The sequence below is a fragment of the Peromyscus eremicus genome, chromosome 8a (genome assembly GCF_949786415.1).
Source record: "Peromyscus eremicus chromosome 8a, PerEre_H2_v1, whole genome shotgun sequence".
Taxonomy (NCBI): Eukaryota; Metazoa; Chordata; class Mammalia; order Rodentia; family Cricetidae; genus Peromyscus; species Peromyscus eremicus.
In genome coordinates, this window is record NC_081423.1 from 27,905,389 (window position 1) to 27,977,477 (window position 72,089).

General features: G+C 42.6%; 1 protein-coding gene and 1 pseudogene across 2 annotated transcripts; one reads left to right on the top strand and one right to left on the bottom strand.

Moving 5' to 3' along the window:
* Positions 1-10,145: 10,145 nt before the first annotated feature.
* Ublcp1 (ubiquitin like domain containing CTD phosphatase 1) lies at positions 10,146-27,615 on the bottom strand. Of its 2 annotated transcripts, XM_059270372.1 has the most exons (11): positions 27,506-27,615; positions 24,313-24,510; positions 23,415-23,506; positions 22,988-23,073; positions 22,794-22,909; positions 21,334-21,432; positions 19,140-19,177; positions 18,572-18,670; positions 15,757-15,873; positions 12,838-12,965; positions 10,146-11,206 (listed from the first exon to the last, which is right to left on the bottom strand). In XM_059270372.1, the coding sequence occupies exons 2-11, from the start codon at positions 24,464-24,466 to the stop codon at positions 11,179-11,181; spliced, it is 957 nt and encodes a 318-aa protein (XP_059126355.1). In that variant the 5' UTR covers positions 24,467-24,510; positions 27,506-27,615; the 3' UTR covers positions 10,146-11,178. The 2 variants fall into 2 exon arrangements, with proteins under 2 accessions (XP_059126355.1, XP_059126356.1); XM_059270373.1 differs by lacking the exon at positions 21,334-21,432.
* LOC131916547 (adenosine kinase-like) lies at positions 27,314-40,827 on the top strand (annotated as a pseudogene).
* The last annotated feature ends 31,262 nt before the right edge of the window (positions 40,828-72,089 follow it).

Below are 72,089 nucleotides of genomic sequence, written 5' to 3' on the forward strand. Positions count from 1 at the left end.
TCAATCTATCATATTTTGCATGATCTCATAATTTTGAAAACATGAAGATGGCTCATTCTTGTGAATAAATTTTATTGGAACACACATGTATAAAGAAAAAAGCCTGGAAGGATATTGTTATAGAGCTTCTACTCTCCGAGCAAAGTCTCTGGCCTCTTGCCCTCTTGACTACACCACCTGTTCCTGCCCGAGAGAAACCATCAAACCATTGTGGACTGTTGACATTTCTCATAGAAGGAGGGGGTGAGGAGATTCATTAGATTCTCACCTGAGATTCTAGCTACTCTTCTAAGCCTTTTGTAAGCAATTCTGCCCTAACCCCAGGTCCCAGGAGGTCTTGGAGTATATATATAGGCAAGAGCAAGGGAGATTAACAGAAAGAGGCTCCATGTATGTAGCTATGTGGAAGCCAACATCCATAATGGGTGAATGCCCTCCAGTGCAGCTGTTCTGAGTTCTCCAATGCTCCCACAGTAACCCCATGCTCTGTAAGTAAGCCCAACTAACCCATTGGTTCTCTACCTTCCAACTTCAGTGAACTCTTGCTGTGGTTGTTGTTGGGACTGTATGAGGAGTGGATAGACATTGTCTAGGCTCCCCCAGGGAGGAATTCTCACAATATATAAACATCACACTGCCAACCCTGATCACAATGCAACTACACCCCGGATACCTTGAGAATACATGCAGTTTTTAAAAGTTATCTGGCCGGGCGGTGGTGGCGCACACCTTTAATCCCAGCACTCGGGAGGCAGAGCCAGGCGGATCTCTGAGAGTTCGAGGCCAGCCTGGGCTACCAAGTGAGTTCCAGGACAGGCGCAAAGCTACACAGAGAAACCCTGTCTCGAAAAACCAAAAAAAAAAAAAAAAAAAAAAAAAAAAAGTTATCTGTATTTCTTAAGCAAATAGCCCATAAAAGAAAAATAATTATGCTTAGTATAAACAATTTGGAGGACCAATGCGTTGCAAGGTTAAGTCCATCAGAGAACAGACATGGACACTCTTAAAGCTGAATAAAAAGTCTATATTGACATTTGGCCACTGCAGGGGGAGCCTGCCCAAATCATGCAGCCCAGAGCCTCACATTCTTTGTCTTTTATACACAAAAACCATATCCTGGTTGACACACTTCAGTTAGCAGGAACAGGTTAGTGAGAATCGAAACTACAGAAGCCAAAAAGCAAGGTTAGTATGTCTAGGGACTTTCCTGGATCTTGGAACTATGGGCTAGGTCTTTGATGGATTAGGTCTTTGTTCCTGCTACGGCAAGTATTGGGGCCTGTGTGCTGGGTTCTAGGGTCAGAATGGAGCCTCCAACATGGCATCAGTAGTGCTAAGGTCTGGGCCCTGTCACAAATACATGATGCCTCAAAGCAGTGCTTTATGATGTCTGGGAGTTTGAAGTGAAGAATCCTGGAGGAGTCTGAGAAGCATGGCCATACACCCTCTGTCTTCTACAGCCCCCATTTCTCCTCTGAAGAAGGGCATAGCTACAAGAATTCATTTCCTTTGGAGGAGGGAGTGCCATGGAGACTAGAACTTTGCTTCAACAAAGCAAGCCATGAAACCCAGAGAAGTCCCTCTGTGCTCTGCCAATCCTAAAAGCAGATCATAAGACCCTCACTCCAGAGAGACCCTACCAGAGATATTACATGGAGAGGTGAAATGAATCTGAGCAGACAGCCTTGATGTGTTCGCTCCAGTTCATTTCCATTAGATCATGGCTTACCTCTTTTTTTTTCCATTTCTTTTTTTTTTTATTAAATTTTTTTCATTTATTTTTACATATCAGCCAGTTTTCCCTCCCTCCTCTCCTTCCATTCCCTCCCTCCACCTCCCATCTACCCCACCCCCATCCACTTCTCCATCTCCACTCAGAAAGGGGCAGGCCTCCAGTGGGTGTCAACAAAGCATGGCACACCAAGGTGAGGCAGGACCAAGCTCCTCCCCCTACATCAAGGCTGGGTGACGTAATCCAGCATGGGGAGTAGGTTCTCAAAAGCCAGCTCATGCTCCAGGTAGGGGTCTTGACCCAACTGCTAGAAGCCCCACAAACAGACCAAGCTACACAACTATCCCATACATGCAGAGGGCCTCGGTCGGTTCCATGCAGGCTCCTAGCTGTCAGTCCAGAGTCCATGAGCTCCCACAAGCTCAATTCACATAGCTTACCTCTTATCCAATCATATTTCTACAAAGTTGTTCATTCTGTCATTTTTTATACACTTTCCCTGAGTCGTTGAGTCTTTATTTCTGAAAGTTCCTGGGCTATGTAAAATGTTGTTAAAATAAATTTATTTACACCCATAGACTCTCACCAGCATGATTGCCTAAACATGACCTGAGCAAAGGACAACACCAGTCGACATGCTAACATATCTGGTGGGAAGCCCAGGAGGCCTCAGCCCTAATGAAGAAATATAGGAAACGAAGGGATGCTGAGAGCAGGTGAAATGGTCTTCCTCAGGGAAGAACACACCAACCAGTTATTCAATAACAAACAATCAGCCCTGAAAATACACATACAAGTAACATTATATGGACTGAGCAGACTGTACTTATGTATTAGTGTGTGTGTGTGTGTGTGTGTGTGTGTGTGTGTGTGTAAAACAAAAATTCATGAATAAAGAGACTGAATTTGAAAGAGAGCAAGATGGTTTATAAGATTTGGGTTTAGAGAGAGGAGAGGGAAGAGGGCAATGTAATAAATAAATATGTGGCGCTATTTCTCTCGCTATTCTCTTTCGTGACAGAAGGGTCAGTTGCTGACTTTGAGATGAGTAAGGAAAAAGTATTACAGATTTTCACCCCTACAAGATCTTTACAACCTTGAGTCTGGTGGGCATTCATGAATCTGTCATCCTAGCACGTGGAGGCTGAGACAGGAGGATGGTTCAATGCCAGCCGGCTACACAGTGAGGTCCTGCTCAAAAAGAAAACTCGTGTTAGTTACTGTTCTCATTACGGTGATCTCATAACTGACAAGAAGGACAAGTTTTATTTGGGGCTCACAGTTCTTAAGGATTCAGCCCATCATGACGGCCAGGGCTGGTGGTAGGAATGTGAGATGACCTGTCACACAGCTCAGCAGTGAAGAAACAGAAACTGAAGTGGGGTAGAGCTTAGAAACCTCAAGGCCACCGGGCGGCGGATGTCTCCTGCATCCTGCATGCACATAACATACACACACACAGGCAAACACTCATACACACAAAATAAATATAAATATTTTTAAAGAGAAACGTTTATAATCCACATTCTTTTAAACATGTTGTAACTTCTTCAAATTGAGCACTGCACTATTTTTTTTCTTCTCTGGATATTTAAACTTATTTTTTATATTTGCTTTGACTAAAATTTCATAAATTTGATAGTAGTGTATGTCCTGAAGGCTCTGATTGTAATGAAGCACCTTTGAGTGCATTTGTAAGAGGTGAGCACCAGGGATGCTGAAGAGAGGGATCTTGAGGATTGGGGGTTAGCAGGACAATTGAGGCAGGATTAGGGCACACACTGAGGCTTCCATTAGAGTCTAGGGAGGAAGCGCCAGTAAAATCAGTGAGAGAGAATGCATGCACAATGCTCTGTGAACTGGCTGCTTGTTTCTCAGCTTCTCATGTACGAATCACATGGAGAGCAACGTTCTGGTTTCAACATTTTCATGGGAAGAAATAGCAGGGGACTTCTATCTGAATTTGCTTTGCCACATGATGCATAGGCCATGCCTGCCCATGTTGGACATTTAATGTCCGAAATCTGGGCAGAATGCTGACAGAGGTGGCAGGTGGCTTTTTATTGTGGGAAAATGATGAGACTCTTTACATGCTGACTTGGATACACAGAGCTTTCTGCTCTTCACACTGAATCTCTTACAGAGTGAGGATCATGGGATAGAAATGTATGTTCCATGCACATACATGGCCACTTGCTTCTGTAGCAGGGATCTCATCATCTTGTTGCACTGAATACTTGGCACCTCAGTCCATCATGATAGCTCAATAGTAGTTGGGGAATTAAGTAATAGAATGAAGAAATGCACTTTCCTCTGCTTATACTGAAAGGCTTTCATCTTGGCATTTAAAAAAATGGTACTATTGATCAAGCTCAAAGCCTTGTGCACGCTAGTCAAGGATTCCACACCTGACCTAAACCCCAGCTTGGTCATGAACTTTCTAGTTTTCAAATCTGTTCTCTACACAGGAGCTGGAACTAAATTTTTAATTTTTAAAATTTTTATTTATTTTTTTCATTCAATATACTTTGAATGTATTCTTTCTCAGCTTCTTCCAGATCCTCCCTATCCACCCAACTTCATATTCTTCTCTCTCTCTCTCTCTCTCTCAAAAAAAAAAAATGAAAATCAAAACAGAAAAAATAAGAGAAAAAAAGCAAAACAAAATAAAAAACACCCACTAAAATACCATGGAGTCTGTTTATGTTGGACAACTACTTCTGGGCAAAGGGGCTGCTCTTGAGTGTGGGTGGTCTACCCAGTGACATTCCATTGGAGAAAACTGGATTTTTCCCTTTCCCAGCTTGTATCAATCACGAATAGCTTCTTAGTTAGGGGTGGGACCCTGTGTTCACTTCCCCCCTCAGTGCTGGGATCTTGTCTGGTTTGAACTTTGGCAGGTCTTGTGCATATTGTCCCAGTCTCTGTATGTTCAGAATAATTTTTAAGTTTTTTTTAAAGATTTATTTTTATTTGCATGTGTGTGTGCATCTGTGTGTGAGTATGTGCACATGAGAGCAGATGCCTGCCGAGACCAAAAGCATTGGATCCCTGGAGCTGGAGTTACATGTGGTTGTTGGCTGCCCAAAGTGGGATGGGTGGGAAGTGCACATTATAGGAACAGAGAGATGGCTCAGAGGTTAAGAGTACATACTGCTCTTGCAGAGGACTCAAATTTAGTTCCCAGCATCCATGTCAGGCAAATCACAACCACCCATAAATCCAATTCCAAGGTATCCGACGCCCTCTTCTGGCTTTCTCAGGCACCTGCACTCTGGTGCACACACCTTCTCTCTCTCTCTCTCTCTCTCTCTCTCTCTCTCTCTCTCTCTCTCTCTCTCTCTCTCTGAAATGTAAATCATTTTAAGCCTCTTAGAAAAGCAGGCTAATATTTGCAATGTATATGCCTAATCAACATTTTTCCTTTTAAAGGTACCTACACTCTTGGTGATGAGAATTCCAAGGATGATATGGCTTGGCTGGGGATATAGGAGGTCAGGGGTAAAGAGAGGCCCCCAGTTCCATCCATAGCACCAGAGAAATAAAGAGAATGGCACAGCTCAGTGACAGACATGTGACCTGAATGACACTTAACAACATCTGACGTTCAAGTCACTCAAGCATCTGTTGCCCCCTTTGATCTTTGCCACAGCCTATGAGAAGGACAGAGCAGTTCTTCTTTGAGTATTCTGTAAGGAGCAAAGAGAAGTGCAGAGCTGAGGTAACTTGCTCAAGGACCTCCTGCCAGTAAAGAGGGATCCCTTCCTGACCAAACACGTGTACTTCCTTCTCAAAGCCTTGGTGGGGAATTTAGCAGTTCTCCTTACAGATGATACACCACAGAAGCGGCAGCAGCCAGAAGTGTGGGAACCAAGGGAGACTTGGATTCACTTAGAAATCGAACAGAATCCTCTCTCGGTTGGGAGATGGTACAGAGGATAAAGCACTTGCTGCCCAAGCATGAGGACCCAAGTTCAGATGCCCAGTACCACGCAATGCCTTATGGGCATAGTGACCTGCCTCTAACTCCAGTGGCCTGATGGGAGAGACAGAGGGTCCTCAGAGCAACTCACTGGCTAGGCTAATCTGTGTCTAGGCGCTCTGAGTTTGACTGAAAAACAGTGTCTCTGTAAAAATACAATAATCAAGGAAGACATCCAAAATCAACCTCTAGCCTACACACACACACACACACACACACACAAATGTGCATGTGTGAGAGCATGCAAACAAGCATGCACACCACAAACATATATGCAAAAAAAATTGTGTACCTCATTCTAGTGGTCTACATACTTCTGAAAAATCATCAGTTTAATCTTTAGTATCCGAGGTTAGGGAGATGGCTCAGTGGTTAAGAGCACCTGACTGCTGCTCTTCCAGAGGTCCTGAGTTCAATTCCCAATACCCACATGGTGGCTCACAACCATCTGTTAAGGAATCAGGTTCAGATTCCGTCTGGTGTGCATGAAGACAGAGCAATCACAAACATAAAATACATGGATAATCTTTAGTATCCAAGTTACACACACTGATTTGACAGGTTCTTGTTGTAGGCATGTAGACTTAAAGGAATATCTCTGATGCTTAGTAACTTTCAGTTTGAGCATTTGTAAGGTTTTTTGTTTTGTTTTGTTTTGGTTTGGTTTTGGTTTTGGTTTTTGAGACAGAGTTTCTCTGTGTAACAGCCCTGGCTGTCCTGAACTCATTCTGTAGACCACACTGGCCTTGAACTCAGAGATCCACTTGTCTCTGCCTCCCTGAGTGCTGGGATTAAAGGCATGTACCACCACCACTGAGCATTCTTACTATTTATTAACCATGTTAAAAAACCATAGGTTCCAGCCAGCATGATCCTGTATACATAATATGATCCTGTATAAATAGCATGATCCTGTATAAAACAAGGACGTGACTTGCTTGGTTGAAGGGAAGGTGTGTAGTGGCCGGGACTCAAGAAAACTTCCAACTGCAAAGGTTCTTATTGTAGATATGAGGGAAGAAAGAGTACAGCCAGAGGCATCTGGAAAAGAGTACAGCCAGAGGCATCTGGAAAAGTCCAGAGCCAGGAGAGAAAGCAATAAACTGAACATTGCCAGCACACTGGACTGGGCCATAAGAGGAGAAAGAGAGGGAGAGGGCAAGAGAGAGGAAAAGTAAGACAAAATAGAGCATGGCAGAAATGGCTGGGTTATACGGGAATGAGAAGCTGGGGGAAGAGAAGCCTGTGAGCTGAAGTTTAGGGTAAGGGGCAGGATGAGAAGAGCTGAGTAGTCACAGATACTGTGTGAACCTGGAGGCCAGCATGAGTTTTGGTATGCTAACAGGTACCACAAACAAATAGCCATTGTCCCTTCTGACAGTGATGAGGAATGGCTCCTTTGATAGAAGAAAATGGGTACCAGAATTTGGGGGGAGTAGAGTTTCCTTTGGACCTGACAGATCCCAATACTCAAGAGGTTGAGTAGGGAAGATCTCAACTTTGGGGCCAGCCTGGGCTACAGCATTGAATCTAAAAACAGAATAGGAAATTTTCAATTCTTTTAAGAATTACAATTTTATTTATTTAGAGATTACACATGCCATGGCATGCATGTGGAAGTCAGAGGATAACCTCTTGTGAGAGCTCTCTCCTTCCACCATGTGGGTCCCAGGCATTGAACTCAGGTTGTCAGGCTTGATGGCAAGCACCTTAATTTCCCGAGTCATCTTACCAGGCCCCAAATCAGGATTTCAAATAAGTGAACAATTTTGTTTTCAAAAAAATCAGGAAACCTTCTTAAACTTATCATTTAAGAAGTGTGTGCTTACTTCCAGAGTCAACAGTGGCGAGGCTCAGTGGGGAAAGCACTGGTCCCACAAGGTGAGGACCTGGGTTCCCACAAGGTGAGGACCCGGGTTTGCATCGCCAACACCCAGGCAATGCCAGGCAGACACGGCAGCCCACTTACAATCCCCATGCTCAGGAAGCAGAGAGGAGACCCCAGAACAGGCATACTAACACCACATTGTCATGTCAAAAAAGGAGGAGGAAGTGAATGAGAGAGAGGAGGAAGAGAAGACAGAGGGAGTGAAGGGGGTGGAGGAAGAGAAACCGCTACCAACCAGCACTGAAAGGCTTTTCAGTTCTGTGCGTTTGTTGGAGTCTTGCTATTACCAGGTTCTGCAGAGGACCTCACTGGCACTTCTAGTGAGACACAGCTAGCTCCTGGGCCTGTCCTTTCTCTCCTAATGTACTGATCTGTCACAAGTCTTAGACCTAGTGAAGACTCTCCAAGGAGTTCTCTCTCAAGTTCAAAACACTCCACACTCATACTAAGACCTACATAGTATCCCCAAAGCTGTTCTAAAAATTAGATGTTTACAGAAGTAGCTAAGCACTAGATCTTCATAGGCACTAGGTTTGGATGTACAAATACTTCAGCAGATACTTGTATTATCACAATCTGTACATCGGCGAGTTCTGTTGATGATGGGTGACTTGTTCACTATTCACAGGTGTGTAAGTCAGTGTTCTGTCACTGAGACAAAAAACTTACAAGACGGGAGAGTTGAGTTTAACTGGAGGTTTCAGTTAAAGGCCAGTTGGCTGTATTGCTTTTAGGCATTTGACAGAGATGTGGTGAAGCAAGTTGCTTATCTGGGTAGGCAGGAGGCAGAGAGAGGCTGCTTCTACAGCAAAACCCAGCTCCTGTGTCTAGCAACCAATAGATCCATCTATTTATGAGGTCAGTGCCCTTGTGGTCCAATTGCCTTCCCAAGGCCCTACCTCTGAGCACTAGAATCCAAGTCTTCAACACATGAGTTTTGGGGGCAAGTTTGAGAACCACAATCATGTTTTATTCGTACTGACAACTAAATGGCACTATCTAAGCAATTTTTTTTTGCATAGCCTTTTTTAGTCTTCCCTCTGCGCAGCTCTACCCCACAGACGACTAGTTTACTTTCCATGATTGAACATGCTTCAGTTGCTTTTCACCTGCTGATTCTTCACCTATTGGACTGAATGCTACTATAGATCCAAATAATTCAACACCCCAGTGCTTGTCATTGCAAACCCAAAGGGCTTCTGGGTCCCAAACCACTCTTTGAATGTGAGGTTTCATGATGCTATGTAGTTGTTAAACTAAATATGCACCACTAGACATGGATTATTTTAAGCTTGGAATTCTGCCTGGTAAGTGATCAGACACACCATTGAACTGCCAGCTGTGTGTCACAGATGTCCTTGCCATAAATCTCAAGAGGTAAAAGGTTCCCATGCCTTGTGAAAGTATTAACCACACAAAGCACATGATCCCAAATAGCCTTAGTGGTTAGTAACATACTGGCTAGTAAACCTTGGTTTGGGTGCCACCTACTGGTAGGAAACGTACATTAAAAGCCCACCTGGTTAAACGTGTAGTTTAGCTTATTTAAGAATGTTATTTTTTTTCCTGACCTATGTTAATAACTTATCTTTCATATTCAGCTCACTTAAAAAGATAAAACCCTTCCCCATCCCTATTTGGAATAATAAACTCATTGCATAAGGAAAATGAAACAAACCAATGAAATGCTCTTAAATATTCTTGTCTAGGACTAGATAGCTCAGTGTGCAAAAGGGCCCCGCACAGGAACACAAGGACCCATGTTCAGATCCCCAGCACTCATGAAAGATCCAGGCAAGGGACTGGAGAGATGGCCCAATGGGTAAAGTGTTTGCCATTTGAGTATGAGGACCAGAATTCTGATCCCTGGAACCTCCACACAAGACAATGGCAATGCCTGTAATCCCAGCACTCCGCAGATAGATAGGGAATCTCACTGGCAAACTGGCTAGCTTAGGTTTGCTGTACTTCGGTAAGCAAGAGTCCCCGCCTCGAGTAAATAAAGCCGACAGCTATCAGGGAAATGGCCAACGGCAACCTCTAGTCTCCATACGCATCCATGCACCCACACATAACATGCTCACATCCCCATCAGGAAAAAGCTAAGCAACACAAGCAAGCCTATAATGCTAGTACTGGGGAGGCAGACAGGCAGATCCTATCTAATCAGAGGGATCCAGTCTCAACAAGTAAGGTGGAAAGCAAATTAAGTCATAGGTACACGCACACATAAATAAAAACTTTAAAAAAAAATTCTATTGGCTCTTATTTTTTTAAAATTATCAGACACTTAAGAAAATTTTAATAAATTATTTTCATTAAGCATTCTCATCTAGTTATCTGCTAAAACCATTCTGAATGGATAGTGATATACATCCACTTATTCTGCAGCTGGTCTCCAACTCTGACACTTCCTGCTTCTGCCTCTGCCTGCCTCTGAATGCCAGGCTCACATTTAATTTTCAGAGGCCCTTGCCTGAACATGGTCAGTGATTTGACAAAGAGGAAAAAGATATTTGAGACATTACAAAACAGATAACCAATATTTTAAGAAAAGATATTTATTATTTACACCACTGAAATAGTCCCATAAGAACAATGTACACCATGTTCATCTAAAAGGAGCAATTCCCTTCAAATACAAGAACTGTATAAAGCAATACTGTCAACACAAAACAGTGGTCACATTACATATTGGCAGGCTTAAGCATTGCAAGTAACAGGTCTTTTTAATCTCATGGCTAGATATGTTTGCTGCAACGGTGTTAGTAGTTAGCAATGACACACAGCTGGAGCAGGCAGAAATACTATCCATGCTTCAGAGTGGAGTTGGTGAATGTGCCTTTGTACTACTGCGGTAAGCTGTGCTCATGACTACGGTGTTAGGGAGAAGTGCTTCTACTTAGCCACAAGAAGAAGCATACTCTTGTCCTGTAGTGTTCTTTCAGTCCGCTTGTTGCCCTGCCACCTAAGGTACACAGACGTCCTCCATTCTAAAGAACACTGACAGCTCCAGCTTCCAGACCTTCCTGGGAAACTGCACAACAGGAACTCTGTGACAAGGAAGAACAACTCTAGGGAGTTTTCGGCACAACAAACTTGTTATTATTTAAAAGCTTGTTTGGGCTTTTTGGTTTTGCTTTTGGTTTCAGGGAGGAAAGCACTAGCTAGTTTCAAGATGGGTTTGGTCTCAGACTCAGGCAGCTGATTATACAAGGAGACAAAAGCGTAAGATAAACTTGTTTCCAAAGTCACAAGATGACACTGGTGGCTATATTTTTCTCCACCTTTCATTTTCTTTTGTTTTCCATTTTTTAGAGGGTTTGGAAAACGCCTCAATAATCAATGCCAGAGAACATTTTCTCCAAGTGTAAATTAACATAGAGGGAAGAGAACTCTTTTTTTAGCACTTTATGATCTTCAAAAAAATACAAAATTAAATTTACAAAGCATTGGAAGACCACAGCTAGGCAGCCTGGCATCTGCATCAGAGTCCAGCACAATCACGGTAATGCCTAGCGAAGAAACAAATGTCCCTGGATCTCAAGGATCTTCGACTGTGAATGTAACTGGTAACTACTGTCCTTGCTTCTTTGAGAGATACCTGCAAGAAATGGGATAAATACGTTAAAGCTGGATCAGGCAAACTCATGAAAACAAGCTACCTCTCCTGCCAAAGGACTTATTTCAATAACGGGCCTTTCAAGATGAGTAGTTAGCAGCTACTAAAAACTGTTGAGTGCTCTGTGCCAAGGGCTGTTGTAAGTACATGTGTTGACTTTAACCTTCACAGCAGCCGCAGAATGAATTTCTGCTAGAACTTCCTCCTATTTCTCAGGTACAAAGGTTAATTTGCCAATTCAGGCTGCTCAGATTCACAATTTGCCTTTGGAAGTTGCAAACATTACTTACTACATCATACTGCCTTTTCCAATGTTAAATACTATTGTGATTTCTAATTAACTTAGACTTCATCTAAACATCTTATTTTTTCCTGCATAAAAATAAGATAGTAGAATAAAAGATACTAAAGGTGGCAGGGCATGCATATACATGCACACACAAAATGTTTTTAAAAAAGGACTGTGCTCAAGAGTGTAAAGAAGAGAGCTGGGGATGTAGCTACACAACATACATGTGGCCCCAGATTCAATGCCCAGCACTACAAAAAGAAAAGACTATAAAGGTTTTACCAAGTGATCCACTGTTTCCTGATATTATTTAATAGGATCTGCTGCTACATTAAAATTTCCAACCCTTTCTCACACTTAGAAACTACCATCATTAGCTATATGCCAAAGTAATGTAAAAGGCCCAAAGTGGAATCTAAAGGAGCAAAGTGCCCAGGAGAGGTTTCCTTTGGTGTTCACACCAGGACCAGATCTTTTTAGGTCTGATTTCAAGACAGCCTTACTTGGAGGACACACAACCCTCCCATGTCTCCTGGTTTCCTGGCTATGTCACCTTGATGTTGACTGCAATCTATACTGGACTTTTCCATCGCTGTACTTAGAAAGAGAGTCTTCTGGAAGACTCTACACCAATATGGTAATCCTTAGAATGAAAAGTCATAAGCAGCTGTTTTCTTTTCTGTTTCTGCTGCTATCCACTGAAGTTCCTTGCAGTCCTAAACTATGTCATGCTGACACAACTCAGAGCATGGTACTAGTGGTCAACTCCTCGTCAGTCCCATGTGCTGGCATATGTTTCTAAGCCCAGCTGCTGGGAGGCTGAGGCAGGAGGACCAAGAATTTGAAGCCAGCATAGGCTGCACAGAGACCTTGCCTTAAAGAACCATGGTGAGAGGAGCAGGGAATTCAGAAGGTGGCCTCCTTACAAAGCAACTCACCAGCCTCTCAAGTTCCTACTACTGAACATTAAAGACCTGAAGGAATGTGGGTTTATGAGTAAGTTAGGGGTTGGAAGAAATACATTTGAGGAAATGCCAGTAGAAAAAATGTTTTCCCACTTTATATAAAAAAAAAATTAAGAGCACAGCTGGGCAGTGGAGGCACATGCCTTTAATTCCAGCACTCAGGAGGCCAAGGCAGACGAATCTCTGTGAGTTTGAGGCCAGCCTGGTCTACAAAGCGAGTTCCAGGACTGCCAGGGATACACACAGAAACCCCATCTCGAAAACAAACAAACATAAAAACCTTAAGGGTACAGTTTGGCATTGCCAACATGTTTCCAGTCTTGGTGTAAAGAGACATTTAAACGATGGTTAGCACTTACCTTTCCCAGTACTTGTGATTCAGGTCCAGGAAGTCATCAAGCTTGGCTATCTCCTTGAGATACTGAGTGAGCTTCATGAGTTCTTTGTCTTTATCTCGATTCAGATGTGCTTTCATGAAAGGTCTTATCTGTCAAAAAAGGAACAAACCTCATGGTGTGGCAGGAAAGTTAACAAAAGCTTGGGCTACTCCATCATTTCAGTCTGGTACTGACGCTAAAATATCAATGCAAAAGACTTTCCTAACTCCGGTTTACAGAAGTCTCGGGTACTGTTTAAGCTCTTCTGCCTAGTCTACCTTCAGCCCAAGGCAGACACCACAGCCTCCTCCTCCAGCACTGGGATCTACACAGCCACTCCTACCTTGCAGTCTGTGCTCCTCACATTTTATTTCCTTCTGTCATTGAGTGATTTCCCTACCTGATTGCATTTACACTATCTACGCTGTACAGGGTCAGCCCAGATAGAAGCTTGACCTGAGCACAGTGGGGTTCTCTCTACTGCAGCACTCCTATGCTGTCTACACATCTCTCTGTTGGCTGTGTGCCTGTATGTGCATGTGCACGTGCAGAAGCCAGAAAACACTTCCAGGAGCCAGTTCTCTCCCTCCAACATGAGCTTCCCGAGGATGGAACTGACATCATTATGCACTCCTATACAGCTGAAATTATTACACATTAATGCCGGTTTTCTGCCACATTTTGCCATAAACATTTCACTTTGTCATTTATGTATAAAGAACAGTTTCCATAAAAAGGGCAGTCATGTTCTCCCAAATTGTAAGGTTGATATATTTTATAATATTAATACTTCACTTAACTCGGGAGGCAGAGGCAGGCAGATATTTGTGTGAGTTTGAGGCCAGCCTGGTCTACAGAGCAAGAGATCCAGGAAAGGCGCAAAGCTACACAGAGAAACCCTGTCTTGAAAAACCAAAAAAAAAAAAAAAAAGCCACTTCACTTAAAAAGCATTAGTTCAAACTATAAAAGTCAAGAAAACAGAATTGAGAGAATGAATCTTGACTTACACAGTGAGAGAATGAATTATGAGTTATTTTTACAGTTTGTTCAACCATTAATTTGATATGCGCTTCTGTATTACCTCCCTAATCGTTTTGTCTTCTCTTAAGATCACTCAGGTATGTTTATACAACGCAAGACAGCCTTTCACATTTTAAAATTAATTAAAATTAACTTTAAATAAAATATATACTTGGAATTTGTTTCAGAATAAAGACAGGGTACAGAATGCACACACTTGCTTCTCTCCCAAAGCAACAGGCTAAATCTGTGCTAAAATCCGGGCCTGTATCACCATTCTGACACCTGCACTACACTCAGTATGCACTAACACCAAGTCAACTCAAAACTTTATAAAAGCCTTAAGGATCTACTTTCTACAAGTTCCCATCCCTTGTCCTTATCAAGAACCTAGCTGGCTAAGACGTTCAGGACAGAGAAAGAACCTCTTAGCAACAGGATTTCCACTTCACATGGAGACATGCTCACTATTGTCATGGAGAACCTCTGTTTTCATACTTTACAGATGTGTTAGCAGCCATGGGCATCAGAAGCATTTGAGCCTCAATGTTTTCTGCTGCCAGCATGAGATGCCTTTGAGGTTCCTACACAGATTTCATGTGACTCATGCTAAGATTATCACTGACTCAGAACAAAGTCACACAGACTCGTTCCAAATTCTGTCAAACACCCATTATATGCATGATTTTGAGTAAGTCTTGACTTGTCATCCTAGAATTAAGAAAGGGTACAAGATACATGTGGCTCCTTCTATCTCTGGTGCCTGATAATTCTAAGATCTCCACTAGACTTATAAGAATCACAAAACCCGCCAGGCAGTGGTGGCACACACCTTTAATCCCAGCACTCAGGAGGCAGAGCTAGGTGGATCTCTGTGAGTTCAAGGCCAGTCTGGTCTACAGAGTGAGGTCCAGGACAGGCACCAAAACTACACAGAGAAATCCTGTCTCAAAAAAAAAAAAAAAAAGAATCACAAAACCCTTATTAGTTTCAATTTAAAAGGAAAGAAAAAGAAAAAAAGAAAAAGAAAAGGTGCTACTAGAGGCAGCTGGCCAGAACATCAGGTTGCTCCCACAGAGCCAGCTAAAACTAAATATGCAAGTGGGCTGGCTAACCAAAGAGACAATGCAAAAGGCAACACTCATCTTCACTTGAACTTCCCCTCATACTCAAACTCCCTCCTCCTGTGACCATAAGAATATAAGCACAGGGGGCTGGACAGACTGCTCAGTAGTTAAGAGCACTAGCCATTCTTGCAGAGGACCCATGTTTGGCTTCCAGCACCCACAAGGTTGCTCACAACCATCTGTAACTCCAGTTCAGTGATCCTACACCGTCTTCTGGAATCTGTGGGTACTAGGTACACAAGTGACAAGCACATATTCATTCTTGCAAACAGCCATACACACACACACACACACACACACACACAAGTAAATTGATAAATTGTGGGTGAGGTGGTGTGTGTGTGTGTGTGTGTGTGTGTGTGTGTGTGTGCGTGTGTGTGTACAGTCATGCATCACTTAACATTTCCTTTCCTGAGATACATGAAATGGATTTCACCAATGTTTGAACATCACAGAATACACTCTTTATCTTACTGCATACCTAAGCCCAATGGGAAAGGCTACTGCTCCCCAGGCACAAAACCACAGCATATTACTGTACTAAATACTGTAGGCAATTTTAACACAATGTTTAAGTATTTACACAAAGACAGGGCACAGTAAAAATATTAGGCAACAGGAAATTTTCTGCTCTGTTACCTTACAGGGCCCATGCTAACACTCACTGTACATCATTAACTGAAAGATCATCCAAAACTCCATGACACTCCACACTCAGGTTACATTAGCCTAAAGCAATTAAAACTGTCTTACCTTCAGTCCGTTCTGTGGATTCATTAGAAAATTTCTTCCTATGTCATCAAACATAATGGTGTTTTTTTTGCTGTAGAACTCAGAAAACTTTCCCCAAATGACTCCAAGAGGCTTCACCTTAAAATAAAGGTTTATATTTAACTCAGGATGTATTAACAGCTCACTCCACTCTAAAAGTAGAGCAAGCTCCTTCCTGTCTGTAGGGCTGCACTGGCTGACCATCAGGCTTGTTCAACAGCTTGTGCATGTATAACTCACCTAACCCTACCATAACACTTTACACAATTTTCCCATGAAGATTCTAGGGCAAAAAAAGCGTAGGTATTTCTAGGGGACATCTTAGTGAGGAAAACTAAGCTGGGCTCTTTCAATTAATAATTTAGGTATCTTACTGCAAATATATATAATGGGGTTTTTGTGTGATGTTTCTTTGTTTTTACCATGTCAGAGCCTCACTCTGCAGCTCAGGGGAGCCTTGAACTCCTATTTCTCCAGTCTCAGCCTCCTGAGTTCTGGAACAGAGGTAGATATCACTGTGCCCAGAAGATTTTGTCTTGAAACCACTGGCACTGGTGCCCGATTTCTAGCGCATGTGATCCACAAAGTTCAAAGACACCAGAATTTAATTACTGGTTTTGTTTCAGAATTCCTAATCCAGGACTACAAAAGAACAAAACTCTATACAGACCTATCTGCTAACACTCACATAGTTTATAAAAGTCTCACAAAACCCGAAACTGACAACATGCTTCTCTACAGAAGAGTCACAAGTCACCAGCTCTGCATGAGGTGGAGGAATGGCTTCCTAGAGCAGTGTTTCTCAACCTTCCTGATGCTGCGACCCTTTATACAGGTTCTCATGTTGTGGTGACACCAACCATAAAATTATTTTCATTGCTACTTTATAACTGTAATTTTGCTACTGTTATGAACCATAATGTAAATGTCTGTGTTCTCTGATGGTCTTAGGCGACCCGTGAAAGGGTCGTTTAACACCCCACAGGGTTGCAACCCACAGGTTGAGATCCATTGTTCTAGGAGGAAGAGTTCACCAACCATGAACCTTTTATTTTGGAGAATAAACATGAATGAACAAAACATTCAGAAAATGCCTTAAATACATCAATTTTTTTTTCCTTTTTTTTGGTTTTTTGAGACAAGGTTTCTCTGTGTATCTTTGCACCTTTCCTGGAACTCACTTGGTAGCCCAGGCTGGCCTCAAACTCACTGAGATCCACCTGGCTCTGCCTCCCGAGTGCTGGGATTAAAGGCGTGCGCCACCACCGCCCGGCAAATACATCAATTTTTAAAAAGCAGATTCTTCTAAGTTTATCTCAGTGATGTGAGATAAACAGGCAGCAAGGAGAAAAATGCTTCAGGAGTGTCTTGGGTCCTCCTCAGCTTAACATGAAGATGACATTTTCTTCCTTAGGAACACTATTTTAACATTTTTTTCACCTAAATTATTTCTACTATTTGTTTATTCCTGAAACAAAACTGCCCAATTCTTGAGCCAAGAATATAGGAATTAACACAGTAATCCAGACTCCAGGGATTTGCAGGGAACTTGTCTCAGGTTTGATGAGGAGCTTGTTCAGACACCAGGACACCTACATCCTACATCTTAAGTCTAACACACTGTGTTCTCCCAAACATGGACTACTTCTTTAAAGTTAGTACACTAATATTCCTGACCACAGAATAATCTGAAACATAGGAAAGCACAAAGGAAATTTTCAAACCATGTGTCAATATGATAGGTAACAACTAGACAGTCTGAATCATTCACCTCCAGGCTTGGTTTTTGTTTTTTAAATAAAAAACAGCCTCAGAAAGTTCACTGCTAAGTTAAGGGGAATCCTAGAGTACACAAAGGCTAAGAGCCACTCTGCAAACTTCATTAAGACTGCCTTTACGTGCAGTCCTTAACTATTCTGCTACATCCAAGGAGGAAGTGGACTGCACCAACCCCGGCTCTCCGCCTAACCACCGGCAGTTAGCTGTCCTTTGATGTCCCACTGCTGCAGCCCTGCTGTGCTTCGTGTTTCCTGAGCTCTCTAACACTTGGACCGTAGAAGGCAAGCACCAGGTCGTATTTCCTGGTGTGTGCAATAGTTCTTGCACTGAGCAAGTCCTCATGCACTTAAGCCACTGTTTACACTTTACCACCGGCTCTCTTCATTGCTATTACATGTTTTCAAAAGGCACAGACATCTCCCTCATCTTTATTACTAACTGTGTCTGTTGTAACGCCTGGAGAGCAGTCACTTGAGAAAACCATGTCAAAATTCTTCCTTTTTAAAGCCTGGTCCTCTTCTATTTTCTATAATCCATCAGCTTCTTCTAGAGGAGGGTAAGTACACTTTGGTTTCTTTCCAGCACACTTCTTGATAATATTCAGTTTTTCTTTTCCACCTTGTCCAGCAGTACTTCACCACCATCATCATGGCTAGCTTCGACACAGTTCCTTTCTAGATAGCCCTTCAATAGCCTTACTTGCATCATTTTAATTTACTTAAACTTTTAAAAATTCATTTATTTATTTATCTATTTATTTATTTATTTATTTTTGAGACAGGGTCCCATTATGTATCCTAGCCCTCACTGGCCTGGAATCAGGCTTGGCCTTTAACTCAGAAAGATCTTCCTGCCTCCTGAGTGTTGTAAATCTTTAAATACAATGTCTTTGTCAAAACTCAACTGTCACTTTACTATCTGTTCAGAGGAAATTCTAAATTCTTTCTAGTTTTTTTCTTTTCTGTCTGTTTAAATACAAGAAGTTCGTCATTTTAACAAAAGTAACAGGAGCTCTTACATCGATGAGCCCTCTCCTTGGAGTGTGCACAGTTATCATAGCAGCACTGTCCAGCATGAAGGTGATCTTATAATTGGCATTCGTGCTCACTCCCAGTTCCTGGAACACAAATGTTCAGGAGGTTAAAATACAAGTGTGCAAAAATCCCAGGCTTTCTGAACATTCTATCTGCAACGTCTCAAAATGCTAGTTTTTTACAGCAATGGTGGGACACAACTGGAAAGTGTCTGTTCTGCTGAGCCGTGCCAGTGACTACCCAGAAGTGGATTCATTCCTAACTGGCCATTTGAGAATGAACCACCTCATCAGTGTCACACACCAGAGCAAAGGGCAAAGCAAACACTGCTGGAGCATAAGGAAGGTAAAAGGGGCTTAGCTTTTCCTTGGAACCAGCTTGGGCATTCAGATCAACCCATCATTGAGCAGGCTCACACACCTCTACTCCCAATACTGCAATCTGTAGCTACTAAAAGACAGCCAGTAAAAATGAAATTACTCAGTTCTAGAATCTTTGATCTGTCAAATGTGATTTCAAAACATTGTGAAATGGCTTGTTTCTAACACTTACTTTCATTTTAGCTTCAATCCACTTCATATTTGTTGCAGCTAAAACATGAGGAATAATACAATACATATGAAAAGTTTGAGTTTCATTTTTTTTAATTTCTTCTGAATAAATAAGCTTTTTAAGCAAGACCACAACTTTAAAAACATCATAAATAATGGTCCCTAATAAACTTACTTTAGTGTGTCTTCTAATAATAATACTTAAACCACTTTTATTTGTATAACAGAGGTAACCGTGATAAACTAAACCCCAAACTCCTTTTAAATCAGCCCTGTCACTATTCTTCATTCATTCCAAATTGTTTGAGATGTGCAGATCTCAACTTTCTCTGGCAGCAGATCCAGGCCATACATAAGCACACATGGTGCCAGTGTAAACACACTAACGATGTGTGTCAAATGTCTATGTGGAAGACTAGCTGGACTTTGTCAGGCTTGGCAGACTAAGTTCATTAAACCTAGCACCTTTTTTTGTTTGTTTGTTTTACGAGACAGGGTTCCTCTGTAGCTTTGGAGCCTGACCTGGAACTCGCTCTACAGACCAGGCTGGTTTCGAACTCATAGAGATCCACCCGTCTCTGCCTCCAGAGTGCTGGGATTAAAGGCATGCACCACCACCGCCTAGGAAACCCACCACCTTAAAAACAAACCTGAGACAAATGAGTGAAATCCCCTAGGTTACATTATATGTCTGCGCCAAAAGACATTAGCCGACGCAATCACTGACACAAAATCCAAGCCTCATCTTTACATGCTCTTCCTGGTTTCAACTTACACTTTACATGCAGAATTGTCCATAAAACTAGAAGTTTAGAGTGTCATATTTACAATGAAACAATCGTAAGAAAAAAGTTAACTAAGTACCTGTTCTGTACATGTAATTTCCAGAAGAAAAACAAGGAGACACATAGAGTGAAACAGTCGTTCATTGTTAAGGCATGATTGTACGTTAGCAATGGTGCTAGTTACTATACTGGTACATCTATTCTTACCTCAACCTAAAATAGAGGTCAAGTTACTACTTCTAGGTGAAGAAAGGAAGGTTCATAGAGATTAAATGGCCTGCCTGATTTCACAAAGAACACAATATCCTAGTGTAGTTAGCTCTAAAGTAAGTATCCCTTTTCAACTTACAACCATAAAATAATTTACCAACAACTTATTTTAAATATATAACTATAAAGGTTCTCTAAATGTTTAAGTTAGAACTTAATAACATTTAGAGGATTTTTCTTTTCTCTGATGTCATGTCAGAGGTGCTCAACGAAAACTTTGCTCCAGTGAGCTCTCTTCTCCCAAGCTGAACCCTGAAATGACCATACTTTCTCCATGTTCAGTGTCAGTGAACAGGGACACACTGTGACTCAGAAGGAAAGCACAAAGGAAGCTTACAGACAGCAACCAACTCTCTGGCTTCTCACCAAATACCTATTACAATTACATGGCAAACCTTTATACTTGATGGGATCTTATTCCATCCAAGGTAACTCTCTGTTAGGAAATTGCCAAGAAATAACTTCAAATGTCTGCAAGGGGGATGGGAGGTCAATCAATGCATTGCCTCACTTATGAAGAAAAGGGAAGACAAATGTCAGATGAACTCAAAGTGTGACCTTACTGAGACAGCAAGTTCCTACTCTGCAGCAAAGTCATCATCTATCACGGGTCTACATGGCCGTCAAAGTCCACAGACCTCAGCATCAGGAGCACTGCTTCTGATGTGTATTAATTTGTCCTTAAGCAACTCACACTGTTATTTCTGTCCAGTTACATTGCTAAGATTTAAAAAAAAAAAAAAAAAAAAAAAAAAAGGCTGTCTCCAAATATCTATCCAAAATCTAGAGTGAGGAAAAAAGGGAGCGGGATTAAGGATTAAGGGCTGGAGATAGAGCTCAGTAGCAGAGTGTGTCTTTAGCCTGCACAAGGTCCCTACTTCAGTTCCCAGCACTGCAAAAACCAATAAATAAGAACTTCTATTCGAACACTGTGGTCTATTCTTGTCCTATATTCAACTATCTTCTTACTATTAAGAAAATATACATGTACTTCATATAATGACGTAAGAAAGTCAAACATCATTTTAGAAATGCTTTCACATTTAAACAGGTCTTTTTAAGTCATGCTTTGTACAGTAGAATAATATAAATAACAACCTTATGTCCATGGAAATCTGATTTAAAAAAAAGTAAGCTTACACCAAATAACAATGTCATAATCTTCATATGCAGATGTTAGAAATTCATGAAGATATGGTCTCATTAACTCTACCCCAGTCTCTGCACAAGACCTATGATCTAAAAGAAAATGGATCATAAAAACAATGATTAGTTTATTATCAGGGACAAGTACTGGGTAGAATGAAGCCATTATAAAAAGCAATCAACTGCAAACAGCTTGAGACTGAAGGACACTGAGGATGAGCAGAAGTTCTGCAAAGCACAGAATTTAACGCCCTTGAACTGCAGTTTCAGTGGATCAATTCTGTGTAACATGCCAAGAGCAACACTAAAAAGTCAGGCTTACACGGACCACTGTATACTTTTTTCTCATCTAGTTTGAATATTATTCACAATAATGAAGAGTAAGCAAGGCCCCCATACTCACATATACTCATCATTCTGAGAAAATTCAACTTCACTGTACAACAAGTACAATTAGTTCATTAATTCTTCAGCAAAGTATACATTAAGTTATAACACATTCAACGTTTAGGATTACAAGCAAGAAAACTTTACTAGCAGAAAGTATTTATTTACTGCCAATACTAGAAGATGAAATGAATGTCTTCCTTTTTCAATTGACGTGACTAATTTTAAATTTAAGAAAGGTGCCTGAATATATTTAAACAGAAAACAAGGGTAAAATATAAAACACTATTTTTAAAATAGTCCTCATAAAAGTGTCAATCAGGGTTGAGTTGGTTAAATTATGACACACTCACATCCTATGCCCCCACAAAGAACTTATATTCCATGTTCCTACAAATATTTTTAGGTATGTCGCTTGGTTGGGGTTTCTATTGCTGTGATAAACCACTCTGACCAAAAAGCTCTTCCGGCTCTCAGGTCACAGTCCAATATGGAGAGAAGTCAGGGCAGGAACTCAAGGCAGGAAGTGAAGCAGAAGCCATGGAAGACCACCTACTGCCTTGCTCCCGTGGCTTATTCAGCCTGCCTGTTATAGCACCCAGGACCACCAGCCCAGGGAAGGCACCACTCACAGTAAACCGGGCCCTTCCACATCAATCATCCATCAAGAAAATGCACCAACTACAGGGCTGCCTACAGGTCAGTTGTTGTATGGAGGCATTTTTGTTTTTTAATTAAGATTCCTTCTCCCAGATAATCCTGGCTTGAGTCAAGTTGGCATAAACTAGCCAGCACAATATATATTTAATTCATAGCAAATAACAACAAAAAAAAGGAGATACACAGAAATACACTACAAAAAAAAAAACAAAACATTAAAAGTGGTCATCTTTGGTTCTCAAAATTATAGGTAATGCCTTCATTTGCTTATCTGTAAATGAATGATTTATTTTTGTAACAATAAAAGCTTTCAAGTACTTCATGTAAACACAGAGTTGCTGGGTGGGGGAGGAGTGAGTGGAAACTGTTACAAGTCAAAGACCAGCAGAGTACCTTAACAGACTCACCAAATAATGTATAATCGACATCCAGCACCAGAAGCTTCTTCCCTTCCCTGGGAGGGTTCAGTACTTCCACTTTATACTCCTTAACTCTGCGAGAGATCTTCAGTAAGTTTTCTTCCCTAATAGAAAAGGTGAGATCAGATGAAAATCCCCTCTCTTCTCACAGGACAACATCTTTGAAGGCCAAGAACACTTACCTATTTTCTACTTCAACTATTTCATCCTCAATGTCAAAGTCGTTGATAACATCATCATTGTCAGGGGGAGGACATAAGACATCTTCCTATTAAGACAGGAAAGTGGTGTTTCACCGTAACAAACACATGTGGGCAATCTGAGCTCAAACACACACCACGGGAAAAGCTCCCCTGTTAATTACTGTCCCCTGGGCATATCTGACATGTTAAATTTTACTACATAGGCTACATTATACTTACAACTAACTCTATACTAAAAAAGTCCCCATTACTTGGCTCTGCTGAGTTAATACCACATTCATCGTGCAGTTATTTTTCACTGATCACTAGATGGAAAGTTTTACCACAATTAAAACTATGCTATACCAGTACAGTGTGTATCGTAACACCTTCAAAGGGACATATGGTAACAAAAGTAAACATTTACCAAGCTCTCCTCACGAGTTCCCATCATCATGATTTTAGTATTTGGTTTCAGTTTGAGAGCTCCAAGCTTAACATCATTTTCTGCAGGTTTGCCTACAATACAAGCAAATGACTGTTTTCTCACTAAAGTTCAGGTGCTGGTTCCACTCTCCCATCACATAACAGCCAAACATCAACAGCTCCGGTAGTCTGGGAGTTCTTTTGTTTCTTTCTTACAGAAAATGAGTTGTCCCCGAGTCCCACCTGGCCTGGTAGTGGACTACCCAAGCAAAACCAACTCATGCTCAAAAGAAAGACTGCACTGCTCTACAAGTCTTGAAGCCCAAGACTAAATTATAGCTTCTCTATTACTTCAAACTCACCTAACAATGACATAAAAGATACAAGTAAGCTAAACAGGAACAGTGCCAATAAACTAAGTATAATCTCCACTTCTGAAACGAGGCAATTTGAGAAGAAAACAAGGCCCAAGAAATAATGAAAGGTACATCACAGATGCCAGCAATAAATGACTCTCGCCAGGGATTTCTATGTCAAAGCCTTAACAAGCAAATACCAACTGTCAGGGGAACAAAGTCATCCAAACAGTAGTGGTATTTTCAAGTAACTGTTCATTACTCTTATTTTTATCACTGAAACAAGTTTAAGAGACTCAAAAAAAAAAAAAAAAAAAAAAAAAAAAGGCACACCCTTAATCCCAGCACTCAGGAGGCAGAGGCAGGCAGATCTTTGTGAGTTCGAGGCCGGCCTGGTCTACAGAGCGAGATCCAGGAAAGGCGCAAAGCTACATAGAGAAACCCCATCTCGAAAAACCAAAAAAAAAAAAAAAAAAAAACCCATAATAGCAAATATGAAAACCCATAACCACCAGTGGAGAAACATCAAAGTGGGGAGATCACCTTTAACTTTGAGCCCCAGTAATTTCTGGCGCTCTGGGAGCACTCCCGTAAGAGTCTTGAGGAACTGCTTGAGATCCAGCACAGTATCATCTTCTGAAAGTGTGGTCACTGAATACTCCTGCCCACCCCATTTCACAATGATGGGGAGTGCCATTCTTCAAGCATATGAAGTGGTAGCTTTCTGTCAGAACAAAACACCTAGGAGACAGGCACATGCAAATGTAAGAAATTAAAATTGACAGATAAAACAAAAAGTGCTTGCAGCCTGAACTCTACTGTACAGCCTAACGGTAGAGATGAGTGTGCCTCCTCAGAAAGCTACTCCCAGAATCCTACAAGTTACAATTTTTTACTTGTTTTGGCTTAGAGTTAGTATTTCCTACACTCTTTCAGATTCTTCCTCTTGTTCAACTAGAGAAGAATGATGAGCTGCCTACCCATTCTGCTCTGTTTGGTTGGGTTTATGTAGGAGAGGCAAGCCCCTCCACAACAGATATCCATACTTATTAAATGTTAGAGAGGCATTCATTGGGAGCACTGAACCCAGAACAAACCACCTGGGCTTGGACCCTAGATTTCCCACTTACTATTTGACTCCTGAAGTTATCTTGCTTAGCATATACCTTTCCTCATCTGGAGAACAGAGGAATACTATTTGCATCTTAGGCTTCTTATGATGATTAAATCAATTAACATTTCTAACTCACATAGGTCCTGGTAAGCACTATGTAAGTCTTAGTTAAATAAATTTAAAGCCAAAAGTTTATTGTTTCAGGCAGCCCAAGATAATATACCATTATGTGCTTTATATTTTATGAATTGACCAGATGTACAAAGATTGTCTCATCTAATAAGTGTCTGATAAAAATATCCCCTCTTTCCATTAAGGAAATAGTTACATACTCTACCCATGAGCATCTAATTGGTGTGAGTTTTGACTAAATCTCTACACACTCTATACACATTATATCAAAACTGTCTATGTCAAAGTGGATCTACAGGAGTTAAACATCAAATTTCAATTAAAACCAACCAACCTGCTCATATAGATCCAACCACAAAAATGTTACATGGCAGCTGCTATTCTCTCCAACTTTATAAATGCAGATTTCTTGTCCCATAAAGCTTTCAACATTTATAAACTTATTTCCTTCATAGGTCAGAGAATGGAGTTTCCTAATCTCAGAATATTGGCATTTTGCAAAGCTTTCATGTACGTGATGAAGCATTTGATTTCACTATTCATGCAATCATCACCACCAACTGCTAGAGAAGTTAAAATTTAAGTGACAGTCTGTGGTGGTGGCGCACGCCTTTAATCCCAGCACTCGGGAGGCAGAGGCAGGCAGATCTCTGTGAGTTCAAGGCTAGCCTGGTCTACAAAGCAAGTTCCAGGAAAGGCACAAAGCTACACAGAGAAACCCTGTCTCGAAAAACCAAAAAAAAAAAAAAAAAAAAAAAAAAAAAAATCTGCAAAAACCTAACTTGGAAAGTCTGTCATTGTGCTCATAATAAACGATTAACAAATCCCTACTCACATTGGCTTTATGTGTTTCCCTTTATTATCACATTTATATTTACCCGTACATTAATAATGTTCTACAGAAAATTTGCAGCAAGCCTACTAATTAGGGCAATAAATGCCACTTTAGGCAGAATCTGCCCCCAAGTGTTATGACCATGAATAAAAAGGCATGTGGGTCAAACTGAAATAGTTACATGTCATTCTTCTGTACTGCACAGAAATGGGAATGACTGTTCGTAAGAGTTAGGAAGGCGTCTAGCGCTAATTTGTACTGTGATGGGCAGAGCAGAGCTTCAAGACCCTGAGAGTGTTCCCAACCAAGAGCACGGACCTAACTGTAAAAGACTTCTTGGAAGTGCCATCAGAAGTAAAGGAAAGGGACCAAATAATTAACATTTTAACCAGTCTTATTCTTCCATCTCGGAAGCATGCTGACGTCTGAGCATGCCGTTCCCCTAGGCTCTTCCATGCTACCTGCTTTAGAAAAATCTGTCAATGGCATTGGCTCCATGTGCTTAACAAAACAGAGCAGCAATACTTCATAGAGAACTTCTCCCACAAATGGTAACTACAAGTTGGTAAATGCCCTAAAAAGCCGGGCATAGAAAAAATAAAAATAAAAATAAAGGTTATACAAACTTTTACCACTTAAGTCCTTAAAACCTTTTAATTTTTTAATCTTATTTCAATCACTACTGAGACTCAAGCAGGACATAAAAGCATGAACATTTTTATATTTTTTTCTTATACAATTCTAATAGTTTATTACATAAGTCCCCCCCAAATGGGGGTGGATGGTGGGTGTTGGCAATCAAACTCAGAAGCACAATTTTATGAAATATGTAAAGAACATATTTTTAAATTTCAATTGGAGTTCTGCCTAACATCCTGTGTTGGCTTTGCCTAGTCAATTCTTACCTCTGGCCCTCAGCCTGCTAAACCCTAAAATGAGTCAATTCGAAATTCCATGTTTTGACAAGCGATAACACCTGAAAGCACTATGTAAGGTGTAAGGAGCTAGATGAACGTCATAGGTGAGAGAAGAGCATGCTAAGCATCGTGATTATCTCAATTCATCTTCGCAATCCTGAACTAACAACTGACCTGACTGTACAGATTAGGAACCTGCAAAATAAGTCACAGCGACTCGCCCAGCACCGCATAACTAAAAGCAGCTCAAAGGCGGCAATTTCAAAAGAAACAGTGTGAACTTTTCACTAAGCCTGGCGAAAGTGAGTGTGCGGTGGTGGCCTCCGGGCCCGGGAACCAGCCAGCAGCAGCCCCGGGGGTGTAGCTGGGACCGGCCCGGGAGAGCATCCGAAGGTAGGCAGAGACCAGAAACGAGCTGCCTGGGATGCCTTCAACAACCACCTTGAGGGGAGGGCGAGACAGACTCAGCAAGAGGGAGAAAAGAGGCCTGGGGGACGCAGAACATTCTAGGATGTGGGAAGCCTTGGGATCAGGTGAGAAGGCCGGATGCGAAGGCGGCGGCCACGACCCGCAGCGCGCCGGGACAGGGGCCTCTGGGGGCCGGGCGGGACAGCCGCGGTTCCAGCCCGCGCGGCCCGCAGCGAAACAAACCACGAGGCGCATGCAGTTCAGTGGCATCCCCCAGCCGCAGCGTCGCCTTCACAGGCAGGCGTGCCGGCGAATCCCGCGTCCCCTCACCTGGAGCGCGGCGGAACCAGCCACAGCGGACGCAAGAGCCGGCCGCAGCGGAACCTACGGAGACCGGAAGTAAGGGGCGGGGCCGGAACCGGCGAGCGGACCGGAAGTGTGTGGTTGGAACCGGAAATGTGCTGTAGGGGGACCTGGCAACAGTTTGGTTTCTCTTCAAATGCTAAGCTCGGGGAGCAGCGGCCAAGCACTCTCCACGGAGTGACGAGAAAGCCGAGTCTTTTCCAGACTGTGACCTCTGTAAAAGGGACCCCCCGGTTCCCGGGTGGCCCTCGGCCATTCTGCGCATGCTCCGAGTCCGCGGTGGGCTCTTCGGCCTTATGACGTATTCTTTTTCGCCAAAACCGAGCTGTGTGGCGCGTGGGTCGCTGACGGTTCCGTGCGTGCAGAGGTGTCTGGTACTCACGCGTCTGTAGGTCGTGCGACAGTGTCATGTACCGAATGAAGACGAGCAGGTGGCCCTGGAGAACCGAGGACGAGACCTCTCTATAGACGCAAGGAGCCAGTAATAGTCATTTCGGGGCCTTCGGGTACCCGAAGAAAACAGTGTCTGGAAAGAGAAAGGGCAGGCCAGAGTGACCCAGACACCCAAGGAACAAATGTCTGTGTTCCAGACACAGACACCTGTGGTCCAGATTGGTGCATTGGCTCAGAACCCCGCCCACTCATACCTGCTTTGCCTCTTCCTTAAATGAAAGAAAAGCTGATTCTCTTTACAAAAGACTCGATTTAAATTATAATTAGCCGAATGTTTATTTTTAAGCTGCTGCTGTCCTTAGTTCCGTGAGCTAAAAGGGAACTTCAAAAGCAGGTTATAATTACTTCATTCCTGCGGAATATACAGCTATATGAGAAACTGCCTCACTCCCCGTGGACCTAAGGATAAGCAGAGTTTACAGAAACCAGAGCAAGCGGTTAATCATTTCATAGCAGTTTTACAAGTCTGGGGAGGGGCCGAGGAGTCAGGGTTGCTAGGAGCCTATCTTTTAGGAATTTAGAATGGGTGCCTCCATTAAAAGACTGTTTTCCTTAGCCTCCACATACAAAGTAGTCTGAGCCCTTGCAGGTGGCTGATGCCTGTAATCCCAGTATTTGGGAGGCTGAGGCAATAGATTAGTCTGTAAATTTGAAGCCAGCCTGGGCATGGAAAATTCTGGTTCCAGCCCTGGGGTACAAAATGAAACTGCCTCAGACAGAGAAACCTCAACAGGGCAAAAGCCTCAACAGAGCAGAACCCTTCTGGTCCATTCAAGAAATTCCCAGTATCACCTGTTAAACAACAAGAACAAAACAAAACAACAACAAAAAAACTCTTAAAAAATAAATTGAAGAATGTTTCAATCATTGGTACCTAGATTGGTATATGACCCTTTATAAAACTTCAATTTTGAAGTCCATCCCAGAGACCCACAGGGTAGAGCCAACTCTCAAAAGCTGTCCTCTGACTTCATGTGCCATGGCACACACACCAAAATTAATGTAATTTTAAAATTATAAAAACACAAAACCAAAATGTTTTTTGAACCAGTTTCTTTAAAAGGGGAAGAGGGATTAAAAAATAATGCTGGTCCCATGTGTGTCTTTCCTTTAATCAATAGAGATGTAATTTTTTTCATTGCTTGGACTTGTTAGAAATAAAGCAACTAAATTTTCTTGTCTCGGTAATTCTTTTAAAGTTTCTTTTAATGTGTCTAAGTGATTTGCCTTTGTGTATGTATGTTCACCACATTCGTGCCTAGTAAGAAGAGGATTTCACATCCCCAAGAACTGGGTTTAAGGATGGTGGTGACTCCTCAAACGAATGCTAGGAACCAAACCTGGGTCTTCTGCAAGAGTCATGGCTCCAGTCCCATCTCAAGGGTTTTAACCTAACATCTCTTCCTTGCTTTGTTCACCCACTCAGTAGATGCTTGGCATGACCTGGTGCTATTTTCACCACCACAACTAGCAGATGAGTTTGTTAAGATCAACTAAAATACAAGAAAGCTACACTGCCATTGCCATAGCAACACTTTGTAAAGAGGCTCTTATTTTGATGTTAGAAAAACCATGTTACAAAAGGTCTAATAATTTAGCTATTACCAGAATATAAATAATAATAGCCAAGTGTTTAATGGTGTTTCTCAAAAAAAGTATTGTAGCAGAACAGTTTTTGGACAATCTAAAAGATGATTTCAATTCATCTTTTGCCTGTTTCTTTTCTTTCTTGTTTTTGCTGTTGTTGTTTGTTTTTCTGGAAGTGGGTATCAAACTCAAAACATTACATATGCTAAACAAGTGCTCTACTGTGGAACAACCCTTTGAGTTTGAGATAGGAGCTCCATGTGTGTAGCCCTGCTGGCCTGAAACTCTTCATTCTTTTGCCTTGGCCTTCCAAGTTCTTGGATTACAGGCACACATCAACATGGCAGGCCATCTAAGTTTATTTCTATTTAACTAAACCTTCATGAAATTAAAAAAAAAAAGTTAAGAAAACGAATGGAGGGCCAGTCAGACAGCTCAGGGATCAAAGAGACTGCCACCAAGCCTGACAACCTGAATTCCATCCCTGTGTCCCATATGGTGGAGAGAACCAAACCCTGCAAGTCCTCCTACCTCCACTCCTATGTGTGAGAGAGAGTTATGCCCTCACACACCACAAAATTAATAAATAAAAACACTTTTTAAAAACACTTGCTGTGGACTGAAATGGATTATTATTCCTTTATTGTAATAAAGGAATTGAACTCTTGGTGACCAGGAATGACTGCAGAGTAGATCTAGAAAAGGGCTCACAGCAGCTAACAACAGCCAAGAAGAAAGACTGTCTGTCCATCATGGCTCCCTGGAGCCTCTCCTAACACAGAGAGCAAGTGATTCTTGTCCCCTCCTAGTGTCTTTGCAGTAATGAAAGGTTTGTAGAAGGCCTGGTAGATGGTGTGTTTTCAGGTCTAAAAGACTTAAAAGAAATAGCCAGTTTTACGAAATTAGATGCTAAGTTGCAGATATCACTATGGCCATGATTATTTTGTGAAGATCAAAGAACATTTCCTAAATCCAATACCATTGCTTTTCCTGGTTTATCTCAGCTTTTTCTAAGAACTTTTGATAACCTTTTCCCTCTTAAGGCAATTTTCTTCCTTCAGTGACTGCCTTCTCTTCCCTCATAAGGCTCTGGAAAAAACACACACACACACACACACACACACACACACACACACACACACACACACACACACAGATATACCTGCCTCCTTGCCTTTTTTTTTTTTTGCCTGCAATCATCATGTTAAAAAATGGCTAGAATCTTCCCTACAGGACAGATTCTACAGGCTCTCACACAAGCCTGGCAAATTACATCTCTTCTCTATTCTGCTTGCTTTCCCAAAACAATCACTTAAAACTTCCATTCCCCTCAGACTTCAGACTTACAATTACTCCCTTGTTCTAGGCAGGTGGCATTGTCCCCGATTTTTGGAGTTCCTCTTCAAACCTTTTGGAATCTATAAACTAAGCTGTCTGCCTTCATCTTCACTTCTTCTGCTTCTGAATGAATTGAGACAGAGCTCTTCTACCCAAAGTCAGCCCTTGTTCTTGTGTGCTGGCTCCATCCTTCTCAGGAAAACTTCTGTAAATCCAGTGTCCCCTTTCACCATATTTTTAACTTCTCTTATAGGCTGTTTCCCTTCAGTAATCAGTACGTCTCGGTGTCTCGCCATCATCATTACCAGCCTTTATGTCACAGGTTAGTACATCAAAGCATGGGTTTATTGCTAATTACTAAGTGTAACCTACTCTTGAGCATTTCTTTGGAACATTATTAAAGTAACAGCTTCACCCACTGTACTGTAAGCTTTGTGCAGAAACACGATGCTCTATTTATTTACAAGTTTAGTCTTAGAGTCTAGCGTGATGTTGGTTAAATTGAGGCTCACTAACTATATAATGAACTAGTAAATAACAAATGTTAAATAACAATGTATACATAATAATACATAGGCATGTAATACTGTATATCAATGAATGATTAAATGAGTATAAGGCTCAGTGTTTGGAATGTTCTAAAATATGATGTTGGCAGTTTCTAGCATTTATGTGATTCAGTTTTCCATTACTGTAACAAAATACCCAAGACAATCAATTTGAAAACAGGAAAGGTTCATTGGTGTTTAGTTTCAGAGGTTCGCTGCATGATGGCTTGTCCCCATTGATTTGAGCCGCTAGTAGCACACAGGGTGTAAGAGAAGGTGCTCTCTTCACCTGGTGGAAGACGGAAAAAAGGCTGGAAGGAATAAAGGTCTTAATATTTCTTTCAAGGGTACATCTCTAATAACCTGATTTCCTCCCACGTGGCCTCACCACCTGAGTTTCTATGAACTTCCTGTAGTGCCAGAGGCTGTGGAGAGAATAAACTTCACACAAAATAAATAAACTTCACATGACCTGGGGGTTGACTTTCTAGATCCAAACCAGCAGCCTTTATAAAACATATTCAAGTCACACAGATAGGTTCTTAGCACAGTTACCTTTAGGGAGTATGTCTGAAAATATCTTATATGCTTCATATAATATGTGTATGTATATACAGTTTGTGCGTGCTGTTTTTAAGTACAAAGGTTTGTTTTGTTTTAGATAAGATCTCACTATATATATCAGACTGTCCTGGAACTTATGAACTCCCTGCCCCACCCCCTAAGGGCTGCAATTACAGGCATGTGCCATCATGTCTGTGTACATTTTAAAAACAGATAATAATATATTCACAAGAGGTTGTAAGAAAGGTCAGGTGCATTTCTTACTTTTTTTTCTTACTAATTACATCTACTCTACATGTAGGGCATTGCTTAGGCATATAGTTCTCTATCGCTTTATCATATGTAGGGTTATACAGCCACAACTTAAGTCAAGATCCGGAACCTGTCCCATCATCATCCATGTCACCCGTGCTAGTCCTTTACCCTTGAAGCCACTCTCATTCCTTCTGAATCCCTGGCTGGAGTGTTCAGACAATGAAAGCATCCAATATAAGTCTTCTGAAACTGTAACAGGGTCCTAGACCTTAGTAGGTATCAGACCTTAACAGAACTGGTATCATTATGGAAGTTCTATTCAGACCATAAGACTCAGCATGTAGACAGTACCACCTACCAAAACAAAAAACAAAGACCTAATCCATCAAAGTCCGTTGTTCTGGGAAAGTCTCCAAATGTACTAACTTTGCTTGGGGGCCTTTACAATTCTGCTTCTAGCTAACTGTTCTTGCTAACTGAAGTTGTCAACCCAGGATGTGGGTTTTTGGGTTTTTTTTTTTTCTTATGCTTAAGAGCTCACCCTGAGAAAGGTTCAGTACTACACTGGGATCCCAAATACCTACTGTAGTTGAGGGTGGGCTAAAAAAGACTACTGACTTAAAACCAGGTCTGAGTAGTCTTCTCTGCTGGATAGTCCACGCAAAAAGTCATTTTTATTATACATAAGATCTTGAGATCCATTGTAAACAGTGAATCCCTGGTAGAGATTTATCACAATTAACCGATTTAACCATTCCTCATTGGAAATTTTGGTTATTTCCAGTCGTGTGGCTTTTAGAAGTGAAGGAGAGCATTTGGATGTGATTGTTGATATGTTAAGGCTTAATTGCTCATATTCTTTTCAGCCTCTGTTTGTTGTTTCCGTTTTTTTTTTCATCTTTCTGTTTTTTATTTAAATATTGTTTGGGATTTCACTGTGATTTGTTCATGGAGCATTTGAATGTTGGTGTACATTTTCTAATGTACATATATAAATTTTTTGTTTGGAGTTTTTTGTTGTTCTGTTGGGTTTTGTTTGTTTGTTTGTTTTCAGTTATTCAAGACAGAGTTTCTTTGTCCTAGAACTAGCTCTATAGACAAGGCTGACTTTGAACTCACGGAGATCCACCAGCCTCTGCCTCCCAAGTTTTGGGATTAAAGGCATGTGCAAACCATTGCCCTGCTGTGTACATACATTATTACAGCTGTTACTCTAGTGTTGCATGTACATGACTCACCACAGTGACAAGATTATACTGGTACAAAGGAAGCCTAAGAACCTGAGCTCTCTTTGAGTTTCTTTACTCTCCCCAGTTTGCAGCCATTGAAACGGTCTCTTTTACGTGCATCAGTAACGATGTGGGACGGTGTTATGATCCTTGCTTCTATCACCACACAAAATTTAGAAATTTCCGGAGAAGTCTATTGTATCGATTCACATTTTGCTCTTTCCCTTGTTTTTTCTTTACTTCCAATGCTGAGGATTCTCTTTATCTCCTTACTTATTTACTTTCTCTTTTTTTTATCAACACAATTCTTTCATTGATCCTTTGGGAATTTCGCATCATGCACCCCAACAGCACTCATTTCCAAGTCCTCTCATGTCTACCCTCCACCCTCGTAGCCTCCACCATCAGAGAAAATTAAAAAAACAATAAAAATAATTTAAGTAACCACACTTCACTCCTCTGTCTTTTCTGCCTCTTTATCACATATTCATTTTTTGCAGTGGCGAGCTGTGGTGTGTCACGCAGTATACCCCCTTATCCAAACAGCCTTACTTGCAAATGTTCATTGCAATGAGCTTTTGGTCTGGTTCAAGGACTCTGGCTTCAGGTACACCATCAATACTGGACCCTCACCGAAACATCAATATCCTGCTGTTGTCCCGAGTCATGGAGATCCTGCAGCTACGGTTCCGCAGGACCAGTCCCTTCACATGTCCCAGAGATTGTAGATGGGGTAGATGCTGGGGTGGGCCAACTCAAAGGTCTGGATATGGGCATAGGTTGTAGCTGAGTTGGTCAGTCTGGATCTGCACCAGGACCCCTCCCCCCCAGGCAAGGGTCAGGGCCATCTCTCCTACCGAAGCTGGGGGTAGGGGGCAGTTCGGGGCAGTTCTCCCAGGGCCATCAGGGGTGGGAGTCAGCTCTCCTGCACCCACGCCACTAGAGCCAGTTTTCCCAGGATGGGGGCAGGCAGCTCTCCTGCTAAGGCAGTTGGCAAGGAGCAGAGCCAGCTCTCCAGTGTCCAGGCCACTGGGGTCACAGACATCAACACAGACCCAAGCATGGTAGGATCACAGGCCCAGACATGGCCCTTGGCTGCGGATCAGGCCGAGACATCACCATGGCCCTGAGTGGCAATGAAGCCCACTCAATTAGTATGGCCTAGTGGCAGCATGGCTCTCATACACCAATGTGGCCTCAAGGTGCAGCCCAGATCCCAGGCATCCACACGGCTTTTGTTGGTAACACTAGCCATGGACACCATCACAGAACCTGGCTGCAGTAGGGCCACTGACACAGACATGGCTCTTGGCTGCTGATCGGGCCTGGACGTCACCATGGCCTCAGGTGTCAGTGCAGGCTACTCAGATTAGTATGGCCCCGGCAGCAGCATGGTCCTCAGACATCAACATGGTCTCAGGTGGTGGCCCAGACCACAGGCATCTATGTATAGCCTTCTGTGGTAACACGGTCCCTGGCATCAACACAGACCCCCGCTGCAGTAGGGCCACAGACCCAGACATGGCCCTCAGTGGCAGCACAGGCCTAGATATGACATGGCCCCAGGTGGCAGAGTAGGATACCCATATCAGACAGTTCTTCACTGCCATCACATGGTGTAGAATATTATTTTAAGGTGTGTTACTTTTGTTTGTGTTGCATTTGTTTAACTCTGTCAAGCTGTGTTTAACTCTGTGAAGGTGGCTAAAACACCTGATGGTCTAATAAAGAGCTGAATGACCAATAGTGAGGCAGGATAAAGGATAGGCAGGGCTGGCTGGCAGCAAGAATTAATAGAAGGGAAAATCTGGAAGGAGAGATGGAAGAGTAAGAAAAAAAGGAGCCAGCCATCCAGCTACACACCCAGCCATGGAGTAAGAGTGAAAGTAAGATACAGAAGTAAGAAAAGGAAAAAACCCAGAGGCAAAAGGTAGATGGGGTAATTTAAAGTTAAGAAAAACTAGTAAGAAACAAGCCAAGCTAAGGCTGGGCATTTATAAACAATAGTAAGTCTCCGTGTGTGCTTTATTTGGGAACTGGGTGGTGGCAAGCCCCCCAAAAGAGTAAAGAATAATAAAAGAACCAATCATGTCTTCAGTTCCACTTCTCTCCACAGGGCATGAACCACTCTACTTCTGTCCCATTTCTCCACCACATACCTGTTCATTGTAGTGGCATTCATCTGCTCAGGCCTGTCTTCCACCTGCCTTCTGTCAGCCTGAGCTGTGGGGGCACCAGGCTTATTTTCTTTTTGTTAGAGTACTTTGTAAGCCATTTTCTTGGTAGTTAACCAAGGCAAGGTAGGCATGTCAATAGAAAATACATGACAGCAGAAGCAAAGTAGACTGATCACATTTTCATTCACACACAGGAAACAGACAGAGAAAGAACAGGAAATGGTACAAAGCTATAGCCCCCTCCAAGCCCTCCCCAAATGATGTACTTCCTCCACAAAGGATGCACTCCCTAAAGGTTCCATAACATCTCTAAACAGCCCCACCCACTGGGATCAAGTGTTCAAATACACTATCATGTTGGGGATATTTATTGTTCAAACTCCACAACATCTACTGATTATTTGGGTTTTGTTGTTGTTGTTGTTGTTGCTTCATTCATGTGGAAATTATCCAAATTGCTAGGTGCTGAATCCCATCCTCTTATAGCCTGAACAATTTGGAGACTCTGGATCATACTGAAGCAGGTATGGATCTTATTTTTTCTATGACACTGAGTTGGTAGGCAAAGGCAGATGCTATACTATGACTGTCTCCATGGACAATCCAGGTTTGGGGGAGGGAGAGTAGGTATTTCATTCCTGTTGGACAGAGCAAGGGGAGCAAGTTCATTTTCTGTATTAGGCCTCAACTGGTACCTTCTTGGTTGGAAACAAGAAAGACATCTCCTTATAGCATGTCCCTTGGCTCTACTGAAACTTTTCAGGGTATGGAGGATAGCTGGTGGTGGTGGAATGTAGTTGGAAGTTTTCCTGTGTCTTGCCTGGTTCTGTAGCCACTCAGACCCAAACAAACACACAGAGGCTTTTATTATTTTCAAACTATGGCCATGGCAGGTTTCTTGCTAGCTAGCTCTTATATCTTAAATTAACCCATTTCTATAAATCTATACCTTGTCACATGGCTTGTGGCTTGCCAGTACTTTACATCTTGCTTCTCCTGGCAGCAGCTAGCAGCGTCTGCCCTACTCTCCTTTCTTCTCTCCTATCTCTCTTGGATTTTCCCACCTAGCTCCATCCTGCCCTGCCATAGGCCAATGTAGCTTTATTTATCAACCAATCAGAGCAACACATATACACAGCATACAGAAAGACATTACACAGGACTATTGGTGAGATTCTGACTTCCCATTTGACCTTCTCTGAAACCATGCTGGAGACAGAGGATTGGGCACCTTAAAGCCTGTATATATGAATGGCTAGCCCTCCCCTCTTAACACATACTGACATGGTAGGGACAGGACAGCTCGCTGCCTTCACTGTGATGGCTGAAGTGTGACTGTGTGCCACAGTTCCAAGAACACCCCCGTGTTGAGTTGTTTTCTAAGGACACACACTTAGACTCAGCATACTCATGGATAATATTTATTCCAGTAAAAGCTTACAAATAAAATCAGTGAAAGGAAAATACTCATGAAATACAAGGTGACCAAGCCCGAGACTCTAAGGACTCTATTAGTTGCTTTCATCACTGTGATGAAAGGGCCAAGCAAATATCATGACAGCCTGCCCTAATAACTCAGTTAAGAACTAGGCCTTGGTCCCTGCTTCTTGGAACTGAGCAGGCAGTTTCTGAAAGAGCCACAAACAAAGGACAATCAATCTCCAACACCCCCAACAGCAAGGACAAGGAGGCCTGGTACGTGCAATATCAGACTAGGCCAGGCCTGAGCCACAGTCAGCAAGCTCGAGGTGATAACCAAATAAGGACAAAGCCTGGGACTTGTCCAAGCCTGCCCCCAAACGGAAAACTGTAGCCTTAACCAACCCCTACTAGCCCTGGCCAATTAGAATGTACTAATACCATTACTACTTGCTTAAGCCAATCATATCTAAAGTGACCTAACTGCCTTAGGAACTCCCCTTGGCTATACTTAAAAGGAGCCTGTGAATTCCTCTCAGGGTTATTGCCATTTTGCCTTTGTGTGGGATGGCCAGCCCAGCACACTGGAATAAAGAACACTCTTGTTGATTGCATACATGGATGGTGGTCTTTTGTGGGACTTCTCCAGGACCCTAACAGTGACAAAGTACCAGACATAAGCAATCTAAGAAAGCAAGGATTTCTGTGGGCCTACAGTTTCATGGGATTCCACCTGTAGTCTTCAGCCCTATTGACTTGAGAGCCAATGGCAGGATAAAGCATCATGGCAGAGAGCATGTAGCAGAAGCTCCTCAGAGAAGAAGCAGAGAGATAGAATGGTACACAAGTTAACAGGTATAACCTCAAAAGGCACACATCTCCAGTACTCTGCTCCCACTCTTAAAAGCTTCCAGAACCTCCCAAAACACCACTGCCAGCCAGGGACCAAGCATTTCCAGAGATCCTGTGGGGAGCATTTCCTATTGAGGCTATGGCAATGGAGCCATATAGGAAGTTCTTTTCTTCTAGTTACAACAGGTACAGGGTGTGTCTACCAGGAAGTTTGTTAGAGACTCCTGCCCAAAGGGCTTGGGGAAGAGTAGGTAATCCTGACTAGTTTGTTGTTTGTTTTTGTTTGCCAACTTGATACAAACTTGAAATAGGAACCTCAAATGAGAAAATGCCTCCATCAGATTGGCCTGTAGACAAGGTTGTAGGGCATCAATCTTGACTGATGATTGATATGAGAGGGCCTAGCCCACTGTGGGCAGTACCACTCCTGAGCAGGTAGTCCTAGGGTATATAAGAATGTAAGCTGGGGGGCTGGAGAGATAGCTCAGAGGTTAAGAGCACTGGCTGTTCTTCCAGAGGTCCTGAGTTCAATTTCCAGCAACCACATGGTGGCTCACAACCATTTGTAATGAGATCTGGTGCCCTCTTCTGGCCTGCAGGCCTACACGCAGGCAGAACATTGTTGTATGCATAATAAATAAATAAATCTTAAAAAAAAAAAAAAAAAAAAAAAAAAAAGAATGTAAGCTGGGCAAGCCATGGAGAGCAAGTTAGTGAGCAGCATTCCTCCATCCTCTCTGCTTTAGTTCCTGCCTCCAGGGTCTCTCTTGAATTCCTGTTGTATCTTCTCTTCCCTCAATGATACACTGTCACATGGAAGTGTAGTCAAACAACCCTTTCTTACCCGTTACTTTTGGCCATGATGTTTATTACAGCAATTGAAAAGCTAACTGAGACATAGGTCGTACAGGTACCACTGACTACCACATGTCCCAAATTCCAAACTCTCAAAAAGAACACAAGTGTACTATATAAGGAGCACTGTTTGCCAAGGCTGGCATGGTAAGTCCCTTTTACCATTAAGGGAAAGTTCCATTTTAGGTATCAACAAAGGACCAACCTTGCAAACAGGACTTCAAAATGAAAATGAAACATACATATTAGTATATAAACACATGTGCAAATATAGGGTCAAAAGTTACTTATTCTAAAGAAATGCACTTTCCCTAGATCTACAAAAAAAAAATACTTCATTATAAAAAATGAGTTCACTTTTCTGGCTTAACATTCCAGGGTGGGGTGTGTGTGTGTGTGTGTGTGTGTGTGTGTGTGTGTGTGTGTGTAAATGAAATGAAAATTTCAAAGTTAGAATGATTGCAGAGTAGACAATCTACACTCACCCAATCTCACTGTTGGACTGTGTATCGAGAAGAGAAGCAAAAAACAGTAGCAGTGGAAAAGGAGCCAGAGCCCGAAGTGTCGTAAGTGGCGTGAAAAGACCCTCTTTGGGACAGGGAGCTCTATTCTCGATGGCTCAGCCATAGTGGGCAAAGATTGCCTTGACATGTACTCTCTAAAACCAAATGACAAAATCTTGGCTGAGTGTGAGCACACGGAACTTTGCTGAGAAACTTGTGAAAACAAAATTGCAAGTTGAGTATCATGCTGGTGGCTTGAAAGTGAGTGAGGTTGTGGAGGAGTCAGCAGACACACAGCAACAGCGTTCTTTGACTGCATCGGGATGGATGGATTCATGGAATTCCTCAAGAGGAAAGCTGCCAGGGCCCCTGTGGATGCTCCATACTATGGAGAAGGAGCAGCCATTAGGAACTTGTGCTACACAAGTCACTGGTGGCAACAGGTCTCTTATAGCTAATCTTACTGCTCCCAATTGTCATCTGTGGTGATATTGTGTTCCCCAAAATATTGTGCACCCTAATAAACTTATCTGGGGTCAGAGAACAGAATTGCTACCAGAATTGATATAGAGGTCAGAAAATGGTGGCACACATGCCTTTAATCCTAGCATTCTGAAGGCAGAGATCTGTCTGGATCTCCATGAGTTCAAAGCCATATTGGAAACAGCCAGGCATGGTGCCTCATTCCTTTAATCCCAGGAAGTGATGGCAGGAAGCAGAAAGGTATATAAGGCGTGAGGACCAGAAACTAGAAGCTTTTAACTGGTTAAGCTTTTAGGCTTTTGAGCAGCAGTTGAGCTGAGAACCATTCTGAGGAAACAGGATCAACTGAGGAATTGGCAAGGTGAGGTGGCTGTGGCTTGTTCTGCTTCTCTGGTCTTCCAGCATTCACCCCAATACCTGGCTCCGGGTTTGTTTTTATTAATAAGACCTTTTAAGATTCGTGTTACAGTCATCAAAACAAAAAGCATGTAGATTTAGGGAAAATCTGGATTTTGGTAGGAAAAACAAGAGTTTATTAATACAGCAGGAGTTTTTTCTTGTAATCTTCCAAAAGACAGTGTTGAAGGTGGCTTACTATGCCCATAAGAACAACAGGCTTTCCATTCTAAATCTGTCTGCACCCAGTAGGAGCCAGTCCTGTGTGGAATCCTTGATGAAAGTTAGGCCTTATGTGCTTAACCTTTTTGGAAATGGAAGCTGCCGGTTTCGCTAGAGAGCAAGGGTTTGAGACTGCAGACTTTAAAGGGATAGAAATACACAAGCTCTTCCAAAGGTGAACTCCAAGAGGCAGTGAATGGCGATCTACACCCATGGCAGAGATGGCATGCTAATGGCTACACAAAACTCACTGCTTTTTGCTGTCTTGACTTAATCCCAGGAAGAAGTTGTTGATGTGGATGAAGCCAGAGATGTATTTGTGGGACAGTTTCTCTCTCGCTGTTCTCTGACAAGCCCCTGACTTAATGACGCATCTGTGCTGGGCACTACGCACAGCAAGCATCATAGATGACTGGCTGTGTGTTTCCTGAGGAGCCAGGCCTCCGCTGCTGAAAGAACAGAGAACTCAGGCTGGGAAATACAGACACTGCTGTGCCCGCAGTCCAAAAGAAGGAAATCATTTGCCATCTTTCCTCACTGAAATTCCATTCTTAGTTCAGAAGGCACAGAAATGCTCCCAGAATCTTCGGTCTCTCCAAAACGTGTAAAAAGATATTTATTTCCAGTTTGTTAGTGCCTCTTAAATGTCAATCAGGAATATAACATTTCAATAGAAATTTTTATTTCATTTTTGATTCCTTTGTGAATTCATCTGTGTTTAGTAAACTGGTCAATTTTTTATATTTCTGCTTTAAATGCAGGAACAATTTAATGTAAGACTTTTTAAAGGGGTTAGGCATAATGCATAGATATTTAGCATTTTATATAAGTATATTTAATTTAGAGGTATGTGTACACACACATTGGTAAGTTACATATATATATTCATGTGGTGATATTTTAATTGTACTGAAATGTGATTTTATTTATATGTTAATAAATAAAGTTTGCCTGGAAATCAGAGGTCACATAGCCATAAACATAAGTCAGGCGGTGGTAGCACATGCTCTTAATCTGATCACATGGCTGGCAGAGTCTGTGTGGTCAAGGACACAGCCAAGCGTGGTGACACGAGCCTTTAATCCCAGTACCAACCATAGAGACCTGGAGGTCTGTATAGACAGGCAGTGATGAGGAAGTCGTGTGGCTGGGCTTAGAACCAATGAGAATGCAGAACAGAAAGGCAATAAAAACATAAGTCAGACAGGAAGAAACTCTCTCTGGGGAAGCAACGGTGGTGAGGTGGTAAGATAAGGTAGGTGTGGCTATTCGCTAGTTCTCTGATCTCTTTGGCAAACCTCTGTTTCTTATTTAATAAGACTGTTTAGAAATTTGACTACATATTCATACACCTGATGATTGTTCAAATAAGATACAGACGTGTTTGTCGTGCCAAATTATTTCAAATACACCTCTCAGTGTGCATTCAGAAATGGAGAACTTTGGATAACCAAGCAATTTTCCATTATATTACCATATTAAAATCATAATCTGGCACTTGCTTATGGTACTCTGTAATTTGACACAAGTAAAAACTTGTCATAAAGCAGTGGAGAAGAAGAGTAGAAATTTCCCTGTGGTTGAAGTCTAGATGCAGCATGGGCCCCACCCTTTGATAGGCTGCTAGGCTATTTCCCATGCACAGTGTTAGAACAGTAAAATATGTGGTCTTGTTTCCATCTACAACCATGTGCCCAGGAGATCGTGTCTTCCTAATCATGGGAGTAATCATTTCAGATATCCCTACCCATAAATTCTAGACTAATGAAACGAAGATAAATTTTATCATAATATATCAGTGCCTAATCAACAACCAATTGGAGATCGTGAACATCAAACTGTTATGATGTGGCGGTATTTCCCATTATGAGAGCAATTTAATTTATTTGCTTTTCCTATCTGCAGTGACTCAGAAGTAGATAAATGAATGTCTCCCATGCTTCAGTAAATATTGATGAAATGTCTAGACAATTCTAGTCTAAGCATTCACAACAGGACAAGCAAGTTTGATCACCAGTCAGCCTGAGTAATGGATGAGCTATCAATTGCTCTATTCATTATGGTCTATGGGAGACCTTTCTTTAACAATGTGCTTATTTTCAAAGAACCTGAAATGTCGAGAAGCAGTTTTGTCTAAAATTATCCCCCTGACCTGGAAAAAAAAAATCAGTTTCCCCTGACCTCCACTACCCTGTTTGTTAAAGCGAACGTACTGCATAACAAAAAGTTTTTTTTTTAAAGTCGTATCTTTCAGAACCACGGTGGTTTAAGTAGCTCTCAGATAACAGCCTGTGATCATGGGCCAGCTTCTGATAACACTTCTATCAAACTTTCATTTTCTAAATGGAAAAAATATATAAGAACCCTTGAAGTATGGAAGTAAACTTCATATTGAAATAAACTACATACTGACCAGAGAATTTAGGTTTAGCACTTAGAATTTTATTGATAACACCAGTGTGGTAACACTTCCCTTGATATTTTGTAAATATTGTGTATAGTAGTTTTTGGGGGTTCTTTTTTTTAACATTTTGGTTTTGAGCCCAGCCTTTAACAGCTGAGCCATAACTCCAGACCAAGTAAATTTCTATTTTAAATAAAAGCAAGCTCTGAGCTCAGTGTGGTGACATACACCTATAAATCCCATCACTTAGGTAGTAAGACAGGAGGACCAATGATTCAACATCAGCTTCAGCTACTTAGTAAGTTTAAGACCATCCTCTCATAAAAGGCATAGTAGAGCCCAAGCTCTGGTGACTGTTTGAAACAACAGCAACAACTTTTGCTTTATTCACTTACTACCAGTCCATTCTGGCATGCCTCCAATGCTATCAGAACACTCTGGTGTTTTGCAAACTTTTCCCAATTCAATAGTAACGGCACCGTTTGACGGACACACTGGGACTAACGTGGCTTATACAATATTTCTCACTTCCTTACAGTCATACTCTTGCCAAGAAGGATGGTTAGTTGGACCTCCTTGCTCTGTATGATCCTCTTTAGAGTATGCTCTGACCCTGGCTGCACTGCCCATGTTTTTTGTTGTTGAGACAAGGTTCTGCTTGCAGCTCGAGAACTCCTCTGTGCTAGAATTACAGGGGTATGCCAACATGCCCTGCTTTTTTCTCCCTACTTTTCACAACCAGTTGGAGCCTGGAGCTGACTAAATCCAATGAACAGTTTGATCTTTTTTTGTTGCTATCTTTCTGTCTTAGCATCTTAGTTAGGGTTTCTATTGCTTCAACAAAACACCCTGACCAAAAGGCAAGTTGGGGAGGAAAGGGTTTGTTCGACTTACACTTCAGCATTGCTGTTCATCACTCAAGGAAGTCAGGACAGGAACTCAAACATGGCGGGATCCCGGAGGCAGGGGCTGATGCAGAGGCCATGGAGGGGAGCTGCTTATGGAGCTTCTTACTAGCTTGCTTTCCCTGGCTTGCTTAGCCCACCTTCTTATAGAACTCAGGACTATCAGCTCAGGGATGACACTACCCACCATGGGCTGGGTCCTTCCCTATTGATCACTAAAAGAGAAAAATGCCTTACAGCTGCAACCCAAGGAGGCATTTCCTAAGCTGAGGCTGCTTCCTCTGAAGACTCTAGCTTGTATCAAGTTGACACACAAAACCACCCAGTAGTTTATGAGATGAGATGTCCCTCAATCAATAGCAACTACCATGATAGTCCAGGCGGAAAAAAGGACTTCCCACAATGCTAGGCTCTTTGAGCTAGAATAAGGTGCTCGATGCTGTGGATATCATTCTGTATAAATAAAACACTGATTGGCCAGTGGCCAGGCAGGAAGTATAGGTGGGACAAGAAGAGAGGAGAATTCTGGGAAGTGGAAGGCTGAGTGGGGAGACACTGCCAGCCGCTGCCATGACAAGCAGCATGTGAAGATGCCGGTAAGCCACAAGCCACGTGGCAAGGTATAGATTTATAGAAATGGATTAATTTAAGATATAAGAACAGTTAGCAAGAAGCCTGCCACGGCCATACAGTTTGTAAGCAATATAAGTCTCTGTGTTTACTTGGTTGGGTCTGAGTGCCCGTGGGACTGGCAGGTGATAGAGATTTGTCCTGACTGTGGGCCAAGCAGGAAAACTCTAGCTACAGCTCGAAATATTATTTCTGGTTTTAAAATCACAAACTAAATCAGGCTAGCTTGAGCCCGAAAGGTGTGGGTGAAGGATATAGAGAGATATTAGCCTGGCATAGAACTTACCACAGGGCATTAGTTGAATATCATTGACATAAGAACCAAGGCAAGTTCAAGGTCCTCAGCAACAAATCCATAGGTCTCATCCCTAGGATCCTACTGTCTATATGACTCTGGTTCCGAGTCTCTGTGGTGCTTAGCTCCAAAGCCTTAATTCTTATTGACCTAACTCATCACATGTCTATTTCTAAACCAATCAATTGACCGAGGGAACCAACATCTCTCAGGGATAGGGCTGATTTGAAGGTTGAATAGCCACTCTGACTACACAGCTAGGTACCATTACAGTGTTAATTCTTTTCCTAATAGGTTCCAGTATTTATTTTCTTTCCTTTGCCTTCTAATTAATTCACTATTCATTTATCCATTCTATAATGGTTGTCACATTTTATCCATAAGCAAATAATTAATTTTCTTTATCCATATTTCAGGTCTTAGGATTTGCATAAATTTTAAGTTCTCCCTCTTGAAAATGTATTTTCAGGCATCACATCACCATTTCATGGATACATAAGAAGTATCAAAGAGTTCCAAATTATTCATGGTTCTCAAATCCTGAAGTTTCACATTTTAAATTAGCACAGCTACCCACATTAATTTCTTCTTAGAATTGCTTCCTCCAAATTTGATACATTTTAATAATTTCAATTTTGACATGGCTCACAGTTACTCTCTTTTTGATATGGCGAGTCAAATCTATAACTCTTCTCTTTGTCACTCCCTCATAATATTACACATTAATATTCATAAGCACTAATACCACAGATACAACATTTCATTCAATTATTTAAAAATATTTATGTATATGTGTGTGTGTGCCTTGTTATCTGTATGTGTACCACATGTGTGCAGGCATGGCCAGACATAAGAACATGATATAGGGAGTCCAGTTGTCTATAATAAGCTATACCTTGACCAACCAAGAGTCCTTCAAGAGGGAAGCCATTTATCACGGAATATTTGGTGTTATTCAGCTTTAATATTCAGCTGTTCCTTGTTATGAATTTCTTGTGCAAAATTCCCATAGAACATGTATGTGTGAGCATCCTGCTCTGGACGGTACTTGGATAAGGTCATGCAGGCAGGGCCCTCTGCCTCTGAGCTCACTGCTCCCTTTTTAGCATTTGAATTGGTTATCTGCCTTTTGCAAATTTCCCCTTTAGCAAGGCCAGCCCCAAACAAAGTATTGAAGGACTAGTGGGAACAGAATAGCTGAGACCATCCCTTGCCTTCAGGCCTAGTGACATTCCAGAGCAACTGACTGAGAAAAAAGGGGGGTTTTGTATATCCAGGTGGAGTGAAAGGTGGAACAGGATGCCTGAGAGACAGAACTGCATGGCCAGAGAGAAGAGAGGAAGACAGGGATTCTGTAGAGGGTAAGGCAGATCTCTTGTAGAGTTTTCTGAGAGCCAGGAGTAAGGAGCTAGGAAGGAGAGATGAAGGATGAAGGAACAGAGGAGGAAGATTAGGTCAAAAGCATAGGAGCTTATTAAAACTATGAGGACAGGAAAAATAGGCACAGAGAGGAACTGAATGTAATGATGGAGCTAAAGCTGTGTAGATAGGATTTTGTCATAGAGGAATAAAGTAAATGGACAAAGAGCTTGGCGTACTCTTAGATTCTTTCCCCAAAAACAATTCGTAGTTTCTCTTCTGGGACCCTCAGAAGAATATTATTAAGGCTGGTGCTATAATAATATTCAAGATGCAGGTACCTCTGGAGGCTAGAAGAGTGTGTCAGTTTCCCTGGAAACAGAGTTATGGAGGTTTTGAACCATTCCATGTGGGTGCTGGGAATTCATGTCCTGTGAAAGAGCAGCAAGTGCTCTTAATCTCTGAGCCACCTCTCCAGTCCCTTCACTCAATTCTTAACAACCATTTTATAGGTAGAAAATCATTTTAATTGTCCCAAAAGAAAAGCGATGGGCAAACTGTATATTCAGGATTTTGCTTGAGGTTTGAGACCACCCCAAGACTGATAGCAGTCTCTTTAAAATAAGAATTTGTTGCCTCCGAGTTTGATTTGATTTAGTTTCTGCATCTTCAATAATGCTGAGAAAGGAAGCCGTAAAGGCCAATTAATAGCCACAGATGTGTCACCATCCTTGGTGAATATTATGTTAGTTTCTATGACTACAACAGAATACCCAAAACATGGTAAACTATGAAAAAAGGGGGTTTATAACAGTGGTTCTCAACCTTCCTAATGCTCCAGCCCTCTGATACAGTTCCTCATGCCTTGGTGACCCCCGACCATAAAATGATTTTTGTTGCTACTTTATAACTGTAATTCTGCTACTGTTATGAATTGTAATGTAAATATCTGATATGCAGATGGTCTTCAGTGATGCCCGTGAAAGGGTCGTTTGACCCCATGGGGGTATCGAGCCACAGATTGAGAAGTGCTGTCATAATGAACAGCATGATGCCTGCAGTGGCTCAGTACTGGTAAGAGGCCTTTAAGCTGCAGCATGTCATGGCTATGGTGAGAGCATGTTCAGGAGCAAGTGTTCAGAGCATCAAACTAACAGAAAGTTGGGGAGAGACCTCATTCCCAAGTCCCTTTCAAGAACATATCCACTAGCCTCTACTTCCTGGGGACCCACACCTCAATAACACCACAATGCATAAATCAACCCCAAATCATAGATGTGTTTATCTTTGTTGCCAAGCAAAGTTTACCATATGTGGTATCTGCTACTATCTGTAGCCTATTTTCTCTGTAGTGATAGGCATGGCCAAGAGGAAGAAACCTCCAAACATTAACCAGCAGCCTGCTTGATTTTCACTGCAGAGGGTGGAGAAACGGAGATAAACAGAGGAGGGGGCAATAAACTGCTCTAGCGGGCCTTCCATTTTTTTAGTTACATCCTGTTCTAGTTTGCTTCCTGTTGCTAAGATAAAACAATGTGACCAAAAGCAATTTGGGGAAGAAAAGGTTTATTTTGGCTTACACTTCTAGGTCACCATCCATCACTGGGGGAAGTCAAGGCAGGAACCATGGAGGAATATGCTTACTGGCTTACCCTCTAGCTCACTGGTTCATTCTCAGCTACCTTTCTTTTTTTCTTTTCTTTTTTTTTGGGGGGGGGGCGTTTCAAGACAGGGTTTCTCTGTATAGTTTTGCGTCTTTCTTGGAACTTGCTTTGGAGACCAGGATGGCCTAGAACTCACAGAGATCTGCCTGCCTCTGCCTCCCGAGTGCTGGGATTAAAGGCCTGCGCCACCACCACCTTTCTTATATAGCTCATACCCACTGGCATAGGGATGGTACCACCCATAGTGGGCTGATCCTTCATACATCAGTTAGCAATCAAGAAAATATCTTGGCCGGGCAGTGGTGGTACACGCCTTTAATCCCAGCACTCGGGAGGCAGAGGCAGGCGGATCTCTTTAAGTTCGAAGCCAGCCTGGTCTACACAGTGAGTTCCAGGACATCTAGGACTGTTGTTACACAGAGAAACCCTGTCTCAAAAAAAAAAAAAATTTAAAAAAAAAGAAAGAAAACACCTCACAGACACATGCACAGGCCAATCTGATGCAGGCAGTTCCTCAATGGAGAGTCCCTCTTCCCAGGGGGCTCTAGTTTGTGTCAAGTTGACAATAAAAACTACCCAGTACATATCTCATTTCCAAATCTGTGCACTCGAAGAATGAGCTTACTCTTTGATCATTCCACTGGTTATCTTACTATTAAGTTAGTGATTAACTAACACTTGCCAAGATCAATATGTGCAAAATAAATACTTTCATTCAGATTGAATATTATCACTACACCCTCTAAGCAGATAACAAAACTAAGATATCATATGTTAAGTGCTTAAGGTTATACCTTAAATCAGTGGAGGATTATATATGAACTCCAGTAGTTTGGTTTTAAAACAGCATTCTTCCAACAGAATAATAAATGTATAATATCAAGTTTTCCAGTAGCCAACCCTGAGTAAACAGTAACAGAAGAGATTAATAAGATATGTTATTCAAGCCAATGTATCTAAAACATGTCAGTATCTGATTAATATAGAAATGAATGTGATTCATGTGAAGCTAAATCTATTCTTGCTGTATGATGTAGCAATCTTATTAGTATTTATCCAGTGGAGTTAAAAACATGTCTACACAAGAATCTGCATCATGGATATTTATAGGGACTTTGGGACCCACAGGCCCCTCCCATGCTGCATTCAACCTGTCCATGAGCCAGATACTTGCACATGCTTCTCCAGAGTCTAGCTGGAGGAGTCTGCCTGGTCCCCTCTCCACAAGCCCTTCCCAATACCCATGTCTACTCCCACACTCCAGGCTTGGACCAGGAAGCACATCCCAGTCTGCTGTGTCCACCTGACTTCATTTCATCTAAGCCATATCCAGCCTCTGGCCCAACCTGACCTGCACATCCACTCTTCTGCCCCAACCTGATCTGTCCATATCAGACACCTAACTAACAAAAGATCTCATCACAAAAGTATAGGAGCTTCATTATACATTTTGAAAGGAGTCAAAATATCCTTCAGTCGGCAACAGACAAATAATATTGATGCATCTAGACAGTGGTCAACTAACACCCTGAGGCGATTGCTGTGTCTTCTAATACCTCTCTGAACCCTCCAGCCACACTTCTGCACTCAAGCTTGCCTGAGTAAATTTCTGTTATTTAAAACCAGAAATAAGGGACTGGAGAGATGCCTCTGCAGTTAAAGCCACTGGCTGCTCTTCCATAGGACCAGGGTTCGATTCCCAGCACCCACATGGTGGCTCACCACCATTTGTAACTCCAGTTCCAGGAGATCCAACACTCTCTTCTGGCTTCTGTGGGTACCAGGAATGTGGTGGTATATGTGGTGCACATATATACATACATGCAGACAAAACACTCATACACATAAAATAATAAAATTAAAATAAATAAATGAATAAAACCAGTAATATCTCAAACATGGGGGTCCAGGCATCCTAGCTCTGCTATGAAAAGATCAGTATTGTGTGAATTGTGTGTAGTCCTTCTTTTCTCGATTCTGGGTATTGTGGCAATTATACATATACACTCACACACACACACACACACATTCACACATGCACTCATGTGCACACACACAGAGGTGCACATGTATATACAGGTATATTTAAACATCCATGTCTATGCATGTCAGAGGCCAGAGGTTAAACCTTGGGTGTCATCCCTCCTCAGATGCTGTCCACATCACCTTTTTTTTGGAGACAGGGTCTCTCACTGGTTGGGAGCTTGCTATTTACACTAGGCTAGTTGACCAGTGAGCCCCAGAAATCTATCTTCCCAGCAGTGAGATTACAAGCACGTGCCAACACAAACAGCTTTTTTTTAACATGGGTTCTGTGGGTATCAATCAGGTCCCCATGCTTGCACATGTAAGCAGTTTGCCACAGAGCACAGCCTCACAAAGGTTCTTTTTCCCTGGCAGTACATAGACACAGGGCATGATGGGGGCACCACCCTCACAATCACACAAGACTTGTTTCTGTTTTGTGGTCTGCGTATTCTATAGCTCCTGCAGCTGTGATCCTTTTCAGATATCAACAAACTGAACCTTGATGCTTTCTCCCAGTACTTGAATGGACTGAATTTCTCTGGGGGCAGGTGGGGAGCCTACAAGATGAATGGCCAACTTGTCCTGAGTTTCTACATGGTGGGCATAAAATAAAATCAAGACATTTGCATATCTGAAACTATCTTTCAAAGACTGAAGAATAGAGACATACAGAAGAATCATTTGTATACCATGCCATAGCTTCCCTACTTCCTAAGATATTCCTTTGGACATATTACTTCAGCTCTTTTTGCTTTAGTTCTCAAATAAGTAAAATTGACATAATGGTACTTATCTCACAGACTAATCGCTTGGCATGTGGTGACTGCTCTGTAAATACTGTCTTTTCAATGTGTCTATTTTACAATGATTTATAAAGCAGCCCTCTACACACCTACCACTAATTGAATAAAATGCTATAGATTATCTTTGAGATAAGTACATGAAGGGGGAATTAAGCATGATCAAATGTCATGACATCCATTTTTCTGAAAGAAAAAAAAGTCCTCCAAATAGAATAATTTCCAGTAATCATATGACAGTGCATGAGTCCAGGAAAACTTCAGCCACAGGAAAGTTGAGAATGGGGAGTCGCTTAAAGTGCAGGCTGGGCTGCCCCAGCACCTGCTCTTTATTCCTTCTTGAAGACAGAAGGTTTGTACTATCATCCATCACCTTCTTAGACCTTTCTGAATGACCTTTCTGGCAGTGCTCACTCACGTTCATTCAGGTCTTGCCAAGAGCCTGCTCCCAACATGCTCAAAGCATGAGGCAATCCTGCATCTGGGAATACAGAAGTAGAGGCAACTTCAAAGGAGAGGAGAGAGTCCAGATAGTTTTCTTCTTACTAAGTTATATTGACTCTATTGTGCACATCACACTCAAAGCTTAGTTCATATTGGCCACATTTCTCCATAGCACATGTGGCTGGTGGCTACTGTTCTGAACAGTATAACTCTACAACACTCTTTAAAGACTTAATCTTCCTCCTGTTACTTTTTCTAGCTTATATATCCCTCCATTATGATTACTTCATATTTCTTTAACTTCTCCACATTATATATGCAACAATGGAATTAAAATAAGTCACTGGGAGCTAGAGAGATGGCCCAGCAATTAAGATGACATAGTGTTCTTGCAGAAGACCCAAGCTTGATTCCCAGCACCCATGTCTGGTGGCTCACAAGTGCCTGTAACTTCACCTCCAGGAGGATCAGACACCTCTAGCCTCCATGGGCACCTGCACTCACCTGCACTCACCTGCGCGCGCGCGCGCGCACCCGCGCGCGCACACACACACACACACACACACACACACACACTTAAAACTAATAAAAATATATCTTTAAAGAAATAATTCATATCATGAGCCTGGAAAAGATTTAAATTATGCTACACAAAAGGATAGATTCTACCACTCCAAACTCTCAGAAAACTAACATCAAAATCATACTTCATTTGTGAAGGAATTGGTATGTCTTTGTCATTAGTATGCTTTTTGTCTTTAAAAAAAAAAATCAGTTAATGAGTAGCTCAGTTGCTGTTTAATGTTCACTGTTAGCCAGACTGGATTTGGAATCTCCTAGGAGACACACCCCGGAGCGAGTCTGAGTGGGCCTTAGCCGGTAGCTTTAACAGAGGAAGAAAGACTGGCCCTGAACAGGCAGTCCATAGGCTCCAGCTGAGGGGAATGGGGTGTGAGGCAACCAGTCACATTGCAGCTGCAGTCAGGAAGCAGAAAGAGATGAACGTTGGTACTAAGTTCACTGCTTCCCTTTTCCATTTTTATTCATTCTGGGACGTCAGCCCACAGAATGGTGCACTCACATTAAGGTTTGGTCTTCCCTCCTCAGCGACAGGTCCCTTCCTGGCTGCAGATGCAATGTGACCGGCTGCCTCACACTCCAGCCCCTGATATCTTCCCTACAATAATGGGCTGTTTCCTCTAATATGAGCCGGAATAAATCCTTGCTTCTTTAAGTTCTTCTTAGTTGTGGATTTTGTCACAGCGATGAAAATGTAACTAACATGGTGTCTGTGTGAGCGCGCGTGTGTGCAAACCGAAACTGCTTACTCGGCATTAGTTGACATGCTAAGTGGTACAAATTGTACTAGTTGCCAGAAGCTAGACAAAGACCTCGTCTTTTAAAGAGGAAGTGAGATCTCCAAATTAATGATAGTTTGACTTACAATTTTCCAACTTTAAGAAAAAAACTTAAGTGTGCCATTATTGTGTGTGGATGGGAGGGCACATGGTGTGTACATGTGAGTGTGGGTAGCCTCCCTCCCCCTGAATGTGGAGGAGGGGTCTCCTCCCACCTCTACATGGCTTACAGGGATCAAACTCAGCGTGCCAGGTTTGCACAGTGAAATGCTTTTATCCACTGAGCCATCTCACTGGCTTTTAACTTCGTAACTTTTTGAATTTTTATTTTCCCTCCAAGTCTAGTGAAAGGCAGTCTTGTGATGCAGGATAGGAGAGTGAGCCAAAGCTGCTGGCCAGCCATGCCGTCAGGAGAGGAAACATATCGTCTGCCGCTGACTGTTGGCTAAGCTGTGATGGCCAATGTGTATTAAACGCACTTTTGACTTACAGTGAGTTTATTGATAAGGAAAGCCATTGTGAAATGAACGATTAACTTTAAATCCCTGCACGTGTTACAACTGCTTCTATAAAATTCGGAATTCAGCTGCTGTTTTTGTTACTGTGGCCTTGTTAGATGCCGACAACTGAAGCCCCATCCTTATGTGATCTAGAGACCAAAGGAAATTAATTTAGGCTCATCTCTGAACGCTCTCCTAAAACTTTTAGTTCTATTGATTGCCCATTTGAGCAATTGTGTAATCAAATAATCACTCCAGGAAAGCTGAAGATGAAAAACTGCAAAACACTCCAGGAGGTAAAAATTATTGCCATTTTCTGAATCAATACAATAGAGTCTTGTTAAGCAGTAGCGCCAAAATACTACGCTTTGCGTAGAAACTAAATGAAATGGAATCAATTTACTGATAAAAAACCTCACTTATGAGACGTGTATTTGTGAAACTCTACCCTGAGATCTATAATTACAATTCACTCTGCTGTGTTTCCATCTGAGCCCTTGCCTGATCACTTAGATAGAAGCAGTGAAGCCAGGAGGAAATGTTGACATTTATTTAGGAAGGCAAAAGAATCTCGCTTTTAGATTATTTTAGTGAACACATCAAGTTGTTTTGTTGTTTTCAATAGCAAAAATAAAAGTATTATAATTGTCCTACCTCAAAGTGGAATGAAATGGTAACAATTTACTCTGGAAATTTTACATTTAAGTAATTGACCTCCACAAAACAATATCTTAAGAATTTCTATTCAGTCTACATTTCCTTTCAAGCATGGAGTGCTCAAACTATGATAGAATGTCAGAATTACATTAGAGGGGAGGGAAAGAGACATGTTCTGATCTTCAGAAATGGACCCACCAAAAGCTGGGTCAGCTTGGAAGGTGCACAGCTCCTCTTCTCATACTGTGCAAACCAGGGGAACAAAATCCAGTACCTGCAAAAGGTGCGCTGTGGAAAGAAATTTGGGGGTGATCTATATTGGCTTGTTAGGACGTAACAGGAGGGCCTCTGTCTGGAACCTTCTCCAGGACAGATCGACAACATTTGACCTCTAGCAGGAGACTAAAAGATGACAGAGCCAGGGAAGCTGCTTCCTTTTCCGGTGGGAGAATTGAATCTGTTATGTTCCAGTGCCCAAGGATCTCCTGTGATGCTCCTGATGACCTCCATTCTGAAGAAGTGTGCCTTTCAATGTTCTCAAAGCAAGGTCCTGACCTGATAAGTTCCAGGAGCCCCTGGAGAAGCTCTGTCTCACCACCATACAGGCACTGATGGGGAAGGATGGAGGGGTCCTGACCAAAGCATCTGGTCTACACCAAATGCAATGTGGGATCCTGAAGCCATCCCCACCGCAGGTCCTCTTGCTTGGGATTCCAGTACCTCTGGAAGCTTTGCCAAATGTCCTTTTGGAATACGACTGGCATAATGATGGTGTTTCTAAGGAGTGGGAATGTAAGTTCTCCTTAATCACTTCTCAAGTATGGATTTTATCTCCTTGAGGGGTTTTCTTAGCCAGTGAAACTCTCAACTAATTGTGTGTGTGTGTGTGTGTGTGTGTGTGTGTGTGTGTGTGTGTGTGTTAATGAATCTAAACCAAAATGATCTTTTTCTCACTTTTCTGAAGATGTCAGCTCTTCATATGCATACACAACTCTTTTATATATTTAGGAATCATCTTCCTTTTCCATTGTAAACCATTTTAAGAGTACAGTGTGATCACTTTGCTTGACTGATGCAGGATAGTAGTAACTTTGAGTTCTGATAATGCTCTGGGACTCACTTTCAAACTGGGTTTTCCTGACTGCAACAAAGCTCGTGTATTTTTGAGACTCTTAATGTTATCCAAAAGTTCATTTGTTATTATGAATTTTTCAATAATTTAGTGTGTATTTTGTCTCCCCACCACCACCCAGGTGTTATTTTTTTTTTAAGATGCAGTTACCCCAGCCACTAATTTCACTGAAGCTCTACTTCAGGAGGCTGGAGAGATGGCTCAGCAGTGAAGAGCACTGGCTGCTCTTCCAGAGGACCAGAGTTCAATTCCCAGTACTGACATGACAGCTCACACACAACCTTCTAACTCCAGTCCCAGGAGATATGACGCCCTCTTCCTGCCTCCATGGACCTTTCATCGTCCTGTTGTGCATGGCCCATGGACCTAAGAGGCCAAGGTCAAACACCTATGGTCATGGATGATTGACTGGGGACAGTGGCTTGAAGTTTCTTGTCTCACACCAAAGGTTAATGATGTGGACTCCCATGGGAGTATGCAAAGCAGAACCAGGTTTTCTTATTTATTACGGAGTGTGAGAAATTGAGGGAAAGTGAGAAAATTCCCAAGGGAGGAAAGGGTTCCCAGGGGAGGAAGGAGCTATAGGACTCTCTTTGTCTAAGCGCTTTACAGCTCATTGGCAGAAATGGGACAAAGACTGATGTAACCACTACTGAGATTGGCTAATTCAGTGGGCTGTGGTGGTTGGAGTCAATGAAGGGCCCACACACTTTGTGTCTGTTCCCCTGGCCCAATCAGAGAGATGGTCATGCACTGTTCATATGCTGCCCGCCAAGTTGGGAGGCATGGAATTCCCTGTTTCCCATCTCCCACTCTGGCTTTGTTAGTCTTGACCTGAACTATTAGCTGCCATTATTTAGTGTGCGTATCAATTGCTGTGTGTTCTCGCATTTACGCAATCAACTTGTAGCTTTATCATGACAGAGGTATTTGTCACGGCCACCAAGAAATAGCTGTTGACTTTGTTGGTTACCTCATATTTAGTTTCTTGCCTATAGAGTGGTCTGAGTGGGCTCCTAAGTGGAAGCTTGGCTTGAGGAGCCTTCCTTCCTTACAATTAAGTCTTACAATTAGCTGCCTTAGAAGCAAGGATATGTGAAAGGTCAGTAGTGCCTTACATATGTTCCTCTAGGTCCTAGAGTCTAGGACTTCCAGACTTGGGGACACCATCCTGTTATCATTGACCCCACACCATCCTGTTATCATTGACCCCGAGCGTTGTTCCTCCTCCTATCTGACTGGTGTAGCTGAAGTTTTCTCCAGGTCTGCCTGACCCATGGTCAGGACAAATCTCTCTCACCCACCAGTCCCGCAGCTGTCAGACCCAGCCGAGTAAACACACAGAGACTTATATTGCTTACAAACTGTATGGCCGTGGCAGGCTTCTTGCTATCTAGTTTTTTTTTTTTTTTTTCCAGAGCTGAGGACCGAACCCAGGGCCTTGCGCTCTACCACTCAGCTAAATCCCCAACCCCTAGTTCTTCTATCTTAAATTAACTCATTTCTATTAATCTATAAGTTGCCACATGGCTTGTGGCTTACCTGTATCTTTACATGTTGCTTGTTATGGCGACGGCTGACAGCGTCTCCTGACTCAGCCTTCCACTTCCCAGAATTCTCTTCTCTGCTTGTCCCGCCTATACTTCCTGCCTGGCTACTGGCCAATCAACGTTTTATTTACACAGAGTAATATCCACAGCAGACTGGAGTGGCCCCCTCATGCCAGATATAGCCTCTTACCCATTGTTTTTTTTTTGGTTGTTTGTTTTTTTAGTACTTCTGACTCTGCCTTTTAACCCACAATCTTCCTTTTAACCTCAACCTGTGTTTAACCTGCAACATATGTGAGCAAAAGAGCAGTTCTCACTGTGGACCCTTCTCCCTTAATGCCCACTGTGAGTGGGTTCCGGCCTCACCATCGTGCGTGACAAGTACCTAAAGACAAGTACTCATCATTACTCGAGGCAGAAATGGGAAGCAACTATTTACAGTGTGGAGTTTTTTGTTGTTATTTTTTTTTCCCCAGGGTCCAATGTTAAAAGAATTTCAAGTCTGCTTAAGAATTAGGCAAAACTGAAGTTTCCAAAAAGATAATACAGGAGGTTCACCCAACACCCCAGCGGCTGGCAGCATCTCCTGACTCAGCCTTCCTGTTCCCAGAATTCTCTTCTCTGCTTGTCCCGCCTATACTTCCTGCCTGGCTACTGGCCAGTCAGTGTTTTATTTATCAATCAATCATAGCAACATATATTCCCTGCCTACAGGATATCCCACAGCATTCTGCTTTTCACTTCTTCTTAAATTCCTTTGCCAACATTGCACATGCACCTTTCTCCATTAATAAACCATGGAATATGAAGAAGGCAAACTACTTTTCTGAAAATGGTGGTGGTGGTCCTGGTGGTGGTGGTGGTTGTGGTGGTGGTGGTGGTGATGGTAGTGCTGCTGCTGGTGGTGTTGGTGGTACTTGTGGTGGGGTCTGATGGTAGGGCTGGTGGTGGTGGTAGTGGTTCTGGTGCTGACAGTTCTGGTTGGTAGTTTTGGTTCTGATGCTGGTACTAATGGTGGTGGTGATGGTAGCAGTGGTGCTGGTGGTAATGCTGGTGCTGGTGCTAGTGGTGATGGTTGATGCTATTGCTTCTGCTAGTGGTGCTGGTAGTGATGGTGATGGTGTTGGTGGTGGGGCTTCTGGTGGTGGTGGTAGTTCTGGTGCAGGTGGTTCTGGTTCAGGTGCTGGTGCTGGTTGTGGTGCTGGTACTAGTGGTGGTGGTGATGGTGGATTCTCAGGAAATTCAGTCTCCAGGTGTTGCGTTGGGGAGGCTGCTCTTTCCCCAAGGTCTATCCTGGGCCTCTCTTGGAACCTTACCCAAAGGTTTGGTCTTCAGTGCCATGCTCCTGATCCTCACCCCCAAGGCTTTCCTGTAGCTAGAGTTTTCCTGCCTGGCCCACAGTCAGGACAAATCTCTATCACCTGCCAGTCCCATAGGCACTCGGACCCAACCAAGTAAACACAGAGACTTATATTGCTTACAAACTGTATGGCCGTGGCAGGCTTCTTGCTAACTGTTCTTACAGCTTAAATTAATCCATTTCTATTAATCTATACCTTGCCACATGGCTCGTGGCTTACCGGCATCTTCACATGCTGTTTGTCATCGTGGTGGCTGGCAGTGTCTCTCTGACTCAGCCTTCCACTTCCCAGCTTTATTCTCCTCCTTGTCCCTCCTATACTTCCTGCCTAGCCAACGGCCAATCAGTGTTTTATTGACCAATCAGCAACACATTTGCCATACAGAACATCCCACAGCACTTTCCCCAAGACCAGATTGGCAGCTGGACTGTCAATGATATACATGTACCCCTCGAGGGAATAGCCTCGGCAGCAGTCCACACCCAGCCTCTTCTAGAAGTCAACATTATTCATGAAAAAGCCGGAACCAGCCTGTCTCTCAATGTTATAGGCCACACCAAGAAGTCCCAGCAGGGTTCAGTTGACTGAGACCTAACTGTGACCACCAAGCCCTTTGAGGTCCCAGTTCAGTTATGTCTCATCACAGGCATGCCTTTCAAAGCCCTCCAATGCTTGAGAAATAAAGAGGAAGGGCCCTGGGGAGAAGGACCCTGGGAAGGCAGAACTGGGGGAACAGGAAACCAGGCTGTCTTTTCTTGGCTTAGAAAGCCTGATGCCTTTATCACCTTGAAGGAGCCTAGAGGAAGAAGCCCAGTGCCCTGAACAGAATGTCAGTAACCTGGGCTCTCCAAGAATACGTTTCTTTTGAGTTGACAAAAATGGTCTGAATCCAGAGTAGCAGTTGTTGTATGACTCTGTGAACAGACTTAAAGGTATCCTTTTAAATACTTTTTAAAAGAAAAAGAAAACCTCCATTTTATTAGTCTGCTGGGCAACCATCCCTGTCTGCTAAGTGAGTGAGATCCCGTTTACAGATCTGTTAGCCAAGAACAGCAGCCTAATCTCAAACTCCCTGGCCGTTTTATGCTCCCCTGTTCATTCTCTTCCTTTCCTTTACCTTCTTGTGAATGCAGAGTTGTGCTTACCTGAAGACAGGCTCTCGCCCAAGCCACCTCCTATGGCTCCATGCAGTTGCCCCATTTGTTGATTTTAGGGTGATTTCAGTTGCAGCTTCTTGCACTTGTGTTTCCCCTGCATTTTCCAATGACCAGATCTCTCCTTTTCTGTCACTTTCAGCTCAACTGGTTCTAAACGTTCAGATTTCTCCCAAAAGTCTGTCTTGTAAACTACAGGAAAACAATGGGCTTCTGAGGAGGGAATTAATCCTCTCCAGGGACAAGCTTTCTAGTAAGTTATCCAATCCCGAGTGCTCAGCCCTTGAACACATATACATACAATCAACACTGTAGCTGAAAGTGTTCCTTTGTCCCGCCCCATCCAGCCCCATCCACAGCCACTCAGATCCATGTAAACACACAGAGGCTTGTATTAATTAAAACTGCTCAGCCATTAGCTCAGGCTTATTGACTGACTAGCTCTTACACTTAAACTCAGCCCATTTCTGTTAATCTCTATGTTGCCATGTGTTCCATGGCTTTACCTGTGTGCCATTACATGCTGCTCCCTAGACTGCAGGCTGGTGTCTCCTGACTCAGCCTTCCTCTTCCCAGAATTCTCCTTGTCTGCTTATCCTGCCTATACTTCCTGCCTGGCTACTGACCAATCAATCAGCGTTTTATTAAATCAGTGTACAAAAGCATTATCCCACAGCACAACACTAAATGGACTCAGCGGGTTATATGTACGTTTATGTATGTACATAGAACAGTAATAATTAAAGAAGAGAACATTAATTTGAGAGGGAGTGAATGGGGTATTGAAGAAATTGGAGAGGCAAGAGGGAGTGGTGGAAATGATGTAAATAAGTACACATGTATGAAATTCTCAAAAACGTTAAATCTAAAAAAACAAAATCTGTCATTTAACCCCATGGTATAGAATAGGATATTTTCAGATTATTGTTAATAACCACCTATTTTTGAATTTAAGATCATTTGATCTTAGGCTGCCTTTCTTTAAAAAAAAAAAAAACTGAAATTGGTGGTGGGGAGATGGTTTAGTGGTTAAAAGTGCCTCCTGTGCATGGACTCTTATGTCTGGAACAGCACTGGAAACCAGTGCTAACTGATTAAGCCTAACTGAAAAATAGCTAGCCCCAGGTTCAGTGAGAAACCCTGCCTCAAGAGAATAAAGCAGGGGATGATAGGTCAAGGCACCTGGTGTCTTTCAATGGCCTGAATGGGTGCACAACTATGTACACACACACACACACACACACACACACACACACACACACACACACTGAAATCTGATTATATCTAGATGAAGTTTGTAAAAACACTACGGTTTTTCTTTCTTTCCCTCCAGGAAGGCAGGAACTTCAACGTCCAGTCTTGGATTTGGGAGATAACCAGATGCCGCAGGATGACGGAGCATCCCATTGTGTCCAAAGCACTTAGTGGTATCTAAAGTTCAAGAAGCATGGTCCTAGTCCATTCTCTCATGCTTCACACATCAGACGGAGTACCCTCTACTCAGGATACCTCAAGGCAAGTCCTTAATTATGACCTCCAGGGAAGCCCAGCTCTTCCCTTCAAAGACTCGTTATGGTTTGTAATCACATGCCTGTCTTTCCCAGAGGTAGCCATTATCCCTAACGTGGAGTTAAGTCAGCCCTTGTTTTCTCTGGATCCCACCACATGTGTCATAGTTCCAAACTGGATATAGTTTGGTTTTGTCTTAAAAAAGAAAAAACTACAGTGACATCATGTCAGGGGTAGGCTTTCTGCGGCTTTCCTTCATGATCTGGGACCCATCCATTTGTCTGTGAAGTTGTGTTCTTTTTCACCGAGTTATAAAGTTCTGTGGTACAGAGAGGTCATGATTTTAGAATCTACTTGAACAATAATAGAAATTTCATCTGTGTCACTTTCTGGGCCTCTTTTGAATGGTTATGGGCTATAGCATAACGGGTTTCTTACCAGTATCTGGGGCAGAACCTGAGTGAAGACAAGTTTTTTAGGGATGGAATTGCTTGGTGCATGCTTTGTGCGTCCTTGACCTCACTGAGTGGTGCGGTTGTTCCTACTACTGACTGTTTGATAATACCACAGACCGAGCGCTTGACAAACACAGGCCTATCTGCCTCACAACTCTGGAAGCTGGAGAGCCTAATGTGAGGATCTTTGGGACGAGATACATCCTAAAGAGGACAAACAGCACTCCCAAGACTGAGAGAGGATGGGGCCCAAACATGTCTACTTACCATCACCACACAGGGAGTAAGGGGGATGGGGGGGGGGCATGAGGAAAGAAATGGACATACAGACTGCTTCAGAGTTACTGAGGATCTCTCTTTTCTCTGGGGGCACATGGGACATGTCTCCTCTTTCATTCCAGTTCCAGGTATTTCATAACATTGCTGCCAGAGCCATCTTCCTGAGTCACAGGCCTAATTATGTCACACAAGTGAGCTCATGCCCTCTGGCTCCCTTTAAGTAATGGGGATCCTAGGAATTTATACTTGGTGTTCTTTACAGATCATGTTACTGGGTGATTTCATCCATCCCCAGGAGTCTCGGCTTCCACATGGTAATGATGACTCAGAGCTCTGTGTCGTTTCTACACTCCAGACCCACATATATAGCTACTGATCAGATAAATGCCGTGTTTCCCAGTGCTTCAGAGTCAGCAAGTCTAACCCTTGACCCATCTCCTGGCCAGCTCTACACCCAGCAGTCCCTGGATTCTACTGAGGTGCCTGGGGGCAATACTCAAAAACCACTGGCTGATACCATTTTCCTCTGATCCCTTCACAATTATGATCAGTCACATTACTGTGACTGATTCTATAAATACTACTTGCTTCCATTTCTAAAAGATACCACTCTGGAGACTTGGCAACAATATAAAATTATTTAAAAGAAACTATGTGCCAGGCAGTGGTGGTGCACACCTTTAGTCTCAACACTTGGGAGGCAGAGGCAGGCTGAGCTCTGAGTTTGAGGCCAGCCTGGTTTGCAGAGCGAGCCCCAGGACAGCCAGGGCTACACAGAGAAAACCTGTCTCCAAAAACCAGAAAGAAAAAGAAAGAGAGGAACTATGAAAGAAAATGCATATCAACAATATATGTTTTGTTATTTTTACAAAATAACATATGTATATGTGTGTATGTGTCCATATTGGGGCTGTGTGGACATGAGCACTCAAGACCATTGCAAGACTAGTATATCATGCTCTTAACTGCTGAACCATCTCTTCAGCCCCTAAGGATATTTTGCAATTCACATTTATGTGTGCTATAAATGCATAGGAACTATCTGAAAATAAATCAATATACAATAATAGAATTTCTGGTAATTTACATTTTACTATTTTTTGTCCATCCATATTTTCTTGAAGATTTATTTTATCTTAAACTTATTTTTATGTGTATACATGGCTGAGTATATGCCACAGGTGTGCTTGTGAAGGCCAGAAGGGGCCATCAGATCCCTTAGAGCTAGGATCCCTTAGAGCTAGGGTTACCAGGTGGCTACGATCTTCCAACACAGGTGCTGGGAATGAACTCCGCTCTGAGCCACCTCTCTAGCTCTCCATATTTACAATGAACCTCTTCTTATTTTCCACTCTTCTTTATCCCCTCAGAAAGGCTGTCTACTTGGTTTTACAATACGAAGGAGAGAGAGAGAGAGAGAGAGAGAGAGAGAGAGAGAGAGAGAGAGAGAGAGAGAGAAAGAAAGAAAACCAACTTGATTTTTTAAAAAAAGAATTGGAATAAAAGGATGAAAGAATTTAGAAATCAAAATAGCCGTGAATATTGTAAAGGGAAAACTTTTGAGGAGGCACAGCTGTGGGTAGCAGGCTCCAAAGCAATGTGGGCTATGAGAGGACTGTGGATGAGAGAAGAGGGCACGAGAAGAGTATTTCTGAGCCATATGAAGTTCCTTTAAAGCAGTTTGGCAGTGGATGGGTTGGGGAGATGGCTCAAGACTTGCTGTGTAAGCCTGAAGACTGGAGTGCAGATCCTCAACATCCAGTGTGCACACTGTGATCCCAGCATGGGAGAAGCAGACACAGGGATCCCTGGACACATTGGCTAGCTAGAGTAGCTGGAGTCAGCGAGCTGTGGAGTCAAGTGAGAGACCCTGCCTCAGAATAGAAAGTGGAGCGCAATCAAGGAAGACACCGGACATCCACCTCTGGCCTCCATGTTCATATACATATATGTGCACGCACATTAGCACACATATGTGAGCCAACACATTTACATGCATAGATACATGCATGCACACCACACACATAGACATTAAAACAAAGATTTTTGAACACTTTGAATAGAAAATCAGCATCCCAACTCTGCCCCACTGTCTACTTTCCCAAGTTATCTCTTCTACTTCCAAGCAATGAACCCCCTTTTCTATGCTAATGAATCTATAATTTCAATAAAAAATGTTGCCCGGTTGCTCCTGTGAACCCAATAAAAACCTACCTTGCCTCCAAATCTACAAGCCTTGAAATCTGTTCTTTCTCCTGTATTATTTCTGCTTCTTGAAGCTGATCAGATGATTGAGGAAAATGCTCAGTGCCGACTATGTTGAGTGGATTTGCTCTCCATCTATCTAGAACAGGGGTTAGGGGTACAGGGAAGAGTTCTCTCATTTAAAAATTGCCATAGTCGATGTCCATATTAGTTTTCTGTTGCTGTGAAAAATAACCTGACCAAAATCAGCTTAAGAAAGAAAGGACTTATTTTAGCTTACAGTTTGTCCTAGTTATGGTTACTATTGCTGTGATGAAACACCATGACCAACAGCAACTTGGGGAGCAAAGGGTTTGTTTGGCTTATATATCCACAGTCACAGTCCATTAAAGCCAAGGTAGGATCTCAAACTGGGCAGGAACTGGGAGGCAGGAAGTTTATGCAGAATCCATGCAGTGGTGCTGCTTATTAGCTTGCTCCTCATGGCTTGCTTAGCCTGCTTTCATATAGCACTCAGGACCACCAGCCTGGGGTAGCCCCATTCACAATGATCTGGGCCCTGTCTGGTGGATTACTAAGAGAATACCTTACAGGCCTGCCTACTGCCTGAACTTATGGAGGCGTTTTCTCAATTGAGGTTTCCTCCTCTCAGATGACTTTAACTTGTGTCAAGTTGGCATAAAACTAGCCAGCACATTGTTTCCGAGTGAACTGAGTCCATTGTGGTGGGGATGACACAGCAGCAGGAGAAGGAACCTGAGAGATCACATTTTCATTTTCAAACAGAAACAGAGATATAAGCCCCCAAACTCTCTCCCCAGAGATGTACTTCCTCAAGCAAATCTGCACCCTGTAAAGGTCTCATAACCTCCCCAAACAGCCACCAACTGAATACCACGTGTTCAAATGCATGAGCCTAATCATGACCTGTGCTGGCTAGTTTTATGTCAACTTGACACAGGCTAGAGTCATTTGAGAAATGTGAACCTCAATTGAGAAAGTACCTCCACAAGATGCAGCTGCAGACAAGCCTGTAGGGCATTTTCTTAATTTGTGGTTGATGTGGAAGGGCCCAGCCCTGGTCCAGTGGTCCTGGGTTCTGTAAGAAAGCAGGCTGAGTGAGCCATAAGGAGCAAGCCAGTAAGCAGCAACCCTCCATGGCCTCTGCATCAGCTTCCTGCCTCCTTCAGGTTCCTGCCCTGTTTGATTTCCTATCCTGACCTCCTTCAGTGATGAACAGTGATATGGAAATGTAAGACAAATAAACTCTTTCCTCCCCAAGTTGCTTTGGTTATGATGTTTCATCACAGCAATAGTAACCCCCAAACAGGGCCTATGAGTCTTATCAGCTCCACTACTTTCACATTCAAAACCTTTGAGAAAGGTTTATCTGTGGTATATCTGTCCACCTGTAGACTTGCTAGCAATCTAGTCATTTTTATTATTTTCATATACTCTATAGATAATTCATCCTTCATTTGCTTGTACCAAGGCAGTCCTCTTCTGCTGCCTACTTCTTTCATATGTCATTGAAAAAATATGCATACCTCCAGACTCATCTCTTATGCCCATTCAGGCAAGAGTCTAAAGCCAATGGCTGTGGTTTCTGACTGCTGTGTCTTGTCTAGTCTAATGTTTTTCCTTTGTACCTTGAGTTTTTCCTACCCCATTTACCCACTTTATTTGGTTTACCTCAAGATTCAGCTGAAACACAACCTCTCCTTACCCAAAGCTGAGTCTAGAAGTCCTACATTGGCCACATTGCACTCTATATATTCTGTGTATGACTTTCACACTCAGTTACTGTGTTCAAAGTGGTCTTTCTCACGTTTGTACCCTGTGATTTCAGAAAACATAATTGGTCCCTGACTTAAGGTAGAATTAACATCCTGTAAGCGCTACTGAAGTTAAAAACAGTATGTCCAAAATGTGTTTAACACATCTAACCTACTGAACATCCGGTGTTAGCCACAGAACCTCACAGAATGCTGACACTAGTTGGAAATCGCAGCTCACTGTCACTGTCCAATGTCACAAGTGAGGACCTCAACATATATCCCCAGCCCAGAAAAGAACTAAAGTTCAAAAACCAAAATGCCATTTCTGTTGAATGTGTGTCATGTTGCACCATTATGAAGACCAGTTCTCTTAAGCCAGAGAACATCTGTATTTGTCCCAACTGTATGAGTTGGTGACAGTTGTGTTGTGTAGGGCATAAGCTTTAAATTTCACAAAACACTCAGTTGCATGGAGAAGTATTTGAAGTGTGCCCTTAGTGTCTCTTTCCATGTCTTTCCTGGTGTCCTCCTGTGAACTTTCTACATGTCTTTTAATGCTGCATTGGTCTCCACATTGAGACCAATGTCCTGCAACAGTCACAGGACAGAAGACATTTCTGAGGTCTAAATCACGTCTCTGCAAATCTCCCCCGAGCTCTTGTTTCATCGAGATAGTGACAGAGTCAAGGATTCAATGATTATTTCATTCATGTAGCTTCACCAGTAAATAGTGACAGAATTCAGAAATCTGAGCTACACTAATATGGAAAAAATTCTGAAGGCACTTGAAGTCCTTGACAGCTGAAGCTGGGACATCTGAAATCCATGTGACAGGGACTCAGATTGAAATGTTCTCTGTGATCATTAGAGGTGTGCTGTAAATTGACTCCTGTTTCCAGGGAGGAAACACAGTCTGCTGCTCCATGCCTATTGCCACCATTTTTGAAGCACTACCAAGTCTTACAGATACTTTCTTCCAGGGCTTCTCAAAACTGCCCCTCTCTGCTCATGTTAATTTTAACAGTCTTGTGAATGTTCCACCCCATCATACCAAGCTCCATGCAGTGTTTCTTTAAATAGTATTCATATGTTGAAATTTCAAAAAGAGCTGGAAGTACTGATGTACTGGTAAATGTTCCAAAACCTCCTGTCTGGGGAAAGATTTATTTATCTATTTTTATTTTAGTCTTTGATTTTTCATATGTGTATATACTGAGTTTGAGAAATTTGCACCCCCGGCCCCACTGAAACCCTTTTTCTTCCCAACTATCCTCTTCTTACTTTGTTATCTTTTGTTTTACCCATAAACCCTCAGTGAGAGGTGGAGCCTCGTGAGCCCCACCCCCATCCCTGTATATTGAATTGGTGATGGGGCCAATCATGTGAAGATGTGTTTTGTTTGGTTTTACAGGCAATGATAGCTGCTGTGAATTCATGAGTACAGAATGCAATGGCTTTATTGTGTTCAGAAGACACTGTGTCACAGAACTTCTCTCCAACCTTTGGCTCTCACATTCTTTCCACTGTCTTCCCTGAGATGACTCAGGGGTGGGGTGATATAACATCTAGTTTAGGGCCTGAGCACTCCACAGTCACTTATTCTCTGCACTTTGACCAGGTATGGGTCTCGGTGTTAACACCACCTACAGAAAAAAGAAGTTTCTCCAATGAAGACTCCTGTGGGTCTAAGGAAGGCAGTTTGCATGGTGGCTAAGGTATGCAATAGCAAAGCAGCAATGGATAGCAAGATGTCATGTGAGTGCTCAGTGAAAACCAACTGATAAGACCTCATCAGAATATGCTGCAGACCATATGACCCACCAAGAGGATGCCAAAGGCCTTCCACTGCTCTGCAACAGCATTCCCATATTTCTAGCATCATACCTTTGATCCCATTATGCACGTGATACCATACCACATCGGAAATCCCATATGACAGAAAGGGGCAGTAAACTCCATGTTCTGGAAAATTCCTGCCATTCTGGAAATTCCCCCACCCTTCCCCTGCCTTAGTGCACTAATTATTCTCCCCATCTGTTAGATTTTCCCATGAGTATAGTCTAATCTGTGCATATGGGACTCACCCCGAGGTCACCTATGAGAACCCCTCAGTGCCTACTTTGGTTTTATAAGAAAAGTTTTCTCCTAATTCTTTTCTTTATCTTGTTTCCAAATTCTTGCCCTGGGCTGACACAAAGCTGGGAACGTTCAATGTGAAGTCTCTCTTTATTCCTAAGTCCTCCACAGCTCCTCACTGGTTGGCAACAGCCTTGGCAACCCAGCCAGGAAGTTACGAGGAATTGGTCAGTTGTCTTACGGCTGCATGTCTGTTCTTTCTCAGATTGGAGCCAATGTGCGGCGGAAATGGAGTGAAGGAGTGAAATGAGATTACGGTGCTCCATCACCCCTTAAGATTCCCACAAAAGAGCAAGTGCAGCAGCAAAGAGTGGCCTTAGGTCCTTCTGCTGACAACAGGAAAAAATCCATCCAACAACACAGGTGCAGGGCAAAAGCACCACGCTCCATCCTTGTGACTTCTCCCATTGGGCTTAAATTTATGGTTCTAGTCCCAAATCTCCCTTTTACCCATTAGCTGATCTTAAAAAAAAAAAAAATCAAACTTTTATTATGTTTCCTTCCCAATGTATAGAGCCATTCTCCAACTCTACCATCTACCATCTGACCCCACCCTGGCTGGACTGTGGACCCCGCAAATGTGTGGGCTGTGCTTTCAGACAGTGTCAGGCATGGTGTTCACAGAGAGCAACAGCCTGGATGGCCCAGTGAGTCTCTAATGACCCCCCCCCCACACACACACACACATACCACCCCCTCTCCTGCGTCTGATACTTGGTTGGACCCCTCTGTGAGCCCAGGGAGAAAGACGCTGGCTTTGTCCAGCTGGCTGTGCCTTGACTGTTCCATACCATCTCAGCTACCTCTTAGGGACCACGGCAGCTGATAAGACAGTCAAGATGGAAGGGAGATTGCTGGCAGCTGTACTCGGTCCTGATGGGTCAGGGACAGAGTACTCTTCGGCCAAAGCTCAGAAACAGAGTCCCAAGAATGTGAAGCATTGTAGCAGTTCCCAAGCTGTAGCCACAGACCCTCACAAGCAGCGAGGAGCTTGGGGTGCTTAAGTTCATTCCCAGTCGCTGGGAAGGGAAGGCAGGGCCTCATGTACCCCAACTCTTCTTTCACCTCTACAGATACTGCCCACACCCTCACTCATTAGCAACCTGCTTGTGGTGTCTACTTTACTGTAACTTCCTTCTTGCAGCAACTTCTTGATTGTTTCAGTGTTCAGAGAAGTCTTGCATGTAGTTAATTATCCAAAAATATTTATTTCATGTGTTTGTGTCTGAGTGAATATCTGCACACATATGTATGCAGGTACACGTGGAGCCCCAAAAGACGGCAATGAATCTGAGCTGTCACAGGCGTTTATGAGACACTTGGCTTGTACACGGGTGCTGGGATCTGAACTCTGGTCCTCACGATTGTGCAGCAAGTGCTGTTAACTATTGAGCCATCTGTCCAGCTTGACATTCTACACTCTGACATCCTTCCTCTGCAATGGATTCAACTGCTCATTCTAGCTGCCTCTGAGCAAGAAGTCTTCAAGTTCCTTCCTGCTCAGTCAATTCTTCTCTCTTTTCTCTTCAGTCTGTGTCAAGGGGCAAAACAGGAGCCATTTTGCTTCTTTCCTGATGCCTTTCCTAGAAGTCTCCATTACCCCACTACAAAGTACTTCACAGCTGGTCATTGCTCAAAGCTCACTGCCCATCCCGCCCAAATAAAAATGCCCTCCTGTTCTGAAGGCCTTCTCAGGCACTTACCATTGCCACTACTCTTCATTGATTTAATAACTGCTTTATTTCTTTCCCTTCTCCTTTCTGGTCTCTGAGATGTGAGTGAACTTATTATCATAGTGAACAACTGTTGAGGGAAGGAAGAGGGAAGCTGAAGAAGCTCACGAAATTTACAAGGGTCAGGAAGGTCGGACAGTTCCGAGAGTCACAAGCTCCACCCACAGGGTTATGACGGCAGCAGACAGCTGCTTGGTGGGGAGAAGGCTCTCCACTGGTGGAGCCGCCTGCAAATTGGAACTCCAAAAATGCAGCTCTCATGAGATGTCACCCAGGCTGTATGTCACATGATTCTATTCACTTACTATACCCAAGAAGAAAAGCACCATTATCGGGACTGAGGCTGAAGCCTTTGCCAACCGTTAGGCAGTCTGGCAGCCTAATCAATATCCCCAGCTGCTGGGCCCCACCCAGCAGCATGCCTGTCATTATCAGAGAAGTAGACCAGGGAGACCACATGATAACCTGCTTCTTAGAAGGCATAAAATGGTGTGTTGGATTGCATGTAAACTATGACAACATCTAGAAGGTTATAGCAGGGTCTGAGGAAAGCTTAGCATTATTTCAGAGATGGTGTGGTAGCTCATTTAAAAACTGTCTAGGAGATTAATAAAGTACACCTCTGGGCGTGTCTGTGAGGGTGCCTTACAGACATCTAAGTCTTGAGGACACTGCTGTAATGAGCTGGTTAATCCCTTGATAGATTCATCATTATTATAGCATTATTTCTAGATGGTACAAGGTACGAGGTGGGCATTGGGAAGGGACATGTATTTAGTGGCTATAACTTTCCTTGGCTTCTTGTAGACCCTTTTTTTCCCCTGTGTTTCCTGGCTCACAGTGAATGACATCACTGTGTTCTACTATACCTCCCCACCTCTGATGCATCAACACCTTTGAGATGATGAACCAAAATAAGTAAGGCCTTCCTTTAAGCCATCCTTAGGTATATTGGTCACACAGATGCAAAGGTAATATAGAAGACAGTATTTGAGCATCAACCCTGGTCCTCCTGATGGATGAATTGCTCTGGGAACCTATTTTGTCACCCAGCAGTCAGCCTCTAATAGCAGATGAATATTACAAAACTTAGCTACAGGACCCTAGACTCCCATGAATAACTATTAGACACTGGTTTGGGGTTATTTAATTATTGGGACAAGGCAAAGGAAATGGAAAGGGTCCAAAGCCTAGATAGACTTTAAGATGTAAACCCCAGTCTTGGTTTGGTAATTAGAATATATTGCATAAGTCAAAATGTTAATTAAATGCCTCAATTTCTATTCCAAAACCAATCTCTATTGGTTTCCAGGCCAACCAGGACTAAACAGCAAGACCCTCTCTCTAAAGGGGAAATAAAAAGCAAAAGTTATTTCTGTCTGTCAAGACCCCTAGCTGGCTTCTGCTCCCTCTCCATCTGCATATCTCTCCGTATGAATATCAGTTTAGGTATCAGACTCCATGGGTGGGTAGATGTTAGTGGAATCAGCGGCCTTCAAGTTCTTCAAATCCAGCAGGTAGCTAACCTTGGCTCTTTCTTGGTTAACATCGTCTTTTTTTTTTTTTTTTTTAACAGCAATTGATTGAAAAGGATATGTAGATACACAGCTTAAAGTCACCTCATTGGTAAAGGAGAGCCCATAAAGTCACTGAATCTCTCATTGTTTCGTCAAACAATTTCCATGCATTGATTGAGAGGGGCCAGCCCCTCAGCTGCCTCTGCACTGTAGAACACTGTAGAACACGTAATACACAGTAGATATTTCATAGAATTGGAACTGTTCTTCACAGCTCAATGGGTGTCTTTTGTTTTTTTTTAATAACTAATCAACCGTGGCAAGAAGTGGGTGGCTCTCTGTGGATTGTCTGATGATTCTTAACACTAGTAGCTGTGACGTGGGAGGATTCATCTGTCGCAAATCGCCACACGTCACCCAGATTTTTACCTCCCGTTTCTTACTGCTGGGTCCCTCTGTCAGTCTATTTACCTCTATTGTATAGGCTTCCAGACACCTGAAGCTATTACTCTTTCCTATGTGGTATGGTGTTGCTCCTTTGTCTTAACACACATCATATTCAAGAGTGAGTGTCAAATTGGAAGGTCAAACAGCTCAGGACTCTTAGCTGCATATAACAGAGAGTACCACCTAGATTGGCATAAGCATACAGGGTACTTTATTGGCAAATTCAGTAGGAGAGTCGGGTATATAGGCATGTTGTTAGACAGGCTTAGCTAGGTCTCATACCCTGGGACTTGGTCTTGGTTATTTTTATGTCTCAGTATTAGAGGCAATCTCTGAGTTACAATGGTTTCATGTGTGTGGTTGTTTTATTCCTGCAGTACTTTTAAGATTTTTACTCATTTATTTTAATGTGCATATGTGTGCACATGCATGCCTGTGCATCTTTGTGGGTATGTGCTCATGCGTGCAGGTAATTCTAGAGGCCAGAGGTGTTGAATCTCCATGAAGAAGGTTGTGAGCTGTCTAAAGTGGGTCCTGGGAACCAAACTGGAGTCATCTACAAGAGCCATATGTGCTCTTTAAAACCAAGCCATATCTCCAGTTCCCTGTCAGGGTACTTTTATTTGAGGCAGGGTTTCATTTGGTTTAGCCTGAATTAGAATTTGCTTTATAGCTGAGTACGATTTTGAACTCCTAATCCTCCTGCCTCTACCGTCTAGGTACGGGGCTTGCATGCATGCATCACCATGGCTAGCTCTTTAAAATTTCACTTTACAAGGGTGTGGTAGCAATTATGAACAGAAACCATGGCTCTAGTTTTTAACTTTGTTTGGGACATGATCTCTCTATGTATCCCTGTCTGTCCTGGAACTCACTATGTAGACCAGACTGGCCTCAAACTTACAGAGATGCTCCTGCCTCTACGTCTACCCCTAGAGTGCTGGGATTAAAGTTGTGCACCACCATGCCCAGCTAGTTTTCAACTGTGTTTTTTTTCTTGAGCTAGTAGTATGTCACATGATGCTCTCATGTAGCTGGGCAGCCACTCAGCCCCACCCTCTCTAGCTTGAACAACCAACACTGCAGTGCACTGTGTTGCTAAGCTAGGGTGATTGGCAGGTCAAGTGTATTAAAGAGACTTTGAACTACAACATTTTCAATTTAGAGTTTATCAGTACACAACCCCATTGTTAGAAGAGGAACATCTGTTCAGGCTTCCTTTCTCAAGTTCAATAGGAAGTTTTCCCTCCCAACAGTTCAATCCATCAAAAGCCCTAATGTTTATTACCTCCATTATAATTATCCTCATGGGTCATGATCCTTGAATTGTTCATTAAGAATGAAGATAAATATTATCTCAATTCTTCTGT

Bases quoted from the DNA above. Each gene is read 5' to 3' on its own strand.
- Ublcp1 (XM_059270372.1), bottom strand. From the start codon at position 24,466: ATGGCACTCCCCATCATTGTGAAATGGGGTGGGCAGGAGTATTCAGTG. The intron at 22,910-22,987 runs GTAAGTGTTCTT...CTTTTCTATTAG, and splicing joins ATAGTTGAAGTAGAAAATAG to GGAAGAAAACTTACTGAAGA. The intron at 11,207-12,837 runs GTAAGTGCTAAC...CATTTCTTGCAG, and splicing joins AATCACAAGTACTGGGAAAG to GTATCTCTCAAAGAAGCAAG.